This window comes from Akebia trifoliata, chromosome 16, assembly GCF_017979445.1.
Source record: "Akebia trifoliata isolate Shusen 1 chromosome 16, ASM1797944v1, whole genome shotgun sequence".
NCBI lineage: Eukaryota > Viridiplantae > Streptophyta > Magnoliopsida > Ranunculales > Lardizabalaceae > Akebia > Akebia trifoliata.
The window spans coordinates 30,722,968-30,794,049 of record NC_141390.1 but is presented as its reverse complement, the minus strand read 5'-3'; the positions used below and the strand labels follow the sequence as shown (position 1 = coordinate 30,794,049).

Here is a 71,082-nt window from a genome sequence, read left to right as displayed (position 1 = left end):
TTTTTTAAGTTGCCTCCCTGGATAATACTACATATTTGAAATATCTCCTTAACTAAGATATTATTCTATTTAACAACCTTTGTCATTGACCGAATCAATGTGATGGGTAGTTGGTTCCCATCCTTATTCGAGCTATTGGTGTACGTATTCCTATGGTTTGTGAGTTAAGATATATTATGCCTATATTATTGTATCCTATATGTTAATTTTATTAATTGGTGTGTTATGAGAAGAAGTTGGAGTTGCAATGCAAGTTCTGTTGTTTGAATAATCTACTTGTCATCAATCCATAGATATTATATTCATGATGAGTTGGATAAAGAACACTTCATTGGATGGATGCCCAGAAATTACAAATCAAGCCTATTTTTTATTGGATTAGTCCACATATTGATAGACTAAGCTGCTTATGAACCAATGGGAGTGGAAGAGTTCACCACATGTCATATAAAAGGATAAGGAGTAAATTAACTACCCAATTCATGGGTGTACATGATCGGTATAGAAGAGGTCAAAAGATCAGGGAGGCAACTTAATTATGTTTTAACTGACAGTATCTATCAAATAAACCACGAAAGTTATTTATGGTGAAAAACATTTAAACTTTTTTAGAGAGAGAAAGTTGTGGACGACCAAAACTTGCTCTCTCTATCCGGGTTTTTCTGATAGAGAAAGTTGTATTTTAATAACTTTTGAAATTCGATTAAGAAAATTGCCTTGGATTTTGAGTTATTGTCTATTTATATCATTTGTATTTTTGATGATCAGAGCTGAGAAGTTCTCTTAGGAATCAATGATCCGGTTAATGTTCTCAATGATGACCAATGGATTTATATCATGAGTCATGCTAGGGTGACACAAAGGGAGACACAATGACGTGATGTCATGCACATTATCATAGATGTTTTTCTGCGAGATACAAGTAAAAAACATCTACGGTTATGTGTGCGCCATCACATCATTTGGGTCACCTTTGTGTCTTTATTTGTGTCATTCCAACATTTTTCAACATTGATATTGTACTTATTATGACAATATAGTAGTTTATTTTAATACATTAGAATACCTAGGACACCTTATTTTATTAGTTTCATTAATTGAGTAGTCTAATTCTTAACGCAGAGTTTTGTTATTTTAGGTCTCTTTCTAATTAATAATTTAGGTTTCTATCTTTCCTAAATTGTTGGAGTCAAAATCCTTTTTATTGGAGAATGTAATTCTTATTTTGACAAATAATAAAATAAATAAATTTGTTTATGGAGGAAGATTTTTTTGTTGATAACTAAGTATCCTTATAGATATGGGACTGACTCCGCATCTGGGCTTTTGTCCAATTCATAGACTATGGTCTTGTCCAAGGATTATTCGTAGGGCATGTGCAATCCTCATACTAGGTATCAAACTCTTGACCTACGAGGCATTAATTGCTTATCGATCCAAAATTGCCATTTAGTCAACCCTTCCAGGTTGGAGGAAGACTCCCCTTCAAGTGGGTCAAGTTTTTTCAAAGGATCCAAAGATCCTATTAGTCCTTCTAGGGATTCCCCAAAACCCAATACTATTACTCCCTATAAAACATATATTGATCTCTAGGAAACTTGATTTTTCTATCATCACAATAATATGTTTGATGGAAAGCCTTAAACACGTTTGAGGTTAAAACAGTTTTAAGTTCAATTAGTCAAAGTGAAGACAATAAATAACAACAAAATTTATTGTGGGTGATAGATCCAATTAGGGTGGGATCCAGTATTCAATATCAAATGAGAGAATTCGAGTTTGATGTGAGCTTCTCTGATTAGAATCTAGAGAAATTTCTCAAAACATGATTAACTTTTGACAAAATTCCCATTCTAATTAATTGTTCATTTTAATTCCGAAAACATGAAGAGTGAGATTGCAAGTTTTCGAAGTGATGATCTTGCTGGCTTAAAGTAACAAGATCATTGATTTTTTTCTCTTCAAAGTGATAATCTTGTTGGTTATGAAAGTGACGATCTTGCAGTTCACAACGATCTCACTACTTTAAATCAGTGAGATCTTCACTTTGAAAAACCTACAATCTAACTTTTCATGTTTTGGAATCGGAATTTCATCAAACTTAGCTCACGAAATGGTAATTTACCCTATAATCTAAGCTTAAAAAAAGGTTTGATGTCTAATGTTTGGTGAAATATTTTTTGAGGGATCTCTTTTGGTCCTAGACAAAAACATTATATTTGACTTTATGACTTCTAATCAATAATTAAATTTGATAAGTTTGCATGTAAGTATAGAATTGATGTTAAGATATTTTCTATGGTTTGAAAAATAATATATTTGAGCCTCCAATGACATGTTACTTGTATGATATTTCTTTTACGAGGAGCTCACATCAAACTAGTTCTCCAAATGAAATAAGTTAAGAAGATAGTATAAACTTTGGCCAACAGTTTCATAAAAGAAATGTCGATTTAACAAATTTCTTGCTGTTCATTTTATTCTAGTTGGTACTGATCAGATGGTTAAGATCATCTATATTTTATCCTAATTACGTTAGGGTCTAGAGCAGTCAATTGGGCTCCATGACCTGCTTAACCGCTCAAAGAACAAGATATAGGACCTTGACCTTGAGCTCGCAAAGTGGGGCTGGACTGAATAGTATTCGAGCCCATAAAGTGGTGTAGAGATCACTTCTCTTGGATGCTAAGATGGCCCAGAAGACACTTGTACAAATGAGTTGGGTCCAGGTAAATTTCTTTGTTAAAAAGAATTTATAGAAGGCCTTGACTTCTTTTTGGGCTCCATTATTATGAAGCATTACAATCCAAACTAATAATAATAATAATAATCATCATTTTAATTAAGCCCAATACGTAACTATATAGGGAGCCCATTTGGGCTGGATTAGGGATTCTAAGAATTAGGTTTACTAGGAGTCCACATGTTGTTGATTTAGGGCTAATCGAGCCCCCCAACCCCAAAGCCCATCCATGGATTTTCCTAGTGAATGCTAGTTCCTTATTAAATTCTAGTTTGAGATATCTTTTGTTAGTTTTAATTTTCTTGACTTGGATTCACTTTAGTTTTGGTTCTCTTCTCTCACTTTCAAAATCTCAACTTATTTGACAATACTTATCAGTAATGCTCTAATTAATCTTCATTTATCATGTCCAAAGACATATTTAAATACTCCAAACCAAACAATCAAGCATGGTCATTATCATCCATGTGGGTACTCAAATATTATTAAACCCAAATCCCCTTTTAGGAAGTCTTGCAATAGAGGAGATATTTGGCAAACGACATGACACCTTGGGACCTAATTCATATAAAGTATTCACCACTCTATCCAGAACCACATCTTCAATGAATCAGGCCAACTTGAGGCTCCAGACCACTCAACGTCAATTCTCTCAATCTCACCGAGTTGAAATTGTTGTCGATTAGCACGAGTGAGGTGAGGGAAGAAAACGCCAACTGAGCTTAATTGATAAGGAATGTGAAGTGTTGATCCCACCACTTAGGTTCAAAACTCGTTGAACACATGTACATGCTGACTACTGAGATTTTTCGCTCACATAAAACTCAATCAAGAATCCTGAATGACCAATCGCATGAAGCCTAACGAGGGTAAATTTGAAAATTTGGGGATTCCATCAATACACACGGTCTCATGGAGTTTGGTCAGTCTGGGTTTATGTGAAATCTCATATTTTATTTTTGCCAGCAATTTTTTTTCCTGACCACTAAAATGTGCTGCCCTAGCACAAAAAATATTGTGAACTGAGATCGCCATGACTGGCATGTTTGCTGGGATTCTGAGACCCACAATTGATTATATGAATCCCCAACAAAGGCCCATACTATCTAAGAATATCAAAGCAAGACTTAGTAGACCAAGGCTTTGAGAAGGTGATGTCTACGTGAATTATATGCACATTGGCTCTATGTGGGCTAAATGCAAACCCACCTATCAAACTTCGAACACAAGTAGGGCCATCGATGGGTAGGCATGTGCCGAGCTTGGTGCAGCCCTAAGTTGGACGTAGTGACGAATTATACCTTAGACCAGTCTTACATCTGTATTAGACCTTATTCGGCTAAGCCTGAATCTGGGCATCAAGGACCCAAGCATGTTTTATAAAAAAAATTAAATTTATGAACTTTTCAATATATATTAGCAGGCCGTCTCAGGATTGCGCAATATTAGGCACCAGCTTGACCCAGATTTAATTGGTTGGAAACTTTTGAGCCAATCTTACCTTTGCAGCTCAAGATCAAGGTTCCAACCCTTTTTTTTTTTTTTTTCCTTTTTTTGAGTCCGGATTGTATGCACCCAGGGTGGAGGATTGAAACCCTCCTCCAACCCCCGAATACATGCCACGTAAGTTGTAATGCAAGGAAATTTTTAAAAGAAGATATTTTAGGTTCTAATTCCTTGGATTATGGCTTATTTGGCGTGTGCTGGGATGTGAGAGGAGGGCTTCAATCCTCCATCCTAGGTGCATACGATCCGCACTTCTTCTTTCTTTTTTTCAGATGAGCGGGTCAGGCCAGATTAACGGGATCAATTGACACACTCCTAAAACACAAAGAATAGCATGACATAATTATTATGAGTTGCAGTCTAGAACGGTTTCCATTCTCATAGTTTAGGATCAATTGAGAGGAGGGCTGCATGCATGGTTTGTTTAGGAGTCCAATGAGTTTTAAACCCAACTAAAATTTTTCATGTAAAAACCGTTCTGGATCCCGACTCAATTATATTGGGAGTATCGAGCGAACAAAAAAAGATGATTCTATTGGCACACCAACTTTTACTTATAACAAAACAAATGTTTGTGTAGCTGGTGTGTTAATGGAAGTTCTATTTTAAAAATGTGGGATTTTGTTAGGGCACACGTTAAAGTGTAATAAATACACTATAGAAATTGAAATCTTTTGAAATTTCAATAAAAGTAATTTTTTTAAGGGCATTTTTGGTACAAAATTTAATTTTCAAATTGTATTTATTGCACTTAATGTGTGCCCTAAGGGCACACGTTGACAAGGCCCAAAAATGTGATACTATTTAATGTTCACTAATGAGTTTATGACTCGAAAATTTTCACTCGATCTGTACTACTCGACTGATGTGGCAAGGATATAGAACCGATGATTATTTCCTTATGTATCCCAAACAAAAAGATCTATAGTTTTGTGTCCTTGCCATGTCAGTCAAGTACAGAGTGAGTGAATTTTTTTTTTTTTTTTTGAAGATTAATGGGGGGTTAGGCAGACCCCAACCAGAGAAAAACAAGCTACATTCTATCATATCTATGCCCGGAGGCATCCTTACAAACAATGTCCCTAAGACTAGTTGAGAGATCCCCATACTCAAAAAGAATTCTATCCGTATTGGGAAGGATGGAGGCTAAAGAGTCCGCCGCTTGGTTGCATTTTCTAAAACAGAAGTTAAACCCGATTTGATGAAAGGACGAAGCTTTAGCTCTTATGGCTTTGACCAACCTCTCTTCCCTCTATGGTATACCTTGCTTCCCCTTGATGCATTCGATTGCCACCTTAGAGTCTGATCTAACCTGCAAGTTCTAGATATTCTCTTCTACTGCTATAATCATTCCCTTTAGAATTGCTTGAAGCTCGTGGAAAAGGACAGTTTTCCCTTGCGTATGCTCAGCTAGGGCCTTTACTGTAATGCCGTTGCTATCTTTGATTATGACTCCTTCTCCTCCAACATCCCTCTTAGAGATCCATTTGTATTCAGGACATGGAATTCCTCTAGGGGTTTGTCCCATTCGATTCATAAAATCCGGATTCTTTAATGTTTAAAGAATGGCATATACTCTTTGATGTGGCATGTGCTAGAACCATAGATTTTTCCCTGGGACACACAATTTCATATATTTGTGGAGATGTGTAGTTGTGTATCCCGATAAAAAAAAAATTATGGTTCTAACCCATGCCACATCAGAGGGGGCATCAGAAAATCACGACTCATGTTTAAAACCTACCGTTATGTCAAACGAGCAGAAAAGCGTTACTGTTATGTCCACTAAGAAAAAACACCAGGGGTCCTAATTTTCCTTCTTTTTTTTTTCTTTTCATCACACCTTATCTTTTGGGGTTGGTTGTTTTCAAAGTGGGGTTTTGCTGTTAACAAAGAAGGGTGTTAAGGTATTGAAATAACATAAAGCTGTCACGTGTCCACTAAAAGACATAACTGTTTGTTAGATTGGAGGAAAACATGGATAAAGCAGCTCATCCCTACTTGATTTTATCTGACTCAAAAAGCCTAATTCAGGATAAACTTGCACTCACAAACAAACACCTCAAACTCAGGCTTATGCTTTGAAGTTCGAACTTTGAAGAAATAATAAGGATTACAAAAATCCAAAATTTCCTCCAATTTAGTGAACAAAAGCCTCCCCTTCTCTAAATCCCATCTTAATGAAGGAACCAAAAAAAAAAAGGGGAAAAAAATTAAAAAAATATATATTTACAACTAATAATACAACAAAACAAATTACAAAAAAAAAAAAAAAAAAAAAAATCTAGGATCAGAAAATGAGACGTGATCACATGCATCACGGCTCATTAAGAAGTAGAAGAAGGTGCAAGGCTGAGATGAAGATCAATTCCAACATCAACTTCTGACATTTTCCCAGAAACTTCAGTTATAGACTGATGAGTAGTAGTAGCGGGACCCACATTTGATGCAACAGCAAACGTGGCAGGCCTTGGGACGTAAAGCCAAGAAGGAACTCTAGGAGAGAGTGATGACAACATGGGCTGTGGTGATGAGAAGTACTGGACTGGAGAGTGGAACCTTGGAGCACCAGCAGCACCATTGATGTTAGTGGGTTCACTAGAATAAATGAATGGTCCTGATCTAACAGCATGTGGGCTTAGAATTGGTGTACCAGTTGTGAACCGTCGATTCGTCTGGAATTGGGCTCGTTTAGCTCTTTGTCTCTCTTTCTTATGTGCGTTTTGATGGCCTCCAAGTGCTTGAGAGTTACCAAATTCTCTACCACAATATTGACACTCAAATTTCCTATTATCTTTATTTTCGGATGCAGGGACTTCTTCTTCTTGTTGCTCCATCACTGAGAACCCAAACAGTTTGATCGGTCTTCGATCGGATGGCTCGTTAGAAGACACGTCATCACGTGATGACTTTGCTGAACTTGAGCTTTCTGCCATATTTGTGTAAGAGAAAGAGAGAGAGAGAGAGAGAGAAAGAGGTTCAGTTGGCCTGAATTATAGTAACCATTGTGATAGAATTTTGTGGTTCATGGGGATATGGTATGATAGTATCTCCTTGATTTATAGGGAATATTTTAGACTAAAATATGCTGATCTTGTACTCCAGGAGTTGGTTAACTTTATACAGCTACACATTCATTTTTCACTCTTTTGTGGGGTCCACTGATTCATGAATGTTTGGCCCTTAGGAAAGAGTATGGATGCGTGAGCGGGACACAATATCATAAAAGCCTACACGGCCTATGTAATCCCACACCAATATTTCATAAGTTTCTAATTAACTTTAAATATCAATTGAATAATAATTTATCTAACTCTACTCTCTTTTCTTTTTTTCTTTTTTTTATATTTTATAATTGGGGTGTCTGGATTGGGAGCAAATCCTCTGTAACGCGATTCTTTTGTAGTTCTCTATAGCTCTTATGTATGTCTGAGGGTGTGCCATGTCATCACAACAATTGTATCCAATCGTTTAAATTTAGAATCTCACTGACCATTCATTTTTAAACACTTGATTAAATCAAAAGTAAAGTTTTTTTTTTTTTTTGTTCATTCTTTTTTAAAATTTGATTTAAATCAAGAATACAAGATGATTGGGTTTTTAGTTTCCATCAATTTGATGGTCTATGGATTGTAGAATAAGAGTTACATAGAACTAAAAGATAAATGAACCACAAAGGATTTGTTCTTGTCTGGACTTACGTCCAACCAGGGGGTCAGATGGAGTTAGGTTCGAAACTAAGATAAATGGGACCCTCTCCCGAGTATATACAACACCTGCACATCACACACACCAAATAAATGAGGAAACACTCTCACAGGTGGCCCCAAGAAAATACTGCTCATATTGGGTATCGTACACAACCCACGAACTATCTCATTCTATTTCATGTATTAGTGGTAAAATCTTTTCTTTCACAATTTAGATATGATAATATCTTAAAGATATTACATTGATATATTAATTTATATCTTGAAAAAGATAACATGATTACACATTTGGCCATATCTGCATTGCACTTTCAGCCATTTCATATCCATAGTTTGGTTGTATTTTCATTCACTTGTGACATGACTTGACTTGACTTGTACCAATGTTTTGTACTTCTCATTTATCTCTGGCTATTTCTAACTAGTTAGTACTGAATAATCCTTGGTTGATATTATTATCATTAATAATAAATATACAATATTTTTATAATTTCATTTTCTCTAGTACTTTGAAAGATTTCATGTGGTTTCTGTAATTTTTAAAAGTACTTTTATTTCTTGTACTATTACACTATTATTGTCGCTTACTTGTAATAATTTTCAACATTTGCAATCATTTTTTCTCAACATGGCCACAATTCGTGATATTAGGTTTATCCCTTTGAAAAATGCAAGATTATGTTTACCCCCCTTACCCTAAGTCAACAGTACTTTTATTTGATGATTTAGCTATGACATTATTTTAAGAGTATTTTGAAAAGAAAAATAATAATAATAATTAATGCTTCACCATTAAATCATAAAAATAAAAATAAATAAAAAAATTGCAACATTCATTTGTGATCATAGGAGATAAACCTAATATCACCAATTTAACAGGAGTATTTTTAAAATACCTTTTTTTTAGTCATGTATTGTGAAGAGAAAATAATTAACAAAGTAGGTGATTAGAACTAAGTTCCATTTAAGTAAGTAGGTTCCAACATTTGGAAAGCAAGGAATATAAGAAATCCTTAAACTTTCAAGATATCATATACAAATATCTTTAAGAACTAGTATTTGTTGATTGTTACTGTTCAAACAAAAGTCTTACAATTCTTATTCTTCGGGTTGTCCAAACCTGTAGGCCTGACTAGTAGGAGTGAGGCAATTGACATCTAAGAGCATCATATCTCACCTAAATCTCCTGTAATGGGTGGCCAACGAGGGGATTTGAACTTAAGACCTCTCCCTTTTTGGAGGGAGACACTTGCCACTACGTCCAACAATCAATTTTCGATTCAAATCCTTGGCTTAAGTTAAGTTTTAAATTCGCAATTCAACCCTATTTATATTACCATCTCACTCAATTAAAATAGTAACAGTTAAGAGACTTACACACCATAAACACCCTAAAACAATGAAAATCCTTAAAATGACTAAAAAGAAATAGAAAACCAAAATTATTAAAAGGGACCGACTAGTTGCACACTGCTACTTGTTGGTTGCACACAAATCATAAAAAAAATTGCTTTTTTTATAACCTCTATTTTAACCTACTAATTGCACTTCATTACAGTAACCTAGGGTTTCGGGCTTATTCACCTTCCTATGGCTTCATCTTCTTGACTTTATAAACTGTAAATATGCTTGTTATACGATCAAGAATTTCTTAGAAAAATTATTGAAAATTTTTCTAGGAATGATTGAAGAAGAAGGAAAAAAAAAAACAAAACATCTTAATATTTTCTGTATTATTTTTGGAGTACATAGGAAAAAAACATTTAAGTGATGGACTGCAACTTGTAGTGGGTGGTGTGCAACTTAAATATTTTAGTGAATCACCCTAAGAATGGACCACTTGACAGTGCAACTTGAAAGTGTGATACAGGTGGAAAAGAAAAGGAGACAATGGATTGGGTAATGTTAGCCAACTCTTTTAACATAAGAGATCTCAAGAATAGAGAAGTTGAAGATGGTTGACTGAAATGCCCTTAAAAGTGCAATTGGAAAGATAAGCGACAAGGCTGTTTTATTGAATTAGTGGGGTACAAGCCTAGTGTTACGGGACTCATGATGTTTTGGTAAATTTAGAGCAACACTAGGAGATTTTGGTAAACTTACTAACATGTGTCATTATGGTTTGGATCACGAGGATCTTATTGTGGATTGAAAGAGCCCGGGAATGGAGGGGGAACTTCGTCCATTGAAAGTTGCTTCTTTCAACCTTTTATGTCCATTCTTTTAGTTTTCTTATTCTTGCCATTTTAGGCATAAATCTGACATAATATCCTTATCAAATGAAAAACATCATTTTTGTTGAGAATGAATGGATTATCTCTCCCATAACCTCTTAAAACCAATGATGGCCCACTTAATTTAATTGGTACGCCAGGTCGAACCATTCATTTTTTTAATTTTATGAATAAGCTTTCTCACCAAAAAACAATATTAAATCTATCTTTCGGATGTAATTAAACTCATTTTTCCACTTTTTTTTAAAATAATAATTATTATTTTAATATATAGAGTCGTGATTTTCTAACTAAAAAGTTTCACTTGGTCTGTAAGCGATTTACATGGCAAGGGAATAGAACCATATATCTTTTTCTTCGGGATACATAATGAAAACGATCAACGGTTCTGTGCCCTTGCCACATCAGTTGGGTATAGACTGAGTGAAAATTTTTGAGTCTGAAAATCATTAGTGTAATGGAAAGCGTTTAGAGGCCTTAAAGAGAGTCAAACATTTTTCAAAATAGGTGTTTGAAGTTTCAAAATGGACTGATTTTTTGTGAGGAAGATCTCTATAGTGAATAGATCATCCTTACCAAAAATCAACTCATTCTGAAACTTCTATCCCTACTTTACCAGTTGAAGAATTGTGGACTATCCTATTTTTGTATACCACTTATGATGGGATTAGAAGTTTCAGAATGGACTGATTTTTGGTGAGGATGATCTCCTCAGCATATAGATTATACTCACAAAAAATCTTCTCATTCCGATAGGGAAGCGTTCATAGGCCCTAAAGCGAATCAAACATTTATCAAAATAGGAGTTAGAAGTTTCGAAATGGACTGATTTTTTGTGAGAGTGATCTCTATGATGAAGAGATCATCCTCACAAAAAATCAACTCATTTTTTTATGGGGTTAGAAGTTTGGCTCTCTTTAGGGCTTCCAAATGCCACCCATATACATATATATAATAGTTCCACAATAATCTTTGATTGTTGCATTAAGGAGACAAATGTCATTTCCTCTACCACAAGTTTTGAAAACTTCACTTAGTTACTTATTAATTTACAATGAGAGATGTATCTTTATCTACGTTCTTTTGAGTCTTCCTCTTATTTATAAAACCTTTAGATAGTATAAACTTTCTAAATGAAATTGTAATTAATCTTTTGTTGAACATGCTTAAACTATTTTTATCAACTTTCACATTAAAAAAAAAAAAAAAAACCTTCATTTCTAGTTTTATTTTACTTTTTAACATTTTCAATCACCCATCTCATCGTCCTCATCTTTTGGCTTTGCTCGATTTATTAACATGTTACTTTTTCACCACTGAGCATTTAACTCTATAAAACTTAATTTCAGAAGCACACGTCCACTTTAGCCAATTATAAATAACATCTTCCCCGGTTTCTAATTATTATTAAATATATTATTTAAACATAGTATTATAATTTATACTTTCCTATGACATCGCTTAAAATTTTGATTTTTTTATGACTAAGATGAAGTATACAATATTAATATAATTATTTTACCAACCAGACTAATTAATAAATGTGTGTTACTTTTCATTAAAAATAATCGATTAACTTAATCGGACAAAAAAAAAGGACCCACAGTTATAATGAAAACTCCTTTTCAAAATCTGTTTAAAATATATTGATGATGGCTGTTAGTTTCCAAAGCAAACTCAATTATAGATAATAAAGCAAGCATAATGCGAGTATCTTAAACGTAACAAATAAGTAGCTAGATTCGGGTGTCGCCTATATGTGGACCATCATAATGGTATAATGCATTTTTTGTATCTTTTACAAATTGGGTCAAATTTTAGTATAGATAAATACCCTCTTATAGAAGAAAAGTACTTTATAGATACTATTTTATAAATCCTCCTCAAGTGATTATCCACTCTACCGAATCTTACTTTCCCAAAAGAAAATTTGATAAAATTACACTAAAAAGATGAATTTTACTCATAAATTATTGATTATTATTAAAAATTAAAGCGTGTGGCCTAATTTGTATTAGAGTCATGATAATATGACTCCCCCATGTGACATATTCAAACTACTCTCCTGGTGTGGCATGTGCTAGATCCATAATTTTTTTGCCTTGACATGTGAAATTGTGTATCCCGAGATAAAAGATCTATGGTTCTAGCCCATGCCACATTAAGAGAGTATTTTAAATATGCTATACGGAGAGTCCGAAAATCATTATTCTTTGTATTAGTGACCTTTATGTAGTTTTTCGAAGAGTATGTGTGTGTGTGTGTGTGTATATATGTTGTGCGATCATGTTTGATGAGAGTAGGTGTCGGCCACTAACATGCGCCTCCACAAATTTACAATCTGTACCCTCTCGATGATGGCTGTGTCTCCCACAATCACAGCGTGATTGACGTTTTTCCTCTCTCAAATCTTACTAACTTCAATGTGAAAACATGTGAAGTGTTGAAAGAGATCTTTGGCAATCTTACCCACACCTCTATAAAGCATTTATCCTTAACATCTGCTTATCACTATGTCCCCTCATAGTCCTTCCTCTCACTTTCATCTCACATGCCCTCGGAGACTATTCTAAATCCCCCAAACATCTAACCCCACCACTCACTTATGGTGTGTCACATCATCATTCGCTAGATCGATCCGTCTCAATCTTATGGGGTTCTTTAATCGTCTCACCAGTCAATCAAGTGTACAAACTATTGTCATAGATATCTTGAATCCAGTTGGTGATCATTCATGCATACTTACATTATACAAAAAAATTGGAGGTCCCACCAGAGCAATTGTGCACATAAATTTAAGTTGTGAATCCAAGTGTTCGATCCGTGACTTAAAATTACATGTGCAATATTCTCGTGCGACATCTAATTTTGGAGTAAGTATGTAGTGTCTGAGAAAAATGTTAGAAGAAACTCGGGCTTGAATTTCTTAATTTCAGAAAGATAATAAATCACTCATCTCATTTGTGGGCGTGGGCAATGCTGAACCATGTAAATCTTGGTCCGTACTTTTATGTTCTTATGTTTTAGTGTTCATATTTCATCTAAGATTTCATGTTGACAAGAATCTTTCTATATCTCATTTTAGGGGAAAATAACTCGTTAAGGTTAAGGACACTGGAACCTTACTAATGTGACATACAGTCTGACTAGCCTTACTAAGTCAGTAAGGATTTCACTCTCACTAAAGGTCCTTGGGCTCACCTTGTGGCATCCAAAGATATGATCCGATGCTTCAGGGTTGTAGAGTATAAAATTCTATAAACTTTGAAAAAAAAAAAGTTGTTTTTCACCGTTGAATTTCAATTTTAAGTTTGGGAGTAAAGTCGAAGTTTGGTAGCCATCACTTTCAAAACTTTGGATCAAGCTCAAAAGAAATTCTTTTTTGAATTTATTTTTTTGGATTTGAGTCTTTCAAAGAAACTTAGAAGGCTATGGTATGGGATTGCTGATGTGATAATCTATTTGAACAAAACGACTCTCAGTAAGGCTTAAAATCTTACTAAGGAAAATGTTTCTCCGTGGCATATTGGCATTAGGCTACAAGTGGGGTTCCATGCTTTCAAGTACAAAAGAGATGGTGTGGATGTGCTACCATGACTTTAATCTCTTGAAGCCCTTTCAACATCCAAGTACGCAAATAGGCCCACTAAAGTTGGTGTTTTTTGAGAATTATCACAAAGAGTTCCTCTTACTTTGAAAAGCACCCTTTCTTTAATGCACTTTTCATGGTTCTTTTTCTTTTTTTTTTTCTCCTGGAAGCATGATTGATGCTGCAATAGGTCTAGACACAAGACATGGATTGCTTTAACATGACGAAACATGAAAAAGAAAAGTTTGGTGGGTGAGAGCGCGTCATAGGTTGGCTTGACATGGATGAGACCAAGCGACAATTGAACGGATTCATTTGTTAGACGGTCCCGGGTAGTCATTCAAAACTTCAAATATTTCTTGTGGGGTTGAGCAAAAGAAATCGAATCTCAAAGTATAGAATCCGAATCCTCTTTATATCTCAAAATCATGAGTTTACTTTATGGTGATCATGGATTGCACCTTCACTAGTGATTGTTAAGCTAAGCTTGCAAATAACTCTACTAAGATATGATTCGATATGTATCCCTAGACTTCATAATTTACTACTAATCTATCGATTACAAAGATAACGACAGAGACATCGGACAAGAGCCCATTCGTGAGGACGGCCCAGAGAGCCCTACTAGTCTTTGTCCGAAGCGACTAAAGCTCATGTCATGCACCCATGAGATGGGACACTATGGACTAATTGTATGGCCATGGATTTGTTTCTTATGCTATGGTCAACATACACATCGGAATAACATATAGTTGGTTTGGACTAATTAAAGCTTCCCCCACTCATTAAGCATTTCTTAATTGGGAGCGGATCCGCAGTAGCCCATTTCTCTTGTAGCTCTTATTTAACAGTCCATAGAACACCACATTCAAGGAAAATAACAACACAGCACTCTTAGATTCATGGTTTAGATCAGATTTGAAAAAAAAAAGTTCAAAAAAAACTTTTTTTTGACCTTAATCAAGTGTTTGAAAATGGATGGTCATTGTACTTTTATATTTAAACGATTGGATGCAATCATCTTGATGGTGTGGCACACCCTCAAACGTTGATATGGGCTACAAGAGATTTGCGGTACAGAGGATCTGCTCCTTTCTTAATCATAGATATAATACCACACTAGGGGCTTTTACATCATGTAAGGTTTAATTATTTATGAAGATAAGGTTGAAGTACTTTAAATCATGGAGTTAGCTTAAGGAGAAGTGCTTTGATGATAGTATATAAAATACAAGGTTTAAACTTTATATAGAAATAGATTGCACAATAGTTTGTATCTAACAATTACTAGGTACATATATTATAAGGGAAGGATCTTATATTCCAGGAGTTGGGTAACATCATCCTACTCCTCATGTCTTTTATTGCCACATGGCATATCTTCATCAAAGTCCACTTACCCATGAATATAATTTGGCCCTCTTTGTTGGACCCAAACACACTAAATTAAAGTGTGATGGTGTTGGGTTCTAGCATTTTCATGGTGGTCTTGACTCTTGAGCCCACTCACACATCATTACGAAGTCCTTAATGGGAAAAAGTAGATTTTTGAATCCAATTGACAAAATTAATGAGGCCAAAAAAAGTTTTTTATATTTTATTTTATAGAATTTCTTTTTAAATCTGATTGGCCATGAACCTTAGAGGATGAGGTGTTACTCTCTCAATCGTTCAAGAAAGTGTTATTGGGTGCAACAGAGGATCCACTCCCAATAGATAATCCCAACTCGAAATTTCACTATTCATTTTCTGCACATTGTATTTAGGCCATTGACTTCAAAAAAGTCCAACAATAAGGCAAGAAAAACACTTTGTCCACTGTAATCTATCTAATTGTATTTTTTAATTTGATCGATAATATGTTTTTTTAAGGAGAGATTAGAAACTCATTGACAACGGGAATTGAAATATTTTTATCAACATGGTAAATTTTAAAATAAACAATGTTTCAATACTAAAAAAATCCATCTAACATATTTTTATAAAATAATATACATATCTCTTATTTAAGTAAACAGATAAAAATATAAGTAATTTAAGATAATGATGTTTCCTTCCAAGATTTAGTTTATTTCATCACTTAACGACCTTATAGGTCATTCCTGACATTGATGGAGATTTGAAATTATAGATCTACAATACCTTAACTCTAACGGAAATGATGATTTACGAGTTTTCAAATCTCTGTTGACGTCGAAAATTGTCTACAAGGCTGTCGAATGTAGAAATAAACTAAATTTTGAAAAGAAACATCATTGTATTAAAACAGTTATATTTCTCTGTGTTTACTTAAACAATTTATATGTATATATATGTTGTTTTATAAAAAGATGCTAAAAGCATTTTTGATATTAAAATATTGTTCATTTCAAAATTTATCTTTTGGGTAAAATATTTTTTATTTCGAAAATGATATTTAACCATTTTCGAAATTAAAATGGATAGCATACTGTTTTGGTATTATTATTATTATTATTTAATTTTCAGTACTGGTTTTGGTAATACACCCAATAAAATAAGGGTAAATTACAATTTTTTAAGTTGAATAAGAAGAAATTTCAATTTTGAATAATAGTTCATTTTAATTTTAATATTTTTGGGAAGGTAAATGAGGGTTTAAACTGGCCCACAACGGAATTAAATATATAGAAGCAGAAGCAAACAAGCCCAAAGGCTAGGGCTGTCAACGGATAGGTATCCGATCGGATACCGCTATATCCGAATTCGAATCCGAAAAAATATACTACTATCCGAATTCGAATTCGAATCCGATCGGATATCCTTAATAAACATTCGAATTCGAATCCGAAAAATATATCGGATATCCGATAATATCCGATTCGATCGGAGTTCGCACAGTCGAAAACCATAGATTACATCTGAAAAATTACTCCGGCGAGTTCAGGTCGTAGAGAGAGAGAGAGAGAATATGTACCTGGATCCTCGCCGGCCGGAGTAGATGTGTCGGAGTTCGCACAGTTGAAAGTTGAAACCCACGTATTTCCTTCAAAAAATTACTCCGATTGGTTCAGATCGGAGGGAGAGAGTTCCGGCCGGAGTAATGCCCTCGTTTTCGATCGAAATGGAAACCTCCATTACCGTCTGTGTTTTGGTGCTGGCGGGTTTGAGAAGATAAAGTGTTAAAATTAAGTTTTGTTGTATGACAGCAATACTTAACACGGTGTATTTACATATATAAAGTTTCATTGTAAAACATAAATACATAATATGTGTATTGTTATCGGAGCGGATATTATCGAATTCGGATATCGCAATATCCGAATTCGTATCCGAAACTCATTCGAATATTTAAATGACATCCGAATCCGATATCCGAAAATTTCGGATAATATCCGATTTTTCGAATTCGAATTCGGATTTCGGCTATCCATTGACACCCCTACCAAAGGCCACCCATTACATCCTAATATGTAAATCTCCTCTCTTATCCTGATTCAAAAGATTACAAAGAGTAAGATTTAGCATATTCATTTTAATTCCAATAAACATGAACAACGAGATTACGAGTTTTTGAAGTGACAATCTTGCAGGTTTAAAGTGACAATCTCCCTAGTTTATATAATGATGATCTCGTTAAAAATAGCGTACAGGAGAGATAGTCACTTGAAACCTGTGATATTATCACATAAAGTCTACAAGATCATCACTTGAAAAACTTGCGATCTTGCACTTCATGATTTGGGAATTAAAATGAACAGTGACTCAGAATTGAATTTTGTCAAAAGTTGATCACGTTTCCAAAAATTTCTCATAAAATAATGCACATTGTGACTCCAACTTATCTTAGTGAGCTAGAATAGTGTCTGACATGACAATAAAGTGGATAGATCATGGGGTTGGTTAACATTACTATGGACAATGGAGGACAGGATCCAACCCATGCATTACCTTGCAAATCTATAAAACCCTAAGATAGACTCTCTTGCCTCACGACATTTCCAGTACAATATTGCAGGGTGTGACCCAAGTTTTTTTTTTTTTTTTTTTGCTTTTGAATTATTGTTCTCCCTATAGTCCTCAAGTTAGTTGGCATTCATGATTAAGGTGGAGAGAGAGAAGTGAATGGTGGGGTTAAGGATACTGAGTCAAAACTGAGTACTTTTATGCTTCACCTTTCCAGATCTTGCTAATATTATCGGGGCCAAGTCCGGACCCATTGAGATCAATAATGGCCTAATGGGCTATTAAATGTACCTGAATCTAACCAAATGGGTTCTTGGATATATCTGGCATTCAGATATTGTATTGTTACCACTCTCAGGACAATGGGCTCATGTAAAATTTCATCCCTTGGGAGTGGGGTGGAGGATCATAATTTAATAGGTCAAAGATAATCCAAAAAGGAAGAGCAAGTCATACATATCTCTCTCTCTCTCTCTCTCTCTCCATATATATATATATATATGTCCCACCAATTTTCCAAAATTTAAATTCAAATCCAACTGTAAAAATAGACTTAATAAAATGATAACTCAGTCCAAAAACTCATTCTAAAATTTTAAAACGATTTTTCATTTTAGTAAAATAAGGACATCTAATTTGATTCACGTTATTTTTTTTATAATAGTAAAATTGTTTTTTGTTTTTTATAACGACATGGTGTCCAGACCTGTAGGTCTGACTAATAGGGACGAGACAATTGGCCTCTTCAAACATCATATCTCGTCCAAATCCCTTGGGTACATATAATACCTTACCAACCACACATATCAGGTAAGACGGGATAAATCTTTTGCAGTGGACCAACGAGGAGACCTGAATTCAAGACCTCTCCTTTTTTTTTAGAGGGTAGTAATATTGTTGGTACTTGTTTTACAAAGAAACTCGTCACTTGTGAGAAAATAATAATAATAATAAACTTACTAAGCTCCCACGTGGCACAACGTTAATAAGTGTGGCTAGTGTTGATGTTAATCAGGCTAGCAGAATCCTTGTGAGAATCCCACGAGTTGGGTTACAAACCCACTCTTGATATCCTTTATGGGCCCCACATGATTGTTTAGTAATGCTTCATCATGAGCTTTACAAGCATGCATTTAAGGTGATTCCAAGCCAGCCCATGATGGAAAAGAAATGGAAAAAAATAAAAAAAACCAATGCAACAGATATCAATAACAAATCAAGCTGACTTTTTGACTTTAGGGTTATATACGTTCAACATGGGATGGGCTGATAATTCATGGATAGCAGGCCCAAAAGCAAAGGATACAAGGAATATAGTTGCAATTGCAACCAAACTCCCAGTTGTGCCTGACCTCTCTCCTGCATCACTTGGAAGAAAATAAAAGGTTTGGACTGCGCCCGGCCCATAGAGGCCAACTAAGAAGCCAATAAGGTAGCCCATCCCATTAATATGGATGGGATTGACCCCTAGTAAGCATGTAGCCCATGGCATTGATTTGTCCAAGATCCAAGATGACTCACCCGATATTCCAAAAATATCACGTTAAGTTAATGAAAACTCTGGAAAAATGTTGATTGGGTTTTGTGTGTGTCTGTGTGTGTGTGTGTGTGTGTTTGTGTTAATCATTACTTGTTATGATTATAATAAGTGTTATCTATCATTATTTTAAATCTGGTCCAAGACCGAGATGACTCACCCGAGTTGTCTTGGTCTCGTCCAGCAATGATACCGATATACAAGGTGTCTCAACATTCGCATCATCTCGCGAGATAAATGAGATGTCTCAGATAATATTTTGAAAATCTCAACCAAGTGAGCAAAACACGGCTGAGTCAACTGGGATTTTATAGATTTTGATTACAATAATTGTTCTTTTTAGAATTTAAATAATGATTATATAAATAAAAGAGGATTTTATGACTAAACATTTTCTGATCCATCTTCTTTCATTAAAAACTATAATTATTTTAATTTAAATATATGTGCATCAATCAATATAAAACGAGTTAAATGGATTGTCTCGTCCATGGACAAGAATAGATGCCAGCCAAACCGAGTTTTGAAACCATGTTATCTATGAATAAATAAATAAAAATTAAGGTTTTATGAAGCCACATCTAGCATCCACCTGGTAATAAGAAAACCATGATTGTTAATATAGATTAAAATATCTTTAAAGTCGTTTAAATGATTTGAAAGATCAACTTGAATGAGTCAACTTGGTCTCGATGTAGCTAGACAAGAAGAGAATGCAAATAAATCTTCCTAATTGAAAAGTTGGAACAAAAAGAAAAACAACTTTGATAAACATGTTTTTCACGGAACACAAGATGTACAAGCCTACTGTTTTACAGATAATGTATATATGCCTTATGGGACCTGATTTATTGAATTAAAACTGAGGCCTCTGAAGAAAGAATGCTAGCTACAGATAAAAGAATATGGTGTTCCACTTTACAGGGTATGTACATAATCTTGATGTTTTTCAGGAGATGAGGTTACCACAACTGACAATTTCTTCTGGAATACCTGAAGGAAAATTATAAGTGATGGTTAATGTAGAAGTGTTTCTGATTAAAGAACTGTGATGAAGATAAGTGATGGTTAATGCAGCTTTTTACCTCTTTAAAGTGATGAAGTTCTCGCTTTAGTTCTGCCTCTGCATCCTCCTTAGTCGGTTGCCCATGATCAGGGGGGAGAGGTTGATTTGTTTTTTCGCTAAATACCTGTAAACAGTGAAACAAAAATATGAATTGACAAAAGCGTCACTAGGTTCCATGAATTACAATCAAGTAGCGGTAGGTTGAATCCCGGCTAACCCACCAAAAGAACTTACATCGTAACGCATGAAAATTTGATGTAGTTTAAGTGTAATTATTTGCAATCTTTACAAAAGGATGTTAGTTATGTAAAACCAACGACCAAATAACGAGCATATCAGAAACAAAGCAAAACCAACTTGATCAAACAAATATCCAGATCGTGGTTTATTGTTGCACAATGGGTCATTCATATAGGTAAGTTTAGGATTCATCAAAGAAGGTTTGATGGGAATTCTTCGAAATTGTTCTTCCTTCAATAGCCTTGAAATCATTTTGACTCGATGTAAACTGTACTAGGACACAACATGAACTTTTGGAAATCATATTTGAAGTATAACAGATTTCAAGATAAGCTAGTGTATTAGTTCGAAAATCCATCTATATGATTTCTATTAAGTTTCAAACCAATGTCTTTTTTCTATGCAAATAATACAATCGAAGCCTTTACAGAATGATAATCTTAGTAAGCTTAGTATGAAGGAACAACGTTGATGAATCTCTTAGTGATAGGGCTCTTTTTATCTCATGATATGAGTACAAAAGCATCCATATTCATGTTGAATCTTGAGACTTACCAGCTGTAAATCTTCTTTATAGTTTGAAGTTTCTAGTCCCTGAAAGGTCATACACTGGTACTGCTGCACTGCAACGGAAATTCGTATAATTGTGCAAAGGATTCTGAATTTTTCTTTTACCTGAAATATGCCAAAAAAGAAATTGAGTAGCTTTTATGCTAGACGACATTAAGAAAAAATAATTACAAAAGAACAATAGATTGCATTATACAAACACACCTTCGGAAAACCATGAAGGGAATTATGATCATGTCTCGGGAACTTCTTCCGATGATATCTTGCAAGTAGAGCTATTAGCTGCAGATATGTTTGAAATCATGAGCATTGAGTGCATTATGAGAATATACTTGAGTAAGAAAAAAACATAATCAACACAAGGTAACATACTTCAACCTCCCCTGCATTGTAACCATGAAGATAGTCACCATTCTGTTCAATAAGGGAGAGACTTTTAGCAACAAAGATGATTCTAAAAATAGAAACCATTTCCTTACTAAGATAGTGAGGAACAAGGCCTTACCAAGCCCCATCCATTGTCAAAAAGACCTCAAGATGGGTAAAACAAGACCTTGATATTTGTTACGAATCTTGAGAACTTGTTTTATGAATCTCAAGGTCTTTTTGACAGTGGATGAGGCTTAGTAAGGCCTTCTTTCCTCACTTTGTTAGTAAGGCTAGTCGGACTCTTCTAAAAACTTATTGAGCAGCATTAACTTCTAAAATCATTCAATGGAGGAGGAGCATCTACCTTGATGATACAATACGACTGTTTATGATAACCTTTTTTACCAGTAAATAGTCCAATATTATGAAGCAAGCATGCCGCTTCTAGATATTCAAGATCCGTTTCATCCAATGAAAGCATATGCTCATTTTTGTTACCAGAAAGCTTGATGTATTTTCTTAGACCTTCAAAAATTTCCTGTAGGAATTCATAGTTGGTGAGATTATCATGGAAGTAATAATTTGCTGAATCAAAACCATAATATTAACTCACTTATATGTACATATAGGATCAGGATACGTAGACTCATGAAAAGTGTACACATATGTTTGCAAAAAAAAACCCTACTGTCTATATGTGAGATCTAACGGTTGTGATAAAAACTGTATCCCGAGAATACATTATGGATCTCTAAGATAAATCTCAACTGTTAGATCTCACATATAAACGGTCGGGATTGTGTGTGAATATATGAGTTCACTTTACATGAGTCTACAGGTCCCAACCCATATATGTATTTAGACACATCAACCTAATAGTGTACATGTGAAATCCAAGGGTCAGAATAAAAAAAGCATCCCGAGAATATAGCATGAATCTCGAAGATAAATCCCGATAGTTGGATTTTGTATTTACAGGATTGGGATTGTTTTGTGTGTGAACATATGAGTTCACTTTCATGAGTACACTGATCCCAACCCTCCATTCAAGTAATCCATTGAAATGGTGATACCTTTGCAATTCCCGCACAATGTGTAGCCGATTTCATCCTCTTCTCATTGTTGAACCTCGTTGCAAGTCTAACGACGGATCGCCACCTAGCATTCGCATTGACATTATAGTCCTCGCAACACTTGGCTAGGGTTTCTGCAATAACCCCTTCTCCTAACGCATACTCGGAAACCTCCATTTCATCAACGTTAAGAACCTCTAATATCTCCAACAATAGAACCGCACCAGCAATTATAAACTCTGATCTTCTCTTGAAAAACCCAACTCTCCTCACCTCTTCTTCCTCTCTGGCATCCGAATCACATAATTTATCAACAACACTACCCAAATCCACTCTACTAAATCTCCAATTTCTTCTAAATTCCCCGAAAGGCACAACATTACTCATCAGATCGCGAGCATAACCCGAGTAAATAGCTCTCTCAATGGATCGAATTGTACCCGAAGAACCCACAGCAATCTCAAACCCAATCTCACGAGCCTTATCAATTAGACCCGATTCACGAATAACTGAACGAATGTATCGCCGCATATTTAAAATTTCTCCATTTCTAACAAATGCCTCAGTTAAAGAAACATGGCCTAACTTTAATGAAATTGCTAAGAACACCTTACCCTTCTTCCCAATTACGAATTCAGTCGAACCCCCTCCGATATCGACAGTTAAAATGGTTTTCTCATAAACAGGTAGAAATTGAAGAACACCCATGTACACAAACCTAGCTTCTTCTTCACCAGACAAAACCTCTACTTTAGTACCTAATTCTTCTTCAATCTTAGAAAGAAATTCACCTTTGTTAACTGCTTCTCGTACTGCCGATGTGGCGATGAACTTGGTTTGATGAATTTGTTGCATCTGCAAGACCTGTCCGAATTTCCTCAAAGCTGTGATTGCTCGAATTTGAGATTCGGGTGAGATTGTAGGATCGTTGTCGAGCATTCCTCGGCCGAGGACAACGGATTCTTTGATGCGGTCAACAGCGAGGAATCTACCGTTGGGTTCTGCTCGGACTACTAACATCTTGAATGAATTGGTACCCATGTCGACTGTGGCGATGAGTTTCGAAGAATTTATAGATATTGAGAGATCGGTAGCCATTAAAATTTCTCAGTCAAGCTCTCTTGACAGGGTGGGGGGTATGAGGAGAGGGAGAGATGCAGTTGTGAGTTGTGAGTTGTGAAGTAGAATATTCGTTGCATCGGTGGTAGATAAAGGACAGTTTTTGAAGACTGGAGTGTAACACACGAATCGAATTCGTTTTATTCCCTCTTTACTGTTGGATTGCAATTGGATTCCATATCTCTTTATATGCCACGTGGCGTTATCTCAGATAGTCTGAAAGATATCTGAGACGTTTAAAACATGCGATCGTTAAAACGTTTTGCAGTAAATTCTTGGTCAAACTCTTAAAGGAAATGTCCAAATTACCCACAGAAACCTCGAGCGGATTCTCTGTAGTTTATAGACATGAAAGGTTTGAAGTTCAGTAATTTTAATTTTAATTTTTCAAATCTGATCTAGATCATGAATGTTAAAGGTCTGATGTGTTACTTTTGTTTCCAACGTGGCATTATCTCAACCGTTCAAAAAGTACACACAGCACTTACTGGGGTGTAATTGGGGTGCCAATATTAATTCTATTTTTAAGAGAGTTGCTATTGCCACACTAACTTTTACTAATGCAATTCCTATTTAAATCCCCCCAAAGACTTGCACACAGTTGGTGTGACGTTAGTAAAATTTGGTGTGGCAATAGTAACTCTTTTTTTAAAAAAAAAAACCACATTCTTTTACATGTCGAAAGAACTCAATTGAGTAGAGAATCCTGACTGCATACCCACCATCACAGAGCTGTTGATAGTTTCTGAGTTCATATTGCTATTGATCATGTAGTTATTGAGCTGGTATTGTATAATATCGTTAGTTTTGAAACTTATTTCTGATCAAAACAAGCCTAGAACACAAATTTAAAAAAAAAACTAAAATTGATTCTTTCTGTGATTTTACAATACCTGCATCCTCACATTTTAATAAGAGTATAAATATCCCTTGTAAGAATCAACAGAGTTTGAGACATCCATTGCTATCGACAACTTCACTCATTCTCTGTGCTGCAGTAACCAGAGTAGTGTTGCTCTTGCAGAAAGCGAATCTAACATATCTCTTCTGATAGTTCTGAGTAGAATGAGACAATTCCATCGGAGATGGTTCAGAATGGAAAAACCCACACCCGGGTACAGCTGCCACCCCAGCTTTCTTTATTAATTCCTCAACGAACTTTATCTAGAAAGCAAATAATTCATCGTTTATGTATTGGGGAGAGAGAGAGAGAGAGAGAGTGCCTAGAATGGAAAAATGATAAAAGGAGATGCTGTAATCAACTTAAATCATATAAAATATCAAAATGCAGGCAAGTTCAATCTTCAACTTTTCACAAACTATTAGAATTAGGGGTACAACTTGGTTTGATTTGGACCCAAATCGGAACTGAACTTACATAGGCCAGTTCCACTAAATAAGAGCTAGAACCAGAACCGAACCAAACCAACAGTTCAACTCTATGGGCTGCCAATATCCTATAAACCTACTTTGAAGCAACATATTTTTAATGGAAGTTTAAAAAAAAAAAGACAAATAGATGATAACCATGAAATTTCATATAATAGGTAACTATTCTATCTATAAGAAAAATCATTAATCTATATCCTAACTCTTAAAATAATTCATAATAAATTAGTAGGGTCACGTTATTACGACCCCCTTTGCGACCCCCTTTGCGACACACCTTTTTGTCTTATATGGGCAAAAATGTTTGGAATGAGCTGATTTTTTGTGAGGATGATCTCTATGGTGAGGGGATCATCCTGGCAAAAAATCATCCCATTCCAAAACTTCTAACCCCATCAAAATTGATTTACAAAAATTGGACGGTCTATAATTTTTCAACAAAAATCGGACGGTCTAGAAGTTTTGGAATGGGCTGATTTTTTGCCAGGATGATCCCCTCACCATAGAGATCATCCTCACAAAAAATCAGCCCATTCCAAACATTTTTGCCCATATAAGACAAAAAGGTGTGTCGCAAAGGGGGTCGTAATAACGCAACTCAAATTAGTATATATATATATATATATATTATATAAGAGTTCAGTTCTCGGTTTGGTTCTAGAGAACCAAACCAAATTGATCAGTTCTCCAATTTCTTAACCCAGAACTAAACCGCAACTTGTTCCAAACCAGCCCAAAGCTATCAGTTTGGTTCAGTTTCTGGTTTGAGCCAGACCAAGTTGCACCCTTAATTGGAATTGCAGTAAATGCCAAGAAATAGACCGGAAAAATTTAAGAAAGCAAAGGGTATGGCATTAGCAGGGTTGTTAAAATCAGGTTCTGTATTCAATGGAATGAACCTCAACAAAGAGCCCTACATTGAGGAAGTACATTATTCTCAAACTCAAGAAGCACTTATTTGTATCCTATGAGATTAAACTAGAACTCTTTTTAAGTTGTAACTTGAAATGTAGACAATCTTTCCATTCTATCATTCCATGTAGAATCAGAGGAAGTACATGCTTTCCTAAATAAATTTTTTTGCTTATCATGGGTATCCCCACTCTTCGAATGAGACTAATCCCACAGTCACATGCACCGCCCCCTCGGAAAGTCCTACATGCAACTGGTTGCATCGAGGATCAACCGGACCTTGGAGGGTGGCCCCAAGGAATTCATTGCTTTGTGGGGTTTCAAACACTTGACCTACCCTTCCTAAGGAGCTTATCAAGGCTCAGCCAGCCACTAAGCCAACCCCTTGAGTTACATGCTTTACTAAATATGTTTTGGAAAAAAAAAGGCAAAAATCATCCGAAACAGTTTTTTTTTTTCCTTTTTCCGGAACATTTATGATGAATTGGGTCCATGATTGTAAATGCTGGAAATCACCAAATCGACATGGCAAGTTAAGAAGATACATACATCGGAAAGTAGGCAACTCTCAGGAAGCTCTGCAAACACGAAAAAAGAACCCTGAGGCTTGTATTGAATTTGAAAACCAATCCCAAGCAGCGTCTTGACAATGTAATCTCTTTTTGCTTCATACTCCTTAAAAACATCAAAAAAATAATTTATCACAAAAAGTCTTCCCTTTTTAGAAGTTATATTTCCAGATAAATTCATAATGAAAGATCTAGCCTCACTACTATCAAGGATTTGAAGTACTCAGGTGGGCTGCTCAAAGCAGTTAAGGCAGCCTCTTGAAAAGGTGCAGGAGCCGAATCTGTGAGTTTAACATGAATGTTTCTAATTGCGGAGGCAATGCTAGCTGGCGCAATTGCCCATCCAGTCCTCCAACCTGTTACTCTTCCCACAAACAGAAGAATGATGGAGATTTTAAAAATCATAACCACATAAATGGAACGTTTGATTATCGTAAAAGAAGTTACCATGAGTCCGTGACAGCATATTTTCTATGGTGAATAATTATTATAATATAGGTACAAAGATGACAAGGCTAACCTGTAACACTAAAAGTTTTAGATAAGGAAGACGTGATGATTGTTCGCTCTTGCATTCCTGGAAGAGAGGCAAGGGATATATGTTTTTCCGTATCAAATGTTATATGCTCATATACCTGCATATAAACATCTAAGCTCAAATGTGCAGCGAATCTTTTAAAGGTGGATGAACTAGAACGAAGAAATATAAAATCAACCAACTTTCGTTCATTTAAATTATTGGCAACACAATCCATAATTCAACCTAACGTGGTTTGGTCCAGGAAGAATCAGGGGCAAAGCTGAACAACCTGATGTATGTTGGAGTGGCTTACGCTTGCTGGACCGAAGCTACATTCTCAAAAAGAAAATGATTTGATTTGAAATGAAATTTATGAGAATGATGAGATTGATCTTAAAATATTTCCTACTGTAACATACAGCACTGGTCACTTTCCGTGCTATTACCGCACATTCAGTATGTTCCCAAACACACACATTCCCATTTAAATGTGATTAGGGATCTCAGCTACACAATTAATTAAAATTGAAACCTAGTTTCACTCAGTTTAATAGTGTTTCGATACCCCAAGAAAGGCAATAATTCTATCTGATAAAGTGTCTATAATAAAGAATAATATCTCTGAACTTAAGTTTGTAGTATTTTTGGAGGTATCCTACAAATTTGATTTGTTGAACTTAAACCAACCAAAGCGAACCCTTTAGAGCTTCCAAGCCTCTAGTATTTATTTAGAGATCATATGAGAGTTACAGAAAAATCAGATATTGATTAACTAGAAACCAGATGATGCTCATAGGAAAGAAGATTAATTAAAAAAGGGACAATCGTACTTCATCTGTTATAGCTAGGCAATCCATGTGACGGCAAGCTTCAGCAATGGCTTCAAGCTCATCTTTGGTAAAAACCTTGCCAGTAGGATTGTGAGGACTGTGCTAGTTTAGATTAGCAAACCAGTTAAATAAATCACATAATAATTCATGCAAATTAACATTACACTCAGGGTGCCTTAAAAGGTTGATCAAGGACTTTTTCACAGGTATCTACCCAATTAAAGAGCTAAGGACCAAAAGTTCAGAAAGTTAAAGTTGATCGAATGTCATCCACATCACTGAAATTCCCACAAAAAGTAAAACACAGTAAATCAAGTCGAAAAACGAAAGTCAATACATTTACATATGTATTGCATGACCCAAACAGATTTCTATCTTGAGATTGCAATGTAGGTACTGAGTCAACCGAGGCACAGGGGACTTGGTAGACTCACATAGCAACTAAGTCGGGGTTCAGAAATAATTTGGCAAGGGAAAATTTTAGCCCCCAAAAAAAAAGGGGTAAAAGTTGGGATAATGAAAAAGTAAAATATATTAATAATTATGGAAAAAATAAAAATGCATATTTCATATATTAAAAATTATATAATAGATAATCTCTTAATCTCCAGAAATTTTGTTTTATGATAATCTGATGTGATAAACTTATCCCTGAAATATTTTTATGATGCACATATGACAGAGGCTAGAAAAAAAACTTGAAGGCGAGACGTGAAAAGAACATGGCTCACATTGTAATGATGAATCTCTACAACGGGACTAATAGGCCAGCGTGAACTAACCCTACAATGCATATGGTCCTATATATCCGTTTTCAATTTGTGTTTGCGCTAAGTTCCCAGTTAGCTTAATTGGCAAAGTCTATGGGTGATGATACCTTAGACTTGGGTTCAATTGAACCATCACCGAGTTACTTATCACATTAAAAAACAGGCTCACCAACCATATAAAGAAAAAGAAAAAAAAACAGAGATTAGCATCTAAGTTGGAGAAGCGATCCACGGACACAATTTTGAATCCAACCACCAAACTTAAAATAAATCTTAAAATGGATTGTAGTAGGCCCACCAAATAAAAAAAACTGGGTTCAACATCCTCAGGCTGAGTCTATAATGTCAGTTTCAAAACTCCATAAAATGAAGACTAGGGATCCAGTACAGTGTCCCATTCCTATAAAATAGAAACGATGTATATGTGGCACGCTTTAGTTGGAGTTTAAAACACCTCGAGCTCCTAACCAAGCCATGCACACAGCTCAATGTGTTTATTATCCAATTAAAATGTGCCACATAGACACTGTTCCTATCTATTGGAACGGGACACCGAACTGGATCGTGACTCTAAAATTAAGACATAAATTGTTTTGCATTATCTCATTATGTACAAATAATCCTCTGGGAATTATGACATTTGCATCACCAGTTCAACTCTTTGCATTTCTAACAAACTGACATTAGCATCAAGAATGACAAAAAATAAAAAATCGAAATCCATATATTTTCTTCTATAGGTAAATCAATATTTTGAGCTTATGAAAGATTCGAGACTTTTTCTAACCTGTTTAATACTACAGCCTTCGTTCGAACAGTAAAGCACTTAATGAGTTTGTTCAAATCCAAAGTCCAGTGAGGGGGGTCTAGTGTCACATAAACCTGTTCATATCAAGTTAATACACAAGTAATTAAGACCACAATTAAAAACTTCAGACTAACATGAATGACAAATGACATTAATTTAGCTCATAATAATAACTATTATTGTAATAGAAGCAAATTTGTGTGAATTTCAAGATATTTCTATAAAACAAGATCGTGACATACCGGGATTCCTCCAGCCATAGTAATGCAGGCTTCATATGTTTCATAAACAGGATCAAATAACAAGACTTCATCACCGGGATTGATTGCTATTTAAACAAACAAAAATTCACATAAACCCATCTCTCTAAATCAAATTAATAGAAACCCAATATCTTAAAACTCGAAGACAATGACCTCCCAAGAAAAAAACCCACTCGCAAACACCGTCGATGCAAATGCCTCCGATTGGCCACAGCAAATAACGATGTCCGTAAGAGGATCTACATCCAGAAAATGTTCTTGTTTCATCTTTTTCGCCAAGAGGTCACAAATTCCTTGAACATGCCTTGGGTCACGAAGAATAATTTCTTAAAAATTAGCAAAATTTAGAAAAGAACAAGGAAATAATAAACTTGATTGAGGCGTTTTATCATGAATTTCACATTTCAAAGTCGAAAAGCAAACTTTGAAAGAAGAAAAAAAACTTGAACTTCGAAAAGAATTAATGGAAATTAAAGAAAATTGGAAAATTGGGGATGAACCTGTACTGATTGAAGTCGGAATTTATAGCAGAAATCGCTGCTTCTTTAATCTGCATAGGTGCGGGGAAATCTGGAAAACCTTCTGCGAGATTAATTGCATTACATCTCTGCGCGAGATGGGATAGTTCTTGAATGGGGGAGGGTTTCAAGGTCTGAGCAACCTTGGATAGCTTCTCTGCCATCTTCGTTCCTCTGCAAGCTTATCTGCAGATTTCGAAGGCAAGAATGAAACTTGTTCAAGATTGTAAGTGGGCTGGGCCTCTTTCTAAATTTTGAATAACTTGGTATCAGCTTCGATTAAGGCCCATACTTTTAATTTGGGGTGAATAATTTTCGATGAAAATGAAGGATGTGTAATTATAAAAGCAACCCACGAATTTATAAAGGCAACCCACACCATAGCCAATTTTTTTTATCTTATATAGGTTAAATTTTTTGGAATGAACCAATTTTTGGTGAGGATGATCTATATGGTCTAGAGATCATACTTAACCAAAAATCAGCCCATTCTAAAATTTCTAATCACGTCAAAACTAATTTTTTTTTTAAATGGATGATTTACGATTCTTGAACTTGTTTTGATGGGATTAGAAGTTTCGAGATGGGCTGATTTTTTATAAGGATGATTTCCTCATTGTAGAGATCATCCTCACCAAAAATCAACTCATTCCAAGACTTTTAACTCATATAAGACAAAACAATTTGGCTATAGTGTGGGTTTATTAATTTCTGGGGTGCTTATATACTTATCTATGGGATATGAGAGGTAATATCCTTTTAAGTATAAAGGCATACTTGTCCATGCTAAAAAAAATGAAGGGTAAACTTGTCCGTGTCGAAAAAAATAAAATGCTTACTGCTTCAGCACTTTTTTTCAGCATCAAAATAGTGCTAAATTTTTTTTACTTATTTTCAGCAATAAGTGCTGAAAATATGGAGTAAACAAACATGCTATTTTGACAAAAGTGCTGAATTTTTTTTTTTTTTCAACAATAAGCACTGAAAAATAGCGCAAATAAACACCACCTTACTTTATCATTTGGACATTCAATATTTTGAAAGAGCAACTTTAAAAAAAAAAAAAAAAAGTAAAAATAGTACTTTTATGAGAAGTACTAGTACTTCTCAATTTCATTTTTGGGAGAGCTATTTTACCGTCAAAATTTTTTGTACGGATCCAGTCTTACCCTCAAGAGTAAACAGTCTTTATTTTTTTTTCTTAAGCCCAACAACACAATGCAAAACAATGACAGATCCTGTTCATCATCTCTCATTCAGAACTTGATAGAACGAAAACCTTCCTCTTCGTTTGGAACTCGATAGAACGAGAACAACAGCTTTTCTGATAAAATCCCAATCAAAACCCTTGTCAAGATAACTAGTTTGAAAATTTTGTTTCTGTCTTACAATAATTTTACTGTGACTTATTAGAATCTTTGTCGAAGCTTACGAATTTAGATATCTCCATATCTCTCTATCTCTCTTTCAGATCTCAAAATCATCACAAATTTCTCTCTAAAGGAAACCCATTTTACTGAAACAATTTGAAGAATTGAAGCATTTGATGGAGTCATCATCACTTCTTCTTCTGATCCTGAAGAAGTATGTCTCCACTCTTGCTCTTTTGTTTCTCTTGGTCAATTTCTTCAAAGATTTCAGATTTGAAGCTCAAGTTTTACTAGCCAATGAAGGTAAGATCATTTCCTTTCAATTTATTACTTCAAAAATGGAAAAAATGGAAAAAATTGCAGTAATTTTTTTTTCTATTTGGTTTGGTTGAATTCAAATATTTCGTTTATTCGACCCATCTTGTTTGTTTTAAAAAAAATGAAGCAGTTTTATTAGAGAGAGAGAAAGAGCAACTGAGATCATTTTAATATGAAATTTATGGCATTCGATATGTCAACTCTATGTTTCACTAAAAATTGCCTAAACATGTTTGTTTTCTTTTAATTTCTTACTTCAAATGTATATAATTGCAGAAATTGTAGTTTTTATTTTTATTTTTTCAGTTTTAGAGAATTCAAAGTAGTCGTGTATTAGATCCATCAAGTTGGTTAAATAAATCAGTTAATTTTAGTTCAAATTCGTTGTGAAATAGTAGAAATTTGAAGGAAACATGTAGAATTCTCTCCCAAATCAACGATTTTTTTTTTTAAAGTTCCTTCAACTATCTCTTGTTCAATCAGTTTGTAAAATAGTCCCAATTTTTTTTTTTTTTTTTAGGATTTTTTTTTAATCGAAAAAAAAAGAAAAAAAAAAAAAAAAGAGAAAACTTTTGGTGTTGGTCAGTCATAGTACCTGCCCCCGTGCTGTCGCATTATATATTCCCATGGAGCACTCTTTAGGCCCACTTTTCCATAGATGTTTAGCTTACCATCCAGGAAAAATCATCTTGATTGTTGATTTCTAACCATAAACGTCTTTACCGAGGGTCCAAAATCAAATGTTGTGTGTCCATGCTTCTTGTTCATGATCACAATATGCTTAAATCAATGGCAAAGATTAAGAATATTCATCAATCAGACCAATTCTTAATGTTAAGGTCAACGTATCCAAAAGTTGGTTGAAAGATTATCCCACGTGGCAATATAAGACAGAATCAACCAACGAGTGGACATGTGACTGCGATTTGGCCCGCGGTCCGCTATGCATCGATGGTTAATTAACTTGGTGGGTTAAAGTTCGGAATCTTTGAAAATTGAAACTCTGTTTTAGGTGAATAGCGCGGGGATTGGTGGAGTCAATGTAGACTATAACACTTTTCGGGCCCTCAAACTTGAAAATGAAATATGTTTCCAATCTATAATTAACTTGTTTTGCTACAAGTTTCGTGTGTCTAGGTTCCATATTCTTATATATATATTTTTAAAGATTTGAAAATAAACTATATGATGAGTGCTATCAAACCCAACATGTTGCGATTTGGTTCCTACCAATAGTTTTCACGTAAATTACCTTAAGTTACCAATTGTTTTGGAGTTTTGTCGCAGTTAGCACCACATCCTTGAAAGACATTGAGAAGGGTGATCTTGACAGGCCCCCAATCACTTAGCATGTCTAATGCATTAGCACATGAGGATGACATTGCTTAAGTATGATGTTTTGCCTAAGTTCTATTTTGGCAAAAAATATCTTTTAATCTAATTTTTTAAGTACATGTATTGGTTTTATGTAAGATGATATAGGTTTTATTATATGATAGCTGTCATGTTTTTATACAGGTTTTATTTTTCATATGTCCAATATTTATGGGAGATTGTGTCGAATTTTTTTTAAAATAAGAATAAGTATATTTTGAGTTTAAAGTGATGTCATAATGTTTTTATTTAATAAAAACAGTAACTGTTACTTTTTTGAGCATAAGTTGTTGAGTTATAATGTTAAAAACAGTAATTATTACATATAAGGGCATTCTGATCATTTTAACAGAATCCAGAATAGTTTCCAAAGACAAAACTCCATGAGAAGTACTTCTACCAGTACTTTTCAGATCTTATATCCAAACGTACAACACATATCTAACTACTTCAGATAGAACTTCAAAAATACTTTTGAGAGTATTTATATTACCACACATTTTTTTGAGAGCTGATATTGACACCCCAACTTTTATTTATTAAATTCCAATTTCATAAATTATTTATCACACCCTAATTAAAGATTAAACCACACCATTCAAACATTACAAAAGTTTGGTTCAAGATATTACTTCAAGATTAGTTACAAAGCATTATAACACACACAAAAAAGAAAAAACTTCAGTAGTCTAATTATGATTTATTTGCCTTAGAAAAAAAAAAAAAAAACAGAGTTTCTATTGGAACCTCAACTTTTACTTATTCTCAATTTTGTTGATTTATTTATTATTTTAGTTGGGGGTGTAATATTACGCCCTAAAGATCATTTTTATTTTTATTTTATATTTTCATAAAAATATTATAAATGAACCCTCACATAAAGATGATTTTTTATTTTATCTTAGAGGTCCTCATCGTTGTCATATAAAAAAGTGTTATCTGGAAATGTAATTCAGGACCTTTTGAAGGAATATCTTATTTTAGGATAATTCAAGTGTGTTTCTCAATTTGGATAAATGTGGTGATCGTATGAGGAAGAGTCAAATTAGGAATCAAAAAATCTACATGAACCACTTATTGTGATTTGTGGATTCAAGGATTTTTTTATTGTTTCCTTTTATTTATCACAAGAAGTTGGTGATCCATAACAAGTGCCAATTTGCTTAGTTGGTAAAATTCTATGGTTGATGATAGCATAGACCTAGGTTCAATTTTGTTTGCATTGAGCTAGATACTACATTAAAACAGGCTAATTTTTTTAAATGAGAAAGAAAGAGAAAAAAAAATCAAAATGCCTATCTTCAACCTCTTCAATATTTCATATAGAAACTCCAATTTATTTAGGTAATTATGATTATATATATATATTTGATAATTAGGTATCCTTGTAGATAGTGGATCATGGTCTTGTCCAAGGATTAGTTCGAGGAATGTGCAATGCCCACATACTACACGCATCAAATAAGTGAGGGTGCACCCTCATGGGTGGCCCCTGATGAATTAATGCTCATATTGGGTATCAAACTCACGACCTACGGACATGAACTGTTTATCGGTTCGAAATTGCCATTCATATATATATATATATATATTCCCCTTTACTAAAACACCCCCAAGACTCATTTGTCTTCAACCCTTGATTTATTAGGTGTTTATCGTAAAATATTTATTTTTCTCTTTTAATTTATTTAAAAAGTGAAAAACCATTAAAAATAATAATAAAGTGAATGATAAAATCTAAAGGAAAACACTACCCATCTTCTCACCAAGACCCAAGGTTGAAAATAGAGGATTTTGAGGGGAAAAAAATCAAGGGTTTATTTATTTATTATTATCTAAAATAGATGATTGATTGTTCAGGTGGTTTGATAATTTTTTTTATTAATCTCTCATTGATTACAGTTAAGGGATATATCCTCAATTAAAATACAACAAGGCAACCCAAATATTCACCCAAATCCTAAAGGTATCTTTCTTAATTATTATCTCAACTTTATAAAGGTTAGTGAGGGATACGTGCTTCAAAGTCGATGCAAATCTCGACTTAGAATAATTAATGCTGGAGTAACATCAAGATGTGGTGGCAAGTCATGCCCATAGATGTATTTTTTCCGAGATATAAATAAAATGAATATATGGACATGCTCGTGCCACCACGGCAAAATGTCTCTCATTGAGGTCACTCTAACACAACTCTATTAGAACATGAGTCATGATTTTCTGACTATATTTTTTTCACTTGTTATGTATGTGGCCGATGTGGCAAGGGTACAGAACAAAATCATAGAACTTTTTCCTTGGGATATACATGGAACATTATCAACGATTGTGTGCCCTTGTCACGTCAATCGAGTACATATCGAATGAAAATTTTCGAGTAAAAAAATCATTAGTGTGAGTATAAGTTAAGGGTAAGTACAATCGTTGAAAATTCATAATAGTCATTTAAAAAAAATAAAATTAAGTTATATTCTTCCTTTTTGTTATTATATTAAAAAAATTAAATGACAAAACGCGTAATTTGAGTCAAACTGATGTCTTGATATCTGATATGATCACATCCACGACACCAAGACAAGATCTTGTAATTTGTCTAATAAATGTCATTGTTAGATTCATAAAATAGATTCGGTCTGGATTGTTGTAAACTTACTATTGGATGAGTTGTTATCGATTGACAACCATTTCTCCATCTCTCACACGCGTAAGTGCAAAATAATCCAAGTCTTAGCTCCATACGTTCACCTATAAAACATAAAAACAAAAGCATAGAACAATAGCAAAATTCCTACACATCTTTCATTTTCATCACTGTCACCAATGGTTTTAATTGTGGCCCAAGTTTTGCATGGTCCGCTAGATATTTTGAAACTCTGGATGAGTATATAAAAACTCCTACACGTCAACTGATTTTGATTTTTGATACATATTTTGTATAATATAAATATTTGTAAATTATAATCTATGTAAATGTTTTTAAAACCCGACAGATGGTGTCGAACCTGGTAGGACCAGAACCGATGGCTTCCATGGTTCGAGTCAACCATTAAAAAACCATCATTTCTGACTGTTGACCCAATTGGCTGGGTTGGGCTTGTCTTATGTTACTTGGTTCATTAATTTGTCTTATTCGAGTTCGGATTCACAATTCGGGATTCACCACTCTTGACTTAACACAATTCGTAAAGTCATTTATGTTAATACCATAGAAGAAGATTTGTGTCAAGAGGGCATGTCACCAGTTTAAAAATAAAGGAGTATCTTTAATATTGACCAAATCTTGAGGATTGGAATTAAAACATTCAGATACTCCGCCTTTTATATATATATATATATATATGACTTATTCTAATATTATTAAAAAAATAAAAATTCAAATAATAATAAAAGTTTTTGATATTTTCAAAATTTTGTTAATATTGATATAATTATTACGTAATATTGACAAAATATTATCAAATTATTAAAATTATGTGACGACTTTATCAACATTTTAAAAATATCGAAAACTTCTATAATTATTTAAGAATTTAATATTTATAGAAATTAATATAAATATATCTTAACTAGAGATGAACTCTAAAGTAGTAATGAGGTTGAATTGTCCTAAATTCGAGATGACTCGCCAGATAAGTAATCTATTTCAGTGATTTATATTTTTGTGATCAATTTGTAAATAAGCATCAATTACACTTTCTTATGATTATAAAAATAATTTCTTAAATATGAGTTTTAATGTAAAATAAAATAAAAAGTAAGAGTGACTGGTTTGAAAACCAAGCCACGAAAGCATTAGTACTCCACGCAAAATAAGAGAAACCCAAGGGGTGTTTTAAACATTTGTGTAAAAACACCCATTGGCATTCTTATTTAAATTTTGGTCCTCAAACTATAGCCAAATTTACTCTCAAATCCCAATCCTGAATCCCCCATGTATTACCTCTCAACAGAAAAAAAATAAAAACAGCCTTTATGGGTTTTACAGCTACGAAATCAATGGTAGCTAGAATCTATAGTTAAACCCTTATTCGAACCAAATCAAACAGAAAGTTAAGATTAGGGTTTTGGCTTTTTTTTTTTTTTTTTTTTTCGATTCGATTTCGACGACTTCTTGCAGAAATTCAAATTCCATGGATTCCGAGTTAAAAGTCCCTTTAATGCCGTCATTTTACGAGAGGAAAGCGCGTCGAGATCTTTTTCAACAATTACTACCCATCTTCTTTGCAACTTCTCTCTCGATCGATCTACTCAAGTACGCGTTAATCAAACGTGTTTTCTCCCTTTTATTTTTTTTAAAAAAAAAATTCAAATTCAAAGTCGATGTTGTCTTTGTTGATTTCTAAATTTATACTCACTTAGTAGCCATCGGAACTACGCGATTTAGTCATTTAATTTGACTTTCTAAGTCTCAGAATCTCCAAGATTCGGAATTATTGGTTAATTGAGTTCTTTAATGTTAATATTTGATTGAGCGTGTTGTTTACGGTTCTACTGATGAAGCTTCTGCGCACCTTCGCTAATTGCTACTTAAAGGGCTTTTGTTCTTGTATATAGGTGGGTGGTTGACAGCTCGAGCTCATATATTCTATTTCAAGAATTAGGGTTTTGGAATTGTTGTTATGGTACTAAAAAGGCCTTTTCGTGAGGAAGATGGGTTGGTCTTGGAAGAAGAATCGAAGCGTCCACACACATTTGCAACGTAGGTGGTGGCACTTAGATTTTAGTAGTTTGAGACATTAGGTTCCATATTCTTGTCATTTTGATTCTTTATTGCTGTCTTTTGAATGTGTTTTTTGTTTTTTGAGTTTTTTAGCAGTTCTGTGATGCGAGGATTGTCCATGCAAGAGTTCATCCCAAAGTTGGAACCTTTTCTGCGAAAAGTGGTGTGGTCTCAATATAGTCTCTCTTTTTTTTGTTGCTGATACTTAGCTTAATTCGATACTTTTTGGAGGGTTTGTAGTCGTTGATATGGAAAATTCATGTTTTTTTGTAGCTTAGTTATAGTTAGATATTAGGCATTTTTGCATGTTTGGTTGAGTTTGAACTAAGAAGTTGAATTGGGTATCCTGAAATTTTCTTTTGAGCAGTGTTGATTTTGAGATTTTCATTGAGAGCATCTCCAACAGCTCTCTAAAATTCTAAATATAGAGGGGAGATGTCTCAACCTAACTCCAACAGGTCCTATTTCTAGATAAACACCATCTATATCACTGTTCATGTCTCCAAATATAGAGATCTTGAGAAATTTTAGAGGACCTCTCTAAATCACTATTCATATGGCCTCTCTCGGTAGAATACTCACGATGGATAATTTGATTGTTCGGGGTTGGATCACTCCCAATTGTTGTCCCTTTTGCTTGAGGGAGGACGAGGAATCCGTGGATCATATTTTTATTCATTGCTACTTTTCTCATAATATTTGGTCAAGTTTCCTTCGTCTATTTTATATTAATTGGGTCCTTCCTCGTAAGTTTTCCTCGCTGTTATTTGAGTGGGCCAGTAATGCTTTCCATTCCAAAAAAAAACTCTTGTGGACTATGCTTCCCTCGGCTACTGGTTGGGGGGTTTGGAACGAGAGAAATAACAGGGTGTTCAATAGTAAGATTAGAAGCTCTCATGCAGATGTCTTGGAAATCTTGGGCTCTTTGTACCTGTGGTCAAAACAATACACAGAGTTTGCAGGATTTACCTTCGATGACTTTGTTTTTAGATGAAACTCTCTTTATATTCATTGAAATTTTAGTTTTTTTTTGTTTTACTGCTCTTTGTGAGGCTTCCTCGGCCTCCTTATACTTTGTTGTTCCAGTTTATTAATATATTATACTTTTCAAAAAAAAAATTTATTTTTTTAAATACCTATTTTATCCTCCTTTTCCATAAATGTCATTTTTACCTTCTCTTTTCATGGAACATGTTTTAAATACTATTTTTATCCCTTTCTCTTTCCAACTTTTTCAAGTGAATGAATAGCATTTTAAAGGATTAATAGTTTTTAGAGAAGGGGTTGGTTGGAGTTCAAATTGGTTTAGAGATGAGCATCTTATTCAAATTTGAAGAAGATGCCAATTTGGAGGAAAAAAATTAGAGATGTGCGTTGGAGATGCTCTAAGTCTTACGACTTTGTTTGTAGGTCGAACTAACCATCCAAAGTTCTTTTAGAGAAACACTTATTTCCAAGGTCAAGGACACTTTGCTTTTTCCTGTGCGACATGCTTTTGTCCTCATGCATAGGAGGAACACACAATTAGTTTTACCTTTTTGTTTAAGTCTAGTATTTCAATTTGACTGTTTATGGTCTAGAAGGACCTCTCTTTCATATAAGGGGAGATTTTCTCTCTTTTTTGGTTTTACTTGATTTTCTAGTATTATCTAAATTATGTGTTTATATATTTTGTGTGTACATTTTCTTGTTCCCTCTACTTACGTACATCAATATAATTTTGAGGTTTTTGCCGCCTTTGTTTGTGACACCTATTGTTCTGACTAAAACTGTGGAGGTGTATCCATGTCTAAGTTTCATGTATGTCTATATTGTTAACCATACACACAAGTATCGCTTAGTTGGATGCTTCTAGGATACATTTACACTATATGGTATATAATATTGTTTTCAATTTAAATAAATTGAATTTTAGTATTTCTATAATATATAATATACATTTTTTTCAGATATTTTCTTTAGTATATTAGCAGAGCTAGCTATTAGTTCCATCTTTTCCTTTACTTTGATGTTGTATGACTTCTCATACAAAAGTGGTTGAGATAGTGTTCATATTAGGTTTGATAAAGAGGAAGTATAATTTTGGGAGGTGCCAATTTAATAAAGTCTTTGAGACCTGCCTTTACCTGTGTATAACTACCTATCTATCAGGGAAAAGCAAAAAAAAGAAAAAAAGAGGACGTATAATTTTTTATAGTATTTGACATTTATTGTTTCATAAATTAGTTTTTTTAATATTTCATTTTAATTTCGTTGATGGGGAAATTTGGCGGCTAGGGTTTTGATCAAGTGAATTCTTGATGATTGAGTACTCACTTTCCTAAAAGATTTTCAAGTATATAATGATAAATCCAAGGTCTGTGAATTACCCTGTCACATACCCATGACATAACAAACCTTTTGAAATGTAACTTGTGGGAGGCAGGGTAGTAATATCGGTTATGTTTAGAATGTTTGTTATCTATTGTTTAATCTATTATAAGAAATGTTGTATAAATCCAAATAGAAGTCCTACTAGTATATATATCTTAAAACTGAAGACAAGCAGACTCCATAAAGCTACCTTGCTTCTATAGTTTTAATCTTTTTATACCATTACATTGCCATTCAAGAGTCTCTGAACTAACTTGACGATCCAACTCTCCTTATAAAATTCTTGCCTAGACAATACTCATATTTTCTATTAATCAATATTTATTCCTTTCTTTTTATGTTGGATTTGTTCTGAATCTTGGATGAACTTGGCTATTAGATTTGTTGAAAATGGAATGATTGGAGGATGCATATATTGTTTGAACTTGTTTTCCTTTAAATATTTCTGAAAATGATCTTTTGCTTGATGTTTGAATCAATTGTATTCTAACCTTTAAACCATTACAATGTTGGTGTAGAAAAACAGTGTGAGGTTTTTCTAAAGCACTTGTTTCAAAATTTTGAATTAATCTGCTCTTCATCTATCTTAACTAGGTGCGGGAGGAGGTGGAACATGGAATCCTGGCACATATACACTCGTATCCTAGGTAAGCATTTTATGTTAAACATTAGTGCATTTATTTTCGGGAGGCACATCAGCACATGTGAGAGCCTGGATTTATAGCAAGATTAATATATCCATGCACTTTATTCCTTTCCTTAAACTTGATATTCTCTCATCTTTTGCTTGTAATATAGTTTTGGTTTTATCTTGACTTTGGTTCAGGCCTTCCTTCAATCAAATTGAGGCACCTGGATCAAGAGGCTGGCAATTGCATTTCAAGACTAGGTTACCCGACACACTTTTCACGGGCAGCAAGATAGAATCAATGGATGGTACACCTATACAGATAGTTATTCTTGATGCTAATTCTAAAAAGATAATCACAACTGGTCCTCTATCTTCAATCAAGATAGAGATTGTTGTTCTGGATGGTGATTTTGGTAGTAATGAAGAAGAAGAAGAATGGTCTGAGAAGGAGTTTGATGCCTGTGTCATACGTGAAAGAGAGGGGAAAAGACCTTTAGTCACAGGAGAGATTGTAATCCCACTTAAGGATGGGGTTGGTTATCTTGGGGACATCTCTTTCACGGACAACTCTAGCTGGATACGAACTCGGAAGTTCAGGTTGGGGGCTAAAGCTCTTCAAAGCAATTGCAATGCAGAAAAAATTAGAGAGGCACGAAGTGGGGCTTTTGTTGTAAAAGATCATCGTGGAGAATGTAAGTCAAATTACCTTTCAGAAAGAAAAAAATACAAAAAAGAATGTTGGTCATATTCTTTTAACATAAACATTAACATTTACCAATCTTTGAAAACCTTTCAAATTGGATGAATGTTGTTTGGTCATTTTCACTAGTATTCTGAGATTGAATATGATTTCTTTATTCAGCGTATAAGAAGCACCATCCTCCATCCCTGGGTGATGATGTATGGCGTTTGGAAAGGATTGGTAAAGATGGCGTCGTTCATAAACGATTGGCTTCTAATAGAATTTACACGGTGCAGGATTTCCTGAGGTTGTGGGTTACTGACCCTTGTTCTCTACGCAGCGTAAGAAAACCTCTCTTTTTCGGTTGAATCCAAAAAAAAAAAATCAGTTTTTTGAGTTTTTTGTTCTGGTTGGTTAGATAACCCTAATAGTGCCATCAACTCTTCTTTGCAAACTGCAGATACTTGGCTGTGGGATGTCAAGGAAAACATGGGATGCTATAGTTCAACATGCTACGTCTTGTATTTTAGATGATAAGCGGTACATGTACTACGATGCTAGCCAGCAAGTTGGGCTTCTGTTCAATTCCATCTATAAGGTTATTGGGGCAACATTTGATGGGCAGAGTTTCCAATATCTGGATAACTTCACAACATTTCAAATGGTGTGTCTATAAATATCTGAGGATTTACTCTAGTTTACCTAATAATCACCCTTATTTCGAAACAAGCTCTTGATACATTAATGTTTCCTCTCGGTATTTTTGTTTGAAACTAATTGATCATTCCTTTCATTGGCAGGATTTGGTAGAGAGTTCGATTCAACATGCGTATAGAAATCTGAAAGACATGATTGAAATCGATTGGCCATTGGTTGATGTCTCTCCTGCGGCCTTGCCAATAGAAGATGTTTCCCTTCCAGAAACAAGCCAATATCTGCAGTTTTCCAATTTCTCAATCACGCATCAAGGTATTCACTGAAGAGAACATCAAAGGTAACCCATTGGTAGGTCAATGGTCTAATAGTAAGCATAATGCACAGGCAGGTGGTGAATGCCATCATTTGTGTTTTTTTCTAAAAATTTACGATCTGCTGTGATTCTTCGATGGTGGCTTCCCGTCCAGTTTGTGCATTACCATGTGAACAACTAGACCTTTTTTATGGCCAGCCAGAGAGGGTTCCTCTTATTTCATGTTTGCAGAATTAGTACAATCGAAGTTGACAGTTGTTGGGTTTTTCTTTCTGACACGTGTAGTTTAATCATCAACAATATCAGAATCTCATGCAGATCAACTAACTCCACAACTGGGTTTCATTAATTCCACCAACCTACAACCATACATTATAGAAGATCATGGTCCAATGGGAGATGTTGAAGTCATGCAGGATTGCCCTCCGATGCAACTCTTCTCTCCAATCAGAAGAAACAGTTTCAAAATGAAGGGTTGTCTGACTACCTATGCAAACGATGGAATCGAGTGGGTTCCGAGTGGATCAGCGGGCCATGTTGTGTTGGCCGGCCATTTGACAGGGGATGACATTTCTCGAGTTGAGATGCAGAATTGGTTTCCGGTTACTACATCATGGGGACAAGGGAACGGATTGGTTTTGGCCTCTGATGATGAAACCGGAATTGGTTTTCTTTCTTCTCTGCCTGATTTAAGTGTCCATACGACTAGGAGTTGTAGACCCAAAATGGGGTGGTTTAAGCTTAGGGCCGCCGTTAAGTGGGGGATATCAATTAGGAGGGATTTGGCTGCTAGAAGAAGGCTACTGCAGCTTGGTTACTGAACTAAAGCAATAGGAAATGAACTCAAGATTTAGGAGGTAAGTTCCTTCTAAATGTTTGTAGTTGTAGATTTTTCTTGCAGTCCTTTTACTTTGTTTGCATTAAATGCAATAAAGGGCGTCTTTGTACATAGGTCCAAAAAATTTAGGACGTAAGTTTCTTCCAAATTTGTTTGTTGTAGTGTCTTGCTTGCAGTCTTCGTGTGTGTATTAAAACAGATCCTTGTCTATAGTTCATGAATAACAATCTCGACAGTTGTTTTTGACATCCATCCACGAGTTTTTGATTCCTCTCTCTCCATTGTTTCGTTCAATTATGGAAATGTTTATTATGAAATGATCATGTGTACTATTTACATCTCTTCCACATAGTGGACAGCTTCGCCTTCGAGCCAGAGACATTAAGATTCCTTCTTTGCCCCTTCAAGGATACTTTTTCTATCCTATTGGATGTGGATTAGGATTTAGAATTGAAGTTTACATGAAGATGTAAAGCACATATAATTAATAGGCCAAACTAATCGTAAATTTGTTCTTTACTTGCAATACTATAGTCCTTTCTACCTTTTACTTTATATAAAGCAACTTACAGGAATAATGATGTATGATGTCCTTATTCCCATATTGAACGGCTTGCATTAAGGTTTATCTTTACCTAAGCAACTTTGGAGAAGATAATATGCACTTTGTATCATCATTTATATGCATCAACCAAAAGCAAACTTTCCATTATGATTATGAGTATTATTCCCATATCGATGGCTTTTCTGGCTTTGAGCCGAAAAAGCTGAAGAAGTATGTTTGTTAGTGACGGTTTCTGCTTCACTAACTTTTGTAGGAAGGCTAAAATTGTGTTTTTGATACGCCTTGCTGGGGCTGCTTTCGTGCGCAAGTCACTATGAGAAGCCAACACCGAAAAATGTATGAGAAGGAAATGTCGATTTCAATTCCCATTCTTCTTAACTCATTAATTAAACAACATAATCAATTCGACCTCTCTCTACTATTTCTTCGGCAACTTCTATAATAAACGAGATTCTCTTGAATACAATATCTCAGACTACGAGCTTCTACTTCTCATATACACAGAATCTTGAAGCAGAAGTAGGAATCTATAACAAACAAACCCTAAGCTTACAAACTCTTTCGTAAAAACAAAACCACATTTTCAGTCGATAAAGTGAAAAGTTAGAAGAAATCAAAGTTACACCATCTTTTTCAAAGATTTAATTGTTAATTAAAAGAGATCACTCATTTAGCAAGTGCAATTGAAATTTATATCACCATCATCTTCATCAAAATCAATCAAATTATTTTGCATAGCTTGTTTTGAAATTCATCATAGGCAATCCCTTTTTATGATTAAAATATTTATATGTAAATTTTTTATTATTATTTTTTCTTTAAGTCGCTTGATCCGATCCATTTCTAGGGATTCATAACATGATTTATAGACCATTTAGGTCCATCTATACATGTAAACTATCTGTCCTTAAGATGTACCCAATCATGCACCTTTTATGTTTCAATAACTTGATGTAACAATCAGATACTAAATAAATAAATAAAAAAAAATCAATCAAATTGTTGGATCTTAGGATGGGGCGTGAGTGGGCAATAACGACAGCTTCCACAATGAATGAGAGAAGTCAACTTTTGTTTGTTTCTCGTGAAAATGCCCAACCATTTTTCCTTTGAAAGTGCCTTCCCTTGCTGTCTGTGACCACGCAAACAATTTTATCTAGATTCTAGACGGCCGTCCAAAATAACTACTTTTTTAAAAAGAAAATTTAATTTAATTTTTTTTATTATTTTTATGTGCTTATGAGAATAGAAACATACGTCCATGTGTGAAAACTTGCTATCAAAGCCCAAAGAATCTGTACCCCTTAAGCAACTCCTCTACATCCCTTCGTTACAAGCAATGCGATTCTCTCTTCAATTCCCCTTTCTCCTCTCAATCCTCTTTAGAGTCTTTTATTCTCCACGTTCATTCTGCCTGAGTTCTTACTAAATCTTCTGGCCCACTTGCCGGACGATGGCGATTACACATGCCGATCTTTCTCCTCATGATCAGTGCTCTGATCTCGGTAGCAAAACTGGTGCCTTTCTCATGTTCTTATCTATACTATGTGGCCTTTTTTGTTTTGTTCTCTCTCTCATCGCCGAAACGACAAGATCAGTGGTATGTTAGTAGATTATATATTGTAGGATTTAATCATTTCTTTAGTGTGATTAAGATTGGAAGAAATAAATAAATAAAATGAATGAATCAATCTCTTTTTCCTTAATTTTACTTGTTTTTCTTCTTGTATATTATTAGTTAGAGACCTCAGTGAGGGATACGCGGGAGAGGGGGGGGGGGCATGTTCGTAAATGTGTTTTACTCGTATCTCGGAGAAAATGCATCTACGGGCATACGTGCGCCACCACGCAAGATGTCCTCCCATATGTCTCTCGCTGAGGTCACTCTAGCACGGCTCTATTAGTAAAACTTAATTAGGTGATAATGGCATGGGGCATGAAAATAATATATCTACACTTAACACATCCATCTGCGTGGGGGTGGGGGGCATTTTGATATGGTGGCCCATGTATGTTTGTAGATGTGTTTTACTTGTATCTTGGGAGAAAATGCATCTACGGGCATGTGAGCGCCACCACGCAAGATGTCGTCCCGTATGTCCCTCGCTAAGGTCACTCTAGCACGGCTCTATCAGTAAACTTAATTAGGTGATAATGGCATGGGGCATGAAAATAATATATCTACACTTAACACATCCATCCATGAATAAGTTGATGGGTTCATATGGGAATGGACGTTGGGGTATGTTGACATGAATGTGGTGATTCATGGATCGAAATGTAAACATACATTGATGTAAACGACTGGTTAAGAAGGTTAACGAGTATGTTTGTCTTGGTTGCATATATATATATATATATATATATATATATATAATTTAGATTGAAATAAGTTAATTATATGGTGATTAGTTGCATAATTTAATTATGGGGAATGCTAATGTCCAATACCTCATGGTGGATATTAACATTGTTCACCACATTTACTTTCTAATAATAACTCTCCTTATTTTATTTTTTAGTGAAAAAGATAATGGTAAATATATTTTTTTAGTAAATATTTTGGTAATCGATGCCAATATAATAAATGTATTTATTAAGGGTACAATAAATATAGAGAGATTTACCCCATAGACCTAAGTAACTGTTGCATTTTTATTACAAAAACTCTCTTAGAGTTCTGACAACAACTAGGGAACCTAACAACTAGGGAACCTTACTTTATCAAGTTTGTTACCCAGCAAACCTTGAAGTTGGGATTCATGTCATAAAATTCAAATTGAAGTGTTAATTTGTTACTCAACATACCTTGGAGTGGATCTAAACCGCATCAATTTTTGGAGTTCAAAAACATGATCTGATGCTATAGGGCTATAAAAGACAAAATTCTTGAAAATTTTTTTTGAAAAAACAAAGTTAGTATTCACCGATGAATTTTAGATTTAAATTTGGGAGTTTGGTAGTCATCCATTTCAACACCTTGAATCAAGTTCAAGAATATATATATATATATTTTTTCAAATTCTTTTTTTTTTTTTTAATTTGATATTTCCCATCAAATCTAGAAGAATGTAGCCTTGGATTCCCAATTTCATAATCCATATGGTCCCAACGACCCTTAGTAAGATTTGAAATACTAAGCTAATCATGCTAGCTTGATTCATAAAGTAAAGGTTTGTTCGATAACAAACTTCATAAAGTAAGGGAGTTTTTGTAATAAAATTGCAACAAATAGGTCTATCCAATAAATCTCTCATAAATGTATTTACTATGTTAAAGATTATAATACACTTTTTTTCTTTTAAAAAAACAAAACAAGGAGGGGTATTATTGAAAAAAAAAATATTATGGACAACGCTAATGTTCCCATAAGATTTTAGACGTTAGCATTCCCCTTTAACTATTAGTCCTAATGGGTAATCCTTGTGCAGGCAACATGGGTACTTACGACTGTTGAAGGTGGAGGGCAGAGTTATGAATGTATATACAATAGTAGTGGCAAGATACCTTTACTAAGTGCAGCCGGTGCATTTTTGAGTCTAGCAATCGCCATGGTCATGGAACATGCGTACATGTTGGTTGTTGTTAGCAGAGCAACACCTCCAGTGTTAATCGTAACGAACTCCGATGATTCGAGCTCTGCTAAGGTTCTTACATGGCGAGTCGGCTTTTTCTTTGTTACAACTTGGTAAGAACACACTGCTTTTGTTTTTGCAAACCATCTACATGCATGACACATTCATTCACCTCATCATGTAATGGGGGAAAAAAAAAGGGTAACTTAGCCATCAAATTGATTGATGATTTCAGTGTGATTGAGTCAAAATTTTGATTGGCATGGAAAGATTTTACTTTGATAAAGTGGTTATGATCATTCAATATGGGAGACTTTTCTACTATAACAAACTAATATTTAGTTCACCCCACAACAAAAAGAGGAATATTTTATAGTATCTTACATTTACTTGAGATTTGATTTGCTTTTGTGTAAAAAATTTGGTTTGCCAACTTTTATAGGAATGAGATTTGATTTTCCTGATTTACTTCCCAAATAGTGACATTTTATGATTTTAAATGGTGAAATTTCCTAAACTAATTGATTTTAGAATTTAAATGCATTAGAATTCCCTAATATTTTGGAAATAATTTTTTTCATTTCAGCTATCTATTGCTAGTGCTAGACTTTGGGTTCTTGGGATAAGTAATTTATGGTTCTTAAACCGTCGGTTCTCACGCTCATGGTTTAAAGTAGTACCACTTGAATGTTTTGATTAATGAAAAAATGGATATGGTATCAGCCAATATATTTGATACAATCCCGAAACATTCGATATTTTGAGGTCAGTGTTTTGTATCGATATTGGCCGATATTGATACTGATATGTATCGACCAATATATTCTGATATTTTAAACCATGGTCACACTTATGAACTTATATTGCCACAATAACTTTTCTATACAACACACCATTGTATGAAGAGAAATTTCAGTAAACATGCACAACTGATGACAAAAATTCCAATTCTGAATACACTGTTCGTTCTAATTCCCAAAACATATTTTTTTTAGTGAGATCATCACTTTTATAATCAGTGATCTTGTTGATAAATTACCAGCGGGCTCGTAGGTAATTTTAATGTGACTTTTATAATCAACGATCTGATTGATAAATTACTAGCAAGATCGTAGGTAATGTTAATATTAAATACCCTTGATATTTTTAACAGTGACAATGCTGGTAATTTATCAGCGAGACCGCTAAAAATTAAGAACTCGCCGGAAAACATGTTTTGGTTGTTTACTCTTTTATGAAATTACATCACACCAATTAGGACATAAACACACCAAAAGGATTAGAGAACAGTTGAACAGGTAATCCTACCATGGTTTTAAAACTCGGTTTCGCATCTTGTCTCGTCCAGGTCCGATGTTGAGTGGTCTCGACGAGTTTTCCAATACGTTTGAGATGTCTCGATCAAAAAATAAAAAAAATTGAACGTGAGGTATTAAATCTCGGTAAAAAAAGTGACTTGTGGGATGGTCTCGTTCAACTCCGATACTGGGTTAACTCGAGAGATACATCTCGGTCTCGAACGAGTTTTAAAACCATGAATCCTACAGTGGTAGGATCACTCTCCACACTCAAATATGAAGAATTGAGGAAAATAAGATAAAATTGTGAAATATCATTAAAAATAGATTAGATGTCTGCACTTCAGATTCTATTTAATTCCATCATTTGATGTGTTGTAAAAAAAAAAAAAAATAGTGTGCTACTATAAACTTTCATAAGACATTCACACACCAAGCATAAGTTAGCATCATTCAATTATTTAAACAAAAATATCTCCTGGGATTTGTAGGATTTGTTTTGCAGTTGGGGAGGTACTTTTGATGATCGGACTCGGTGTTGAATCAGGGCATCTCAAGAAATGGTCAAGATCGAGACCAAGTTGCCTTGTGGTTCGACAAGGCTTATTTTTGGCTGCGGGAGTGTTTGGATTAACGACGGTGTTCCTTGCTTCTGGCTTGTACTTGACAGCATTACGTGCCCAAAGACTACGCCAAGAAGAGGAAAATGTGCGGTCGGAGATGTTCGAGGCCTCCATTCTCTATGCGTCTCCACCAAGATCACCTCGACATCGTGTGGTGGTAAACATAGCTGATCAGAACCCTCGACCCAGGCAAGAACACAATGATCAGCCCCAACGTAGAGAGCCGCCATCACTCAATAAACCTACCAATTCATTGGAATCATAATGTGGAACCTTGGATTGATCGCTTGGGCATTGTAATCTGCCTGAGCAAGTCGGGTTTCTTTTCATCCCTTGTAAACAAATTAGAACAAAATCAATACTAGATCAACTTGATTTCCTTTTGTAAATATAGATAGATATTCATTGATACTTGCAGGAATTTTTTTTGTTTCCACCTACCTCACTCATATGTGCCACTAACCATTTTGATCAGTCCTTTGGGGTCTGAATTTGATGTTAATTAATAAATGAAGCCATTAAATAAACAAGCCCTCACATTTCTTTCAAAATTGGGTTCCAACTAGCGAAGTTGGTTAAAGTCTGGTGAGTGTTGATATCACGGCCAAAGCTGGGTTTCATTTTGTTAGAAAACTTTTGTGTGATCAGGACGTGCAACCATAGTGATTGGTTCACATCCCTAAAGGATGTTGTAACTCCCTATGTTATCAAAGATAATATATAATTCTCATAACCCTATTTATGGTACTTCTCTTATGCAATATGCGGAATTTTTTTTAATGCCCCATAAAACAAAAAAAATGTATTAATCAAATGTTGAAAAAAAAATTGACCACTGAAAGATAGATCCAAACAATCATAGGGTCAATGGACTTGAAAGAGTATATCTTGATTAGGCATCTTTTGCCAAACCACATAAATTATGATGTCCTCTCTTCTTTACGTCCTTTGTTTGTGTGATCTCTTTATGGGATTTTGAGGTGGATTGCAAATTTTTGTATTCACAATCATTTCAATGCAAGATTATTAGTTTGTTCATCAAACCCCAAGGGGTTGGCCTAATGGTAAGCCAAGTCTTGATAAGCCCCTCAAGAAGTGAAGGTCAAGTGTTTGAAAAACATGAAGTTATGAATTTCTTGAAATCACCCTCCAAGTTCCAAAACCCTCGGCTCAACCTATTGCACGTAGGACTTTCTGAGGGGGGCGATACATGTGACGACGAGATTAGTCCCTCCCAAAGGGTGGGTATACCCACAATATCCACACAAAAAAAAAAGTTTATTAATTAACTAAAATTTGTTACTAGATCTCATATGAGAAGATTGAGATGGAAAAGATTTTCCATCCGCAATAGTAATGGTGATTTTAAAATTTTGATTTGATGTATCTATCTTCGTGTCACTTGCACACTAAGAGAATTATTTTCTTTCCTCACCTAATCAATCATATATATCATAAGAAATAGAATCTTTACTAGTGTATGTTAGGTCCACCATCCCATCTTTTCAACTTGAGTGGTAAAAAGTCTAATTCATGGAGCAAACCCATAATTACTTGGGTATAAAAAGCAAAGAGGATGATGTTGATGTACCTCAAGGTCCGTCTCAATCAGCCCATAACCTCTACATCCTACACATGACCCATCAACTGACTTACCCATCAAAAAATATCTAAATTGAGTGGCCCATCTCTCTTATTAGATGTATTCCGTAGCCTCCCAAAGAAATAATAGTTTAAGAACATTTCTTAGAAGTAATATCCCCCCAAAAATCCCTTCTATCTCAATCATTAATTGGACCCTACAACTTTTCAATTTTTGACGTCTAGAAATAATTTACTTAATGAGCCTTACCACCGCCACCCACCGAAAAAAAAAAAAAAAACCAATTTCACCCAAGTAAACCTTACATTTGCCTATCTTGTTCACCAAAACATCAAATTCAAAACCCAAGAGCCAGTCTTTCATTGGGAATTACATGAAATTGCAACTTACCTTACCCAAATCGTTTCTACTAATCCTAACCACGATTCGATACCAAACAAGTCAGTTTGCAATACACTTCATATTGAATTCGTAAAATCAAGCGAACCACGAACAAACCAAATTTTCCTAGGATTTGATGAATCAAAGCATGAAATTCGGCAAACCTTCTAATTTAATTCGACAAATTAAATAATTTTTTTATTATCCATATTTAATTTTTAAATTATTTTAATAATTTATTTTTATTTAATTTAAAATTTGAATTAATTTCTTTTAGGCACAACTCTCATTATAATCTGTAGACTCTTGAATTATACATTGCACAAGCAAATGAATCAAACTAGGAAACCAAAAACGAATTTTCTCTACCCACCATGATTTTAAATTAAATATCATCCACCAACGAGACAGATGACTCAAACATATCAAAAAACTCGAGACAACTCGACCTCTTTTATTGATGAGATGAGACGTCGAATTGAGTTTTAAAACCATGCTACCTACCCATGGTTTTTAATCTTGATTTCGCGTCTCTTCTCATCCAGACCTTATATCGATTTGTTTCGGACGAGTTATCCAATTCGGTTGAGACAACTCATGAGACTAATCAAAAAATTGAATGTGAATCCTAAATCTCGGTTAAAAAAAAAAAAAAAAGACTTTGAGAGTTGATCTTGCCAAGTTAACTCGGGCGATACGTCTCTATCTCGTAGGAGTTTTAAATTCATGTAGGTACTCCTATGAACCGAGTTCATTTTAGATTTGCCAACCAAGAACTCCAACTTGAAAAGATCGAGCCAACGAACAGGTAACATAGTTGCAACAAAACAAATCCAAGTTGGCCTACGCCGCCGAAAATGAAATTAAAAGAGAGCTTAATTTAATTAAGGTCTTTTACCTAAAATCAATTTCCAAATTAACCCTAAAATACAACTGGATCTCCAAATCCCCACCCCCAAGAAGAATTTGACAAACAAAGCCAATCTCATGAAATTTTACAGAACTTCTCAATCAGACACTGACACGCTGACTCGGGACGCGGTTCGTTTACCCGCCCTGCCTTGAGAAACCGTCACACGTGGCTTCTTCCCTGCCGTTTGATCTACATCACCATTAATTTTGATGCCATCTCCGCCCACCATCTCCACAAACATCTTCTGAAGATCCTCGAAACTATCCTCCTGCGATCCATTTATTTTACAGCGTATCGTGTTACAATACTCGTCTCAAATGACCATTATACCCTTGAGAGCAAACTTATATCACAAATCATACCTGAGTTGGGCTGACATTGTCCATCATAGACAGCATCTCTTGCATGAAATCCGAAAATCCCTGTTTTTTTTTTACGTATTTCATAAAAATTTAATAAAATTTAAAACATTAAATTACAAAATTGACATTAAACAAAGTTAAAAATAAAAATAAAAAAATACCAACCTCGTCCTCTTCTTCGAATGGATCGTATAATCCAACATCGTACATCGATCTTTTCCCTTTATCAGAAAGAACTGAACAAGAAAACAAATAAAAAACGCCATTAACGGACGTTAAACCAACCGTTAGCGAAGCCGTTAGAACTCTCCATAACTTACCCGAATAAGCCTCTTGGATTTGCTGAAATCGCCGATTGGCTTCTCCCGCTACCGCTGGATTTCTTGTCCACCTGTCCGGATGCCATTTCTTCACCCCAAAAAGAAAAAAAAAAAAAAAATTTAAAAAACAATTTTTTTTAAAGAAAGAAAAATTAAAAAATAGAGGAAAAATAAAAACAAACCAGAGCGAGTTTCCGATAAGCGCCGCGGATTTCAGAAGGAGAAGCGTTTCTACCAATCTCGAGGACGGAATAGTAACTAGAACCGTTAGATCCTCCTTCCCGATCCATATAATCGGCAAAGGAAAGATCAGATCGCAAAAGAGAGAATTTAGAGCATAAATAGAGAAATTGAAGAGTACAAAAAGGCTAAACGTCTCTGAAAAAACTGAAACTCTGTGTTTTTCATAAACACGATTAAAAGCTTCGTGGATCATCATCGAGAAAATATCTGGGTCTCGAGGAAAGTTCGAGAGAGTCAGATATTTTTGGTGCAACGTATATGCCACTAGCCTTCAATGAAATAACGGAAATGACACAATCTTCCAGACGCGAATCTTTGTTGCGTCCACACTTTCCCAAAAGGTGACGGAATCCTTATAACGATTTCGTAGCTGTGGACCAAAATAACAAAATCCCTTCATTAGCTGACGTGTCTCCCACCTCAATATTTGACAAGATATCAGTAAATTTTTTTTTTTTAAATAAATTTTATGTAAATTTCACTCTAATGATCAAGTAAATTCAAATTCTAATAAAGTAACTAAATGAATTCTCAAAAATTACTTAAAATCTACTTCTTATAGGAGTGCTGATAATATTAATGGACTTTTGGTGAAAGGACTTGACACACGCTAACATGGAAGCACATAACTTATTTGAAGAAAAAAAAAATTTCTCTCTCTTGCATATTTCACCCCACATATTTATTTATTTTAGATTTTAAATCTTAAAATGATCGTTGGGCCCATATTGATTACCACATTGACAATCCAACAACATAGACATTTAGATTTCTTGAAAACATTCATATTAAAATAAATTTAAAAAATTTAAAAATAATTGTTTGTCGGGCTTGATCCATGGTGTAGAAAACGAATGATTACCGAGCACCTATATTTAAAAATAAAATTTAACAATAAAAAATAATAATTATTTTTTTTAAAACTTCATATAATTTTATCCTCTACAACCCATTTCATCAGATCATGATTTTGAATGTCCCAAGGTGATCATATATGAAAGTTGCTTCTTTTTTTTTTTCACTATAGACTAGAAAGAGAAACTCTTTTTTATTTTTTTTTTAATAACTTATGTGCTTCCATGTAAACGTGCGTCAAGTCCATCCACCAAAAGTTTGTCATATCATCAACACTCATCTTGTAGAGATCTTTATTTATATATATATATATATATAGGATCAGGTTCAAACGACAACCATTTCAACACACATATAGACAACGTGTTTTGTCTTATATGGGCAAAAATGTTTGGAATGGGCTGATTTTTTGTGAGGATGATCTCTGTAGTGAGGAGATCATCCTTGCCAAAAATCAGCTCATTCCAAAACTTCTAGACCGTTCAATTTTTATTGAAAAATTATAGACCGTCCAATTTTTGTAAATCAATTTTGATGGGGTTACAAGTTTTGGAATGGGATGATTTTTTGCCAGGATGATCCCCTCATCACAGAGATCATCCTCACAAAAAATCAGCTCATTCCAAACATGTTTGCCCATATAAGACAAACACGTTGTCTATATGTGTGTCGCAATGTGTGTTACAGGAACCCGACCCATATATATATATATATATATATAATATATATATAATATATATATATATATATATATATATATATATATAATATATATATATGAGTAGCGTTCAATGGCCAACAGTTTGGCAAACATTTTGGCAAACACATTTTTCAAAACATGGGTTAGAGGTCTTGGAATGGGCTGATTTTTGGTGAGGATGATCTTTATGGTGAGGAGATCATCATCACTAAAAATCAGCCCATTCCAAAACTTCTAACCTCATCAAAAATGGTTTACAAAAAATGGACGGTTCACGATTTTTCAACTTGTAAAATAGGGTAGAAGTTTTGGAATGAGCTGATTTTTGGTGAGGATGATCTCCTCACCGTAGAGATCATCCTCACCAAAAATCAGCCCATTCCAAGACCTCTAACCCATGTTTTGAAAAAGTGTTTGCCAAAATGTTTGCCAAACTGTTGGCCACGGATAGGGACCCTATATATATATATAGGGAGCGGTTCAGTAGCCCCATCATGGTGCCCCATATGGTGCCACGCATTTTTCAAAACATGGGTTACAAGCTTTGGAATGAGCTGATTTTTTGTAAGGATGATCTCTATGATGAGGAGATCATCCTCACCAAAAATCAGCTCATTCCAAAACTTCTAGACCGTTCAATTTTTATTGAAAAATTATAGACCGTCCAATTTTTGTAAATCAATTTTGATGGGGTTACAAGTTTTGGAATGGGATGATTTTTTGCCAGGATGATCCCCTCATCACAGAGATCATCCTCACAAAAAATCAGCTCATTCCAAACATGTTTGCCCATATAAGACAAACACGTTGTCTATATGTGTGTCGCAATGTGTGTTACAGGAACCCGACCCATATATATATATATATATATATATATATATATATATATATATATATATATATATATATATATATATATATATATATATGAGTAGCGTTCAATGGCCAACAGTTTGGCAAACATTTTGGCAAACACATTTTTCAAAACATGGGTTAGAGGTCTTGGAATGGGCTGATTTTTGGTGAGGATGATCTTTATGGTGAGGAGATCATCATCACTAAAAATCAGCCCATTCCAAAACTTCTAACCTCATCAAAAATGGTTTACAAAAATGGACGGTTCACGATTTTTCAACTTGTAAAATAGGGTAGAAGTTTTGGAATGAGCTGATTTTTGGTGAGGATGATCTCCTCACCGTAGAGATCATCCTCACCAAAAATCAGCCCATTCCAAGACCTCTAACCCATGTTTTGAAAAAGTGTTTGCCAAAATGTTTGCCAAACTGTTGGCCACGGATAGGGACCCTATATATATATATAGGGAGCGGTTCAGTAGCCCCATCATGGTGCCCCATATGGTGCCACGCATTTTTCAAAACATGGGTTACAAGCTTTGGAATGAGCTGATTTTTTGTAAGGATGATCTCTATGATGAGGAGATCATCCTCACCAAAAATCAGCTCATTCCAAAACTTCTAACTCCGTCAAAAGTGATTTACAATAATTGGACGGTCCACGATTCTTCAACTTGTAAACTAGGGTTAGAAGTTTCAAAATGAGCTGATTTTTGGTGAGGATGATCTTTTCACCGTAGAGATCATCATCACAAAAAATCAGCATATTCCAAAACTTGTAACCCCATCAAAAGTGATTTACAAAAAATGCATGGCACCATATGGGGCACCATAAGGGGCTGCTAAACCGCTCCCATATATATATATATATATATATATATATATATATATATATATATATATATATATGGGTCCCGTTCAGCACCCTAAGTTTTACCACACACTTTAACAAACGTGTTTTGTCTTACATGGGTTAGAAGTTTCGGAATGAGCTGATTTTTGGTGAGGATGATCTCTATGGTGAGGAACTTAGGGTGCCGAACGGGACCCTATATATATATATATATATATATATATATATAGACCCACATATATATATATATATATATTATATATATATATATATAATATATATATGGGTCAGGTTCAAGGGCCATATGAGAAAACATATAAGAAAACTTTCGTTTTTCAAAATAAGGGTTAGAGGTTTTGGATTGAGCTGATTTTTTGCAAGGATGGTCACTATGATGAGAAGATCATCCTCACAAAAAATCAGCTCAATCAGAAACTTCTAAATCCATCAAAAGTGATTTACAAATTAGTGATAAAAATTGGTAAAAAATCGATGGTCCACATTCTAAATCACTTTTAATGGGGTTAGAAGTTTCAGATTGGGCTGATTTTTTTTTTGAATGATCTTCCCATCATAGAGATCATCCTCACAAAAAATCAGCTCAATCCAAAATTTCTAACCCATATTTTAAAATTATATTAACCGTCGAAAGTTTTCTTATATGTTTTCTCATATGGCCCTTGAACCTGACCCTATATATATATATAAGTGCCTAACGAAAAAAACGAGTTTAATTCGTTTTAAAATCAAATAGGTCTGGAGTTAGGATTTTGCCTTCATAGGGGCAAAATTCTAACATAAAACATTGTCGATATAAAAATTCTAAACTACTATTGACTCCTTCAAAATTTAAAAGCATTTTGTGAGGGGGCAAATTCTTTGATAATTTTAATTTTTTAAAAAAATTTATAAATAACTCCTTGAAAGTTTACAAATTTTTTTTAATTAAATTCCTTTGAAGTTAAAAAAAAATTGTGGGGGCAAAGTCTTTAAAGATCCTATTTTTTATTTATTATCAATATATATATATATATTATATATATATATATTATATATATATATATATATATATATATTTAAAGTATTTCCTTCAAAGTTTCATAAATTCTTGTGGGGGTAATTGCCCCACTATAAATCCGCCTCTACAATCAAGCAACCTATTTGTTATCATTGTTTTTTTATCCTATCTGAGTATCGGTTTATACGACAAGTTTATGATTGCAACAACTTGGTTGCATGGTCTGGGTATCACTTTGATATTTTTCAATTCCGTCCTTATTGTCAAGTTTCTCAAGAAGGTCTTTTATTTTTTAAAACCATTTTACCTATCTTGGACACATAAACTCTCCTTGTTAAAGAATTTACTTGTGGCACATGTAGACTACATCCTGACTTTAATTAGTAGGGAATTTTATCTTGAACCCAATTTGTGGTTTTTTGACGAGGTTTCTATCTACCATGAAAACTCCCTGATATGATGTATGGGTTATCCCACCTTTAGATCAATCAATTTAGCAATAGGGATCTACAAAGTCATTTGCTCACATCTCACGAGGTCATGCATGTCATTGCACGATGCTTTATCATATTTTTTAACCCTAAAATCATTGTTTGATCTAATAATATGTTGTTGGATTTATAGTTAATATGATTTATTGGATTTTTATTAAGGGTAAGATTTGAACTCAAGACTTTCTTTTCTCTTGAATGACATTATTATAGGATTTTTTCATTTTTAGTGAAATCTTAATTAAAAGAATATTTTTCTTATTTGTAATAATTGCTTTTCCTTGAGAGTTGTAGAAATAACTCTTTAAATCTTTAGTTCCACATAGGGTAAATATAAGACTTGTACTCAACTTATAAATGTTCTCACTCTCCTACTTGCTTGAATGTAAATGAGAAAGAGAGTGGGTCTCGCGGGTACATAAGGGCCTAAGATATTATGGGACTGCAACTCATTGTGTTTTGGGTTAACTAGTCGGAAATCCTTAGTGCGTGTGTGCGCATGCAATACAAACGTAAGGGGTACAAATATCGGATTTAAACTTTACGTGGGTACACGTGAAAGGCCCAAACGTCTCTCTTTAATCCATTGAAAGGCCCTAGAGTTTTATACACATAAACCCAGACTGCAAACAAAAATAATGTTCTGATTTCCCTTTCTTTTGTTCTTCTCATTGTCACTTCTCGTATACTGATTGATTCGCTTAATTTCGTCGAAGGTCTGTTATTTTCAAGTACGCGATTAATAGACTTGTGACTGTTGAATCTTGAAAATTGATCACCTGAGATCGTCTATACTATGGATATCATCCTAAAAGGGAAAAATTGATTTTAAGGACAACAACTTTTCCATACTTTAGTTACTCAATCAAATCGATAAGTTCATTCCAACTATTCTTATTGTCTGATTTAACATAACCTATTTTTGATTTAGATTTATACATTAGGTTCAACACAATATTTTCTTGTTACAATATACGAAAAGGAGATTATAATACGATGATTACTATAATTTGTGTAATATTAGGATTGATTGAAATCATTTTAAATTAATAAATCCATCATAGATTAATGACCACATTTTTGTAATTAATAGGACTTATTAGAATTAATAGTATTTTATATTGTAATTGGAAAAAAAAAAAGCGAGGAATAAATTCCACAATTAAACGTATACACCTAATTAGTAGAGGTAACAAAACTATTACCAAGGCCAACGATTTGGTGGTTGCAATATGGCCTATATATGATTACTCATCCTCAAAGCCTAACAAAGATTTGTTGTTTTGAAAGTTATGTATTAAGCTAATAAACCAATGGCACGACGTCATGTGCACTGAAAAGTTATTAAAAATAAAACACTTAAATTGCTACCAAATTTTCTCTCAATGACCAAGTACATTTGCTCATTTAATACACATGGCGTCATACCATTGGTTCATCAGTTAAACACATAACTTTCAAAACAGCAAATCTCAGTTTTCAAAGCCTTATCCCAATATTACCTATGTGAAAGATTAGAAATGTATTTATTTTAGATAATCTTGGATGATTACCATTAAGTTTATATAAAAGTTACCGAAAGGAGACAAATCCTATCTAATCCTAATCTACTTAGATTCATTTTTATCCTAATCCTCATAGAGAATATTTTGGTGTACACCTTGTCACAATGCATCATCTTAAAAGAAAGCCTCAAGATATAGAATACAAACTCATAAAAGAAAGCCTAGAGAGAGAGAAAATAAAAACTCGAATCTTAAAGAAATTCTTCTTGAAGAAAAAAGAAATGGTAGGGAGAAAATGTCGAAAGTTTTGTAAGGTGGTAGCCAATTAGATGTTGAAGACGATCAAAGTTCAATTGGCCTCATTTGCTTATCTTCTCACTTTCATGAAAATATGAAAATAGCAATGAATTTGTAGAAATTTTCATTGTTAGAATTAGAGAAGAAGATCGGCGAAATAAAAAATGCTCTATGAGTTACGTTGAAGACAAAGGAATTTTAATTGCTATTTGCATTCATTGCAATCCACACCGTTCATAATGATTTAATGTGACGGTCCAACATGCAAAGCCTATTGTTATTCTTAGGGTTTAAATGAGTTTGGGTCGGGTTCAGACCAAATCTAAGTATATCTATATCCAGATCTGAATTTCTTATTCGGAGACTGACCCGTATCCAACTCAGACCCTATTAGTTAAAATCATATCAAACCATTATGCTTTTACTAAAAACGGGTCTAGATCCAACCCGACCAAATTACTTAATTCAAGTCGGTCGGATTAGATATTTTTGGACTTTTTTTTGCTATATTTCTTTTCCAAATATTATATTATTCTATTTTACTCTTTTATTTTATAAGAATTCATATTATATTAGAGTAATAGAAAAAAGATATTTTGAAAGATATAAAAAATTTAATTTTCAAAGCAACATATCATTTGGATCTAAGGAGGATATAGTGTTGGATTCATACCCAACTTGGATCTGACTCGGGTCAAGGGACATTAACTCATATTCGACCCGTTTTTTATTAGGGTCTACTCCAAGGGTCCAAAACCACTAAATTTGGATTTGGATCACTCGAATTTCAAATAAAATCTGACCCATTTTATGCCCTAGATATTCTCACTTTGGTGGGAAGATTATAACATCCATTTAGGGAATTTTTTAATATATTAGGTGAACATTAGTATTGTATTTAAAAATAATATTAATAAACCACGAACATTCATGGTTTTCTGTTTGTCATCTCACTAAAAAATAAAGTCAAAGGAGGCATGTCATCAGTTTGAAACACACACGTGGGTATTTCTAATATTCACAAAAATGTGAAATGTTTTGCTCAAAGAATCCGAAATCCATCAATCACATGAACCCACTTGTATCGAATGGCATCCCCAATTTATAAAATTACTCTCGTTAGACTTGATGTGGCACACACTAGAGAGTCAGTGGGCATTGTGATGTGAAATTATGTGAGCAAAAAAATCACTCCCAAAACGTAGTGGGTTATGTCATTAGTCCCTCACTCGCACCTATGTTGCTCTTTCCTTGTATGGACTAACACACTTTTTTGATCAATGAGACATTTTTCAACAAAAAAGATAAGAAAATTATCTGAATAAAAAACGATGAAAATGTTAATCTCCGTTCGTCAAAATAGCAACTGAGAATTTTAAGAAACAATTTCAAGGAAAGAAAGGTAAGAGAGGTGATGCACAATGATAAATGGGGAAATTATTTAATTTATATAAAGAGGTATCTTTTTTAACACAAGCCCAGTGGGCCACATTCCGATGGATTAAATACACCTTGAAAATTTATTTTCTTACCAAAATGCTCTAAAAAAAATTTCTTACAAAAAAGACCCTCAAAGGCTTATTTTCAATGTGTATTTAATGCACGTTAACACAATCCTACAGAGTCGATGACAATGAAACATTGGATGTTAGTACTTACATATATTAAAAAAAATGCTAAAGTGACTTCCAACGACACTAGGTTTGACACTGAGCTGATGTGAATTTGTGCACTCTCCACTAGGGGTGCACATTGGATTGGGTAAATCCGAGAACCGAACCAATCCGAAGCCTTTTGAATTGGATTGGTTCGGATTGAGCATGGTTTGGTTTGGGTACAGATTGTATATTAAAAAATCCGATTGATTTGGTTCGGTTCCAGATTAAGGGAATAATAGAACCGAACCAATCCGAGAACCGAACTAATCCGAAGTATCTATTATAATATATATATATATATATATATGTTATGTAGAGGTAACTTATCAAAGTCTTCAACTTTATCTCCTCTATTTTTTTCTAACAAAAACTCATAAAAAATGTACATAAATCTCTCTCTCAACTCTCAAATCATCAACCTATTTATGGAAAAACTTTTTCAGAAAGTTTGATTCCTTATTTTTTTATGAGAATCTTTATGCCGTATGATAAGGTCCCAATTATTCAATTTTGGGATCACAATTGCACTAAGATTACCATTGCATAAACGTTAGTTCCTTTAAATAATTACAAAATTATTTTATTTATCCAAATTAATAGAGCTAATGATATATTAGTGTTAATTGTAGCGCACGTGGAAGCTAACAAATCGCGAAATAATTACTGTTACAATACACGAGCCGAAAGGAAGCATCCAGAAAAATCTCGATCGATTTGGGCGCCACGTCACCGCGCCGCGGCTAGGCATTACCGCGCCGCGGTCATCTCGAGGAATTTATCCTCGAGATTTTCACAGAAGCTTCCAATTTCTTCGGTGGTTGTAACTGAATGGGTAGTTCGAATCGAATCATCTGAAAAGTTGACCCGATTACCCGAATACAAATGTTATAAATTGGAGGGTTGATTTTAGAGAAGGGGTCTTCTCCTTGCTCTCTTCTTCCATAATTTTTGATTTTTCTTCTTTTAATTCTCTGTAATTTTTCCTTTGGGTGAGATCTTGAGTGTAATGAGAACATCAAGAGGAATCATTCATTGTTTGTGTAATTGTTGGGAGAGCTATAAAAGAAGAATTTCGGATCGATCATCATCTTCATCTTCTTCACCTATTCTCTCTTTTCTCTTTTATTATTTTTCTACAATTACAATGCTTGCAATGATTGACTAAATTCTCATTAGAGAAGTTAAGGAAGCCATAGCAAATTAATCCCTCTAGTGTAGATTTAAATTCTTGCTTTGCTTACATGTTTTAATTCTGAAAATTCTATTCTGATTAAGGTAATCCAACTTATAATTCTGATCCAACTTAGATAGCCATTACTTAGATAAGTTCAAGAATGGCTATGCTATGTGAAAAATTAGAAGATGAGTTGGGCAATCTCAATCATACTAGTGTTTTCATGAATATCCTTTTATTACTCTTAAGGATTTAATTGTTCCACCATCCGATCCATGAGCAATGACTTGCTCCATGGATTGAGTTATATTCCGAATTTATCTACATTATGGATTAATTGAAAATGTTTGATTAACTTCTCTAATCTCTCTCTCTTAGATTTTCAATCTTTCTTTTCTGTTTTTAATTTCAATTGCAAGTAATTTTTATTTCATTTGTGGAACAAATCAATTTTATTTTTAAGAAAAATCTGTTTTCCAATTCTGTTTTGGACTTTTATCCGATTGAATCTTTGAATCCAAACTGTCCCTGTGGAACGAATTCGACTTGCCCAAAGTCTTAGTTCAAATCTCTATCTCTGCATCTTTATTGCAAGCTTTACAATCGATCAAAATGGCGTCGCTGCCGGGGACAGCGAGTTGATTCATTTTTCAATTCGGAAAGTATCCGAAACAGAACCGAACATGTTTTGCTTGAAGCATTGAAGCAGAAGCCAAATGAACAGAAAAAAATTTCATTACAATCCTCAGGATATCATAAACCATTTCCAATTTGAAAAATCGATTTTCATCAAAATTTTACCGCGCCGCGGTTGCCTCTAGGTGTGCCGCGGTGACGTGGCAACATTTTCTGCTGATTTTTGTTGGACAAGTTTTGACATCATGGACATTGTAATGGTCATATTGTTTTTTTTTTTCTTAGTATTCTGATTTGAATAATTTTGTTCTGTTCAGGTGAAGGACTCGACGGAAGTCGACGGAAATTGACGGAAGGCGACACGTGGAATTTTTATCCACTAAATTGGTTCTATCACCAAGAAGATCAGCAATTTTCAATTCTCTGCATTTTAATTTTTTTTAGAAACCAACTTGTATTAGGAAGTTGAACTTGTATTAAATTTTAATAGTATCCGAGAGGGCTCGGATTGTAATAGATTTAGGGACGGACGATAGTGGGACGAAACTATCTCAGCCCCTCGGGTTTGTACACCAAGTTTGGTGTTGGTGGCCCGAGTCGACTCAACTCGATCATCCCCTGTCTAGAACGGGAGGTAAATTTCGAAACACTCACGCATCACTCGCTAGTGAGTTTCTGTATTGCTTTTGTGTGACTAATTTGTACACATTGGATTGCACATAGTAACAAGGGCACCCTTATGAGGATGACACCATAAGATAAGAATCGGAGTTCATTACCGATATCTTGCCCTTCTAGGAAAATCAAATTCACAGCAAATTAATTAATTAAAATTTGATTAGACTGGACTCTAGGCTCCATCGAGCTCATTAAGCAAAGCTAATCAAAAGTTGCACCAATTGCACTTCTTGATCATGAACAGTACCTAGCGCAATCTTGCCCTGTAGTTCTACGTGAATTCAGGGGATAGACTACGTCTATTCAAGACGAGAGGTGATCTAAGAGTACCCTTGTTCAGCATTGTACGCCACCTCTCCTCTGGAGATTAAACTGGCTGTTCCGATTTCAGAGATTTGGGTTGGAGGCTTTGATTAATCCTTTGAACCAGTTAGGAGCTGTCTAGTAATAGGCACCCAGTTCTTACGTGTGAATTTCTCCCTCCTATTGTGTGTAATTTGGTAGTGTATGTTAGGTAGGAGATCGCAGAAAAATCCAATTGTATTTGATCCGGAGATCACAAGGTCTCACCCTCTACCTAAGGTTAGAAGAGAAAGCAACACCGTTCTCACTCCACCAGTCCCAGAAATGGATCCACATCCACTTCCACCCCATCACATCCATAAGGATCAACGAACGCTCAATGAGTTGTTCGCACCTATTACTGCCAACCCCCCATCATGTATAATTTTACCTGCCGCTAACGTGGCACAATTTGAAATTCGGGCAGCCACCATCAATATGCTGCCCAAATTCCACGGTTTCGAAAGTGAACAACCGTACAATCACCTCAATAAATTCTTGACCTTATGCCAGACATTCAAAAATGGTCACCTCGACGATGAAAATGTCAAGCTTAGGTTATTTCCACTCTCTCTCGAAGACCATGCTGCGGCTTGGTTAAACTCTTTGTCCTCCAACTCTATCACTACATGGGATGAGTTGTCGAGAAAATTCATGGTCAAATTCTTCCCTATGGCGAAGACGGAATAATTCAAAAATACCATTCGGAACTTCAAGGGAAGACCGGATGAAGAATTCTCCCAGACTTGGGAAAGGTTCAATGACCTTCTAGTCAAGTGTCCACATCATGGGATAGACAAAGCCCAATTAGTTAATTTCTTTTACCGAGGTCTCCCAACAGCCCAGCGTATTCTTCTTGAGTCTATGCATCAGGGTAAATTCATGAATCAAACTCCTAATCAAGCTTATGAATTCTTAGTCGAATTGGTTGAGAATGCTCGAAATTGGAGCACAAACATAGGGGATTTTGATAGAGGAGATTTAGGAGTCAAGAAGCCGGGCATGTATGAGGTTAAGTCTGATCCTGAACTTAAGAGTGTCATGAATAGCCTTGTGAGTAGCCTACAAAGTCTCAACAAAAAGTTTGACGCTTTCAGTGTCAAAACCAACTTTCAAGAAGCCTCTCCAATTCTACAAGTCGCCACAGAGACATTTTCATCATGTCAGCTGTGTGAGAATTTCAATCATTCTACAGAGAATTGTCCCACCTTGACTTTCTCGCAGTCAGAGCAAGCCAATGCTGTTGGAAATTACAGCACGTATAGGAAACCCACTCCTAACTCTTATAGTCAAACGTACCATCCCGATAATAGGTTTCACCCCAATTTCTCCTATCGACAAAGTGAACCTATCCAATCAGGAGGTCCTCCAGGGTTTCAGAAAAATTTCAATCGTCAAACTCATGCCAAGTGCGAACCTATCTTTGGTTCCGCAGCCATCCTATTCTCACCTCAAAATTCTGATCAACGGGCGATCGTTGTCGACCCTATAACAATTACTCTCCTCCTGTTGCTCAACCAAACTCAGCATTGGAATCAATGATGGCTGAGATCTTAAAGCAACAACAGCAACTCATACATCAACAAATCCAAACTACCAGAGCCAGTCTCAGACCAACCAGGTCACTGCACAAGCAATCAAAAATTAGAGGTTCAATGGGTCAGTTAGCTTCATCCATAGGAGAGAAAAACAAAGGCCAGTTTCCCAGTCAAACTGTGCCTAATCCAGCAGGAACTGTTCCAAGAGGACAGTATGAAATCAATAGTCAGGCAGGTCCCTCTAATTCTTTCCAAGCTGTCCACACCTTACGATCTGGTAAATTGGTGGACAATAAAGTTGAAATGCCCGAGGAGGTACTATCCAAAGAAACAACCTCTAGTGCACCTTCCACAGAAAAAGAAGACCAGTCTAAGGAAACACCTCCTCCTCTCGAAAGTCGAGTAATCATTCCCAAAGCTCCGTTCCCTCATAGACTTCTAGACAACAAAAAGGGAAAATAATTGGAAGGAATTCTAGAAGTATTCAAAAATGTTCAAATAAATATTCCCTTCCTTGATGCAATTCGTCAAATTCCCTCATATGCCAAGTTTCTCAAAGATCTCACCACAGTGAAGCGAAAAACTCCTATGCCAAGAGAGGCTGTGATGACAGCCCAGTCTTCCTATCTGATTCAGCAGACAATTCTTCCTAAATTCAAGGACCCAGGCTGGCGTACAATTTCTGTGCACATTGGAGAAACGATGATTGAGAAATGTCTATTAGATCTGGGGCTAGTGTGAATCTTCTTCCTTTCTCAGTCTACCAGCAATTAGTTTAGGTGTGAACTTAAACCTACAGATATCACTCTGAGTCTAGCAGATAGATCGGTGAAGATTCCCAAGGGAATAGTGGAGGATGTGATTATCAAGGTGAAGGATTTCTACTTTCCTGCCGACTTCGTAGTTCTTGACACTGAACCTGTCATTAACCCAAATTCTCATGTGCCAGTCATCTTAGGAAGACCTTTCTTAGCCACTTCTGATGCAGTCATCAAGTGTCGCAATGGTATCATGACCCTATCATTTAGGGACATGAAGGTTAAAATGAATGTCTTCCAAAATAAGTTTCAATCTACTGACATGGATGATTTGGAAGAAGTCAACATGATCGACACCCTGGTCAGTAGCACTTTTGAGGAAGTGGAGAACAAGGATCCGCTAGAAGAGTATTTTGGCCAATTAGACCTTGAGTTCGATACTGAGAAATCCATCAGGGAGGTGAACTCTCTTCTTGAATCAGTCCCTATGATGGATTGGCAGCCAAAAATTCAGAGTCTGTCCTCTCTCTCGTCATCTCCAATAGTGGAAGAAATTCCAAAGCTTGAGTTAAAGCAATTGCCTGATACGCTGAAATACGCATTTTTGGGTAATGCTGAAACCTTTCCTGTCATTATCTCCCCTACTCTAGAAAAATCACAAGAAAATCGATTACTTGACGTTCTACACGAAAATCGAGAAGCTATTGGGTGGACCATAGCTGATATCAAAGGCATCAGTCCTTCTGTGGTCATGCATCAAATTCATCTTGAAGAAAGTTTCAAACCATCGAGAGAACCACAGAGGTGACTCAATCCGGTGTTACAAGAGGTCGTCCGAAAAGAAGTCATCAAACTTTTAGATGCGGGTATTATATACCCCATCTCGGATAGTAAATGGGTTAGTCCAGTTCAGGTTTTCCCTAAAAAGTCGGGTGTCACAGTTGTGACAAATCAGGATAATGAACTCATACCTACTCGAGTCTAAACTGGATGGAGAGTTTGTATAGACTACCGAAAACTAAATTCGATGACACGTAAAGATCACTTCCCTCTTCCATTCATCGATCAGATGCTTGAACGTTTAGCCGGTCATGCTTATTACTGTTTTCTTGACGGATATTCGGGATACAACCAGATCCCAATTGCTCCTGAAGACCAAGAAAAGACAACGTTTACTTGTCCATTTGAGACCTTCGCCTATCGACATATGCCTTTTGGGCTATGTAATGCTCCTGCCACCTTTCAAAGGTGCATGTTGAGTATATTTTCTGATATGGTCAAAGACTTTCTTGAAGTCTTCATGGACGATTTTTCTGTATTTGGGTCGAGTTTTGATGACTGTTTGAATCATTTAGAGCTAGTTTTGAAAAGATGTCGAGAGAAGCACCTCGTGCTAAATTGGGAAAAGTGTCACTTCATGGTTACTTCTGGGATAGTTCTAGGGCACATTATTTCCCACAAAGAAATTGAGGTAGATAAAGCCAAAGTCGATCTTATAGCAAATTTGCCTCCACCTAGAACTGTGAAAGAAGTTCGTTCGTTCCTAGGGCATGCAAGGTTCTACAGAAGGTTCATCAAAGACTTTGGAAAAATTTCAAAACCCCTGTGTGATTTGTTAGCCAAAGACATTTCTTTCGAGTTTTCTACCGCTTGTTTATCCGCTTTTGAGAAACTGAAAACTGAGTTGACCTTAGCACCTATTATCCAACCACCTAATTGGGATCTCCCATTTGAGGTGATGTGATGCATCCGATTACGCTATAGGTGTTGTATTGGGGCAACGAGTTGACAAACTCCCCCATGTCATCCAGTATGCCAGCAAGATGCTTAATGATGCCCAGCTCAATTATTCCACCACGGAAAAGGAACTACTAGCAGTAGTTTTTGCTTTAAATAAATTTTGTTCCTATCTTATAGGGTCCAAAGTAGTCATTTTCACTGACCACGCAGCGCTGAAATACCTTCTTGCCAAGAAGGATGCAAAAGCGAGGTTGATACGATAGATCCTTCTTCTTCAAGAGTTTGATCTCGAAATTCGAGACAAAAAGGGATGCGAAAATGTGGTTGCAGACCACCTATCTAGGCTAGTAGTTGAAACTCTCTCTGACTCTCTTCCGATTTCTGAAAATTTTCCTGACGAGCAAATCATGGCAGTTTCTATTTCTGACACACCTTGGTATGCTGACATTGTCAACTACCTGGTGATAAGTCAAACTCCCACCTCTTAGAGTAAGCAAAATCGTATGCGCTTCCTTACACAAGCCAAATGGTTCTTCTGGGATGATCCGTATTTATTTAAATACTGTCCAGACCAGATAATTCGTCGGTGTGTTGATGAGAGAGAACAGAGTGGGATTCTCGAGTTCTGCCACAATCACGCTTGTGGTGGGCATTTTGGAGGAAAGAAAACAGCAGCTAAAATCTTACAGTGTGGTTTTTATTGGCCCACAATCTTTCGTGACGCTCATCTCTTTGCTAAATCTTGTGATAGATGTCAACGTTTAGGAAAAATCAGTCGAAGAAATGAGATGCCCCAACAACCAATTTTGATCATCGAAATCTTCGATGTTTGGGGCATTGACTTCATGGGTCCCTTCCCCATTTCACACGGATTCCAATACATTTTAGTCGCAGTCGACTACGTGTCAAAATGGTTGAAGCCACAGCTTGTCGAACGAATGATCATAAGGTTGTTGTTCAATTCTCAAAAACACAGTGTTTGCCCGATTTGGTACCCCTCGTGCTATCATTAGTGATGGAGGGAAACATTTCTGTAACCGAGTTTTCGAAAGCTTGATGCGCAAATATTCAATCACTCATAAGGTAGCTACTCCGTATCACCCACAAACCAGTGGGCAGGTCGAAATTTCTAATCGTGAGATCAAAACCATTCTTGAAAAAACCGTCAATCCGACTCGTAAAGATTGGTCCTTACGATTATCTGATGCCTTGTGGGCCTACAGAACAGCGTTCAAAACTCCAATAGGAATGTCCCCTTATCGGTTAATCTTTGGTAGAGCCTGTCATTTGCCAGTCGAACTTGAGCATCGAGCTTATTGGCGATCAAACATTTAATTTTGATCTAGCGAAGGCCGGCGAGCTTAGAAAACTCCAACTCACTGAGTTGGAAGAATTAAGGAATGATGCTTATGATAGCGCAAAACTTTACAAAGATCAAACGAAAATCTGGCATGATAGCACATTCAGAGAAAATCTTTCCACGTAGGCCAAAAAGTGCTCCTGTATAACTCTCGCCTTCATTTATTTCCAGGAAAATTAAAGTCCCGTTGGACTGGACCATTTTTGATCCACAATATTCACCCTCATGAAAACATTGAGGTACTCAACCCAGCCAATAGAAATATTTTCCAAGTCAATGGCCAAAGGCTGAAGCCATTTCAGACTCTCCCTCATCCATCAGAAGAAGACTCATTTCTGAGTAATCTTATGTACCAGGATTAGCTCTAATTCCATGTCTGACTGAAGACATTAAACTTAGCGCTACTTCGGGAGGCAACCCTTGATTTTTGTACATATTCTGCGTGACCATGTAGGATTTATTTTAAATCTTTCTATTCACTAACTTTCTTTCAGGTGTACACCCTGTGTAGTGTGCTTTTCACTTTTACACCTGTGTGGAACACTTCTTTTGGTTGTACCTACAACTTTTGCATGTAATGACATCCGCTTTCAGGTGTACTCTAAACCTCTACTCTTTAATCATTGAGGACAATGTTAAATTTAGGTTTGGGGGTGTGGATAGCACATTTCAATTAAAAAAAAAAAATTTACATTGTTTTCGGTACATTTTTCAAAAATACCTTCATCAAAATTTTTATATGTACTGTCATCATACGAATTTTTAAACCAGGCTCATGTCCAATTTGTTTATAAATTCTTATTCCTCAGAAACAAGATATTTTGAAAAATAAAATTCACGCCACTTCTGATTGTAGTGAAAAAGTTATTTTGGATTAAGAGTTGTCTTCTTTGCTGTTTAGAATGAGAGGGAAAGCTTAAAAATACTGAACTTTGACCTCCTTGTCCTTTGGTTGGCTGAATAGAAGAAAAACAGAACTGTAGTTGATATTTTTGGAGACAGCAACCATATGATTAGACTGGGTACCTTGAAAAGGGCTACCTGCTTTTTTAAAAAAAAAAGAATATCGAAAAAATGATAAAGCATGAAAAATGTTGAAAAGAAAAGTAGAAAGATGTAAACTGAAAAAGTGCAAATTGTGAAAAGAATCCAATGAGACCAAAATAGTTCAGTAGGGTGAAAGCCGTCAATGGTAAAAACGTGAGTA

General features: G+C 35.0%; 6 protein-coding genes across 13 annotated transcripts; 2 read left to right on the top strand and 4 right to left on the bottom strand.

Moving 5' to 3' along the window:
* Window positions 1-6,366: 6,366 nt before the first annotated feature.
* Window positions 6,367-7,351, bottom strand: LOC147383499 (zinc finger protein 6-like). Its single transcript, XM_086428845.1, has one exon. The coding sequence runs from the start codon at window positions 7,183-7,185 to the stop codon at window positions 6,577-6,579; it is 609 nt and encodes a 202-aa protein (XP_086284971.1). The 5' UTR covers window positions 7,186-7,351; the 3' UTR covers window positions 6,367-6,576.
* A 12,633-nt stretch (window positions 7,352-19,984) lies between these two features.
* On the bottom strand, window positions 19,985-23,659 carry LOC147383498 (Ppx-GppA phosphatase). Of its 2 annotated transcripts, none has more exons than XM_086427740.1 (7): window positions 22,562-23,659; window positions 21,853-22,026; window positions 21,492-21,533; window positions 21,324-21,401; window positions 21,105-21,224; window positions 20,329-20,433; window positions 19,985-20,236 (listed from the first exon to the last, which is right to left on the bottom strand). In XM_086427740.1, exons 1-7 carry the CDS (start codon window positions 23,657-23,659, stop codon window positions 20,162-20,164), a joined length of 1,692 nt encoding a protein of 563 aa, XP_086283866.1. In that variant the 3' UTR covers window positions 19,985-20,161. The 2 variants fall into 2 exon arrangements, with proteins under 2 accessions (XP_086283866.1, XP_086283867.1); XM_086427741.1 differs by having other exon boundaries at window positions 21,498-21,533.
* Window positions 23,660-23,766: 107 nt separating this feature from the next.
* LOC147383497 (uncharacterized) lies at window positions 23,767-30,492 on the bottom strand. 4 transcript variants are annotated; one of them, XR_015173397.1, is made up of 11 exons: window positions 30,242-30,491; window positions 29,915-30,045; window positions 29,721-29,806; window positions 29,458-29,552; window positions 27,901-27,997; window positions 27,071-27,185; window positions 26,752-26,906; window positions 26,531-26,656; window positions 24,574-24,844; window positions 24,356-24,462; window positions 23,767-23,907 (listed from the first exon to the last, which is right to left on the bottom strand). XR_015173397.1 is itself a non-coding variant. In XM_086427742.1 (10 exons), exons 1-9 carry the CDS (start codon window positions 30,421-30,423, stop codon window positions 24,620-24,622), a joined length of 1,212 nt encoding a protein of 403 aa, XP_086283868.1. In that variant the 5' UTR covers window positions 30,424-30,491; the 3' UTR covers window positions 23,772-23,907; window positions 24,574-24,619. The 4 variants fall into 4 exon arrangements, 2 of the variants coding, with proteins under 2 accessions (XP_086283868.1, XP_086283869.1); XR_015173396.1 differs by having other exon boundaries at window positions 23,772-23,907; window positions 24,403-24,462; XM_086427742.1 differs by lacking the exon at window positions 24,356-24,462 and having other exon boundaries at window positions 23,772-23,907.
* Window positions 30,493-37,371: 6,879 nt separating this feature from the next.
* Window positions 37,372-43,785, top strand: LOC147383496 (calmodulin-binding protein 60 B-like). Of its 4 annotated transcripts, none has more exons than XM_086427761.1 (9): window positions 37,372-37,573; window positions 37,876-38,020; window positions 38,135-38,204; window positions 41,009-41,061; window positions 41,241-41,737; window positions 41,908-42,068; window positions 42,188-42,391; window positions 42,528-42,696; window positions 43,016-43,785. In XM_086427761.1, the coding sequence occupies exons 2-9, from the start codon at window positions 37,941-37,943 to the stop codon at window positions 43,516-43,518; spliced, it is 1,737 nt and encodes a 578-aa protein (XP_086283887.1). In that variant the 5' UTR covers window positions 37,372-37,573; window positions 37,876-37,940; the 3' UTR covers window positions 43,519-43,785. The 4 variants fall into 4 exon arrangements, with proteins under 4 accessions (XP_086283887.1, XP_086283888.1, XP_086283886.1 ...); XM_086427762.1 differs by having other exon boundaries at window positions 37,373-37,573; window positions 42,983-43,122; XM_086427760.1 differs by having other exon boundaries at window positions 37,377-37,573; window positions 38,138-38,204; window positions 43,004-43,785.
* Window positions 43,786-45,359: 1,574 nt separating this feature from the next.
* LOC147383495 (uncharacterized) lies at window positions 45,360-50,521 on the top strand. The gene is made up of 3 exons (XM_086427763.1): window positions 45,360-45,700; window positions 47,532-47,788; window positions 49,465-50,521. The coding sequence occupies exons 1-3, from the start codon at window positions 45,554-45,556 to the stop codon at window positions 49,859-49,861; spliced, it is 801 nt and encodes a 266-aa protein (XP_086283889.1). The 5' UTR covers window positions 45,360-45,553; the 3' UTR covers window positions 49,862-50,521.
* Window positions 50,522-52,438: 1,917 nt separating this feature from the next.
* Window positions 52,439-53,599, bottom strand: LOC147383494 (Chaperone DnaJ-domain superfamily protein). Its single transcript, XM_086429376.1, has 5 exons — window positions 53,358-53,599; window positions 53,176-53,263; window positions 53,021-53,091; window positions 52,856-52,915; window positions 52,439-52,761 (listed from the first exon to the last, which is right to left on the bottom strand). The coding sequence occupies exons 1-5, from the start codon at window positions 53,463-53,465 to the stop codon at window positions 52,588-52,590; spliced, it is 501 nt and encodes a 166-aa protein (XP_086285502.1). The 5' UTR covers window positions 53,466-53,599; the 3' UTR covers window positions 52,439-52,587.
* Window positions 53,600-71,082: the final 17,483 nt, after the last annotated feature.

What these genes read in the sequence shown, in the direction of transcription:
- LOC147383496 (XM_086427759.1), top strand. Translation starts at nt 37,941, where the DNA reads ATGGTACTAAAAAGGCCTTTTCGTGAGGAAGATGGGTTGGTCTTGGAA. An exon ending in CGTCCACACACATTTGCAAC is followed by an intron (nt 38,021 to 38,134) that starts GTAGGTGGTGGC and finishes TGAGTTTTTTAG; the next exon opens with CAGTTCTGTGATGCGAGGAT. An exon ending in ACTTCACAACATTTCAAATG is followed by an intron (nt 42,392 to 42,527) that starts GTGTGTCTATAA and finishes TTTCATTGGCAG; the next exon opens with GATTTGGTAGAGAGTTCGAT.
- LOC147383498 (XM_086427740.1), bottom strand. Translation starts at nt 23,659, where the DNA reads ATGGCTACCGATCTCTCAATATCTATAAATTCTTCGAAACTCATCGCC. An exon ending in ATTGTGCGGGAATTGCAAAG is followed by an intron (nt 22,027 to 22,561) that starts GTATCACCATTT and finishes GAATTCCTACAG; the next exon opens with GAAATTTTTGAAGGTCTAAG. An exon ending in ATAAAGAAGATTTACAGCTG is followed by an intron (nt 20,434 to 21,104) that starts GTAAGTCTCAAG and finishes CACTGTTTACAG; the next exon opens with GTATTTAGCGAAAAAACAAA.
- LOC147383494 (XM_086429376.1), bottom strand. Translation starts at nt 53,465, where the DNA reads ATGGATCGGGAAGGAGGATCTAACGGTTCTAGTTACTATTCCGTCCTC. An exon ending in CTTATCGGAAACTCGCTCTG is followed by an intron (nt 53,264 to 53,357) that starts GTTTGTTTTTAT and finishes TTTGGGGTGAAG; the next exon opens with AAATGGCATCCGGACAGGTG. An exon ending in CATTCGAAGAAGAGGACGAG is followed by an intron (nt 52,916 to 53,020) that starts GTTGGTATTTTT and finishes AAAAAAAAACAG; the next exon opens with GGATTTTCGGATTTCATGCA.
- LOC147383499 (XM_086428845.1), bottom strand. Translation starts at nt 7,185, where the DNA reads ATGGCAGAAAGCTCAAGTTCAGCAAAGTCATCACGTGATGACGTGTCT.
- LOC147383497 (XM_086427742.1), bottom strand. Translation starts at nt 30,423, where the DNA reads ATGGCAGAGAAGCTATCCAAGGTTGCTCAGACCTTGAAACCCTCCCCC. An exon ending in TCCGACTTCAATCAGTACAG is followed by an intron (nt 30,046 to 30,241) that starts GTTCATCCCCAA and finishes TCGTGACCCAAG; the next exon opens with GCATGTTCAAGGAATTTGTG. An exon ending in AGAGTTGCCTACTTTCCGAT is followed by an intron (nt 24,845 to 26,530) that starts GTATGTATCTTC and finishes TTTGCTTTCTAG; the next exon opens with ATAAAGTTCGTTGAGGAATT.
- LOC147383495 (XM_086427763.1), top strand. Translation starts at nt 45,554, where the DNA reads ATGGCGATTACACATGCCGATCTTTCTCCTCATGATCAGTGCTCTGAT. An exon ending in CCGAAACGACAAGATCAGTG is followed by an intron (nt 45,701 to 47,531) that starts GTATGTTAGTAG and finishes ATCCTTGTGCAG; the next exon opens with GCAACATGGGTACTTACGAC. An exon ending in TTTTTCTTTGTTACAACTTG is followed by an intron (nt 47,789 to 49,464) that starts GTAAGAACACAC and finishes TGGGATTTGTAG; the next exon opens with GATTTGTTTTGCAGTTGGGG.